The sequence below is a fragment of the Schistocerca americana genome, chromosome 2 (assembly GCF_021461395.2).
Source record: "Schistocerca americana isolate TAMUIC-IGC-003095 chromosome 2, iqSchAmer2.1, whole genome shotgun sequence".
In the NCBI taxonomy this organism is placed as follows: Eukaryota; Metazoa; Arthropoda; class Insecta; order Orthoptera; family Acrididae; genus Schistocerca; species Schistocerca americana.
Window position 1 is genome coordinate 539533437 of NC_060120.1, and position 72089 is coordinate 539605525.

The window sequence follows — 72089 nt, forward strand, 5'->3', positions numbered from 1 at the left end:
CTCCCTGGTCGGCGAACCTTCGATCAGCGTGCCGAACATGATCAACATCGCTGGGGGCACTTGTTACCAACACCGTGGAGGCGTGTTCTTCCACCTGAATTGCTGATGAAAACCGAAAAAGAAACACATGTTCTCTTGGCATCTTGTAAAGAGCGATTTTAAGAGCGAATCGGCTCACACCACATTGGAAGAATTACTTTGCTAGTAATGAAAGTCACCGTGTCAAGGAGGAACGCTGTCGCCCCAAACAAGTGTTTTGAAGAGAAAACCGTCGTACACAGGTGACATGTTTTCGCGTCCAGGACACAAACATGCAGTCCAGAGGCATTGATAATATACTTTCGCAATACACCGAAGGGCGGTGGCATACCAGCAGTTCAGAGCCTTAGTGACAACATATAGTTTCATTATGGTCCTGATAGTCCTGATCAAAGTAGTCAGTTTCTCATAAACACAGGACTGCGGATGCTATTTTGTCTCCACAGAAATCTTGTTCATGAGATGTACGTCCTCATCTAATTTTCAGTTTTCGTGAAGCGTTAACTCACCACTTTGTTTCAATAATACACTACTGGCCATTAAAATTGCTACACCAAGAAGAAATACAGATGATAAACGGATATTCATTGGACAAATATATTACACTAGAACTGACATGTGATTACATTTTCATGCAATTTGGGCACATAGATCCTGAGAAATCAGTACCCAGGACAACCACCTCTGGCCATAATAACGGTCTTGATACGCCTGGGCATTGAGTCAAACAGAGCTTGGATGGCGTGTACAGGCACAGCTGCCCATGCAGGTTCAAGACGATACCACAGCTCAAGAGTAGTGACTGGCGTATTGTGACGAGCCAGTTGCTCGGCCACCATTGACCAGACGTTTCCAATTGGTGAGAGATCTGGAGAATGTGCTGGCCAGGGCAGCACTCGAACATTTTCTGTATCCAGTAAGGCCCGTACAGGACCTGCAACATGCGGTCGTGCATTATCCTGCTGAAATGTAGGGTTTCGCAGGGATCGAATGAGTGGCAGAGCCACGGATCGTAACACATCTGAAATGTAACGTTCACTGTTCAAAGTGCCGTCAATGCGAACAAGATGTGACCGACACGTGTAACCATTGGTACCCCATACCATCACGCCGGGTGATACGCCAGTATGGCGATGACGAATACACGCTTCCAATGTGCGTTCACCGCGATGTCGCCAAACACGGATGCGATTATCACGATGCTGTAAACAGAACCTGGATTCATCCGAAAAAATGACGTTTTGCCATTCGTGCACCCAGGTTCGTCGTTGAATACACCATCGCAGGCGCTTCTGTCTGTGATGCAGCTTCAAGGGTAACCGCAGCCACGGTCTCCGAGCTGACAGTCCATGCTGCTGCAAACATCGTCGAACTGTTCGTGCAGATGGTTGTTGTCTTGCAAACGTCCCCATCTGTTGACTCAGGGATCGAGACGTGGCTGCACGACCCGTTACAGCCATGGGGATAAGATGCCTGTCATCTCGACTGCTAGTGATACGAGGCCGTTGGGGTCCAGCACGGCGTTCCGTATTACCCTCCTGAACCCACTGATTCCATATTCTGCTAACAGTCATTGGATTTCGACCAACGCGAGCAGCAATGTCGCGATACGATAAACCGCAATCGCGATAGGCTACACACCAACCTTGATCAAAGTCGGAAACGTGATGGTAGGCGTCTCTCCTCCTTACACGAGGCATCACAACAACGTTTCACCAGGCAACGCCGGTGAACTGCTGTTTGTGTATGAGAAATCGGTTGGAAACTTTCCTCATGTCAGCACGTTGTAGGTGTCGCCACCGGCGCCAAACTTGTGTGAATGCTCTGAAAAGCTAATCATTTGCGTATCACAGCATCTTCTTCCTGTCGGTTAAATTTCGCGTTTGTAGCACGTCATCTTTGTGGTGTAGCAATTTTAAGAGCCAGTAGTGTATGTTTTGGCTTCACAGTAATCATTTAGTTATATGCGGTCCAGTCACATTAATGTGACGACTACCTATATTCGACGTCATCGTTGTAGTAATGCTGAAACGAAGCGTTTTATATGACATCCGAAAAAGGGATGACAATTGCCTTCCACGATAAGGATGAAAGTATTTCCGAAACCGCTAAGTCTGTAAACTGTTCGCGTACCACAGTAGTTAAAGTACGCCGTTCAAGGCGTAATGGCAATACCCAAAAGCGGCGCCGGGGCAGCTGCGGTGCATCACGGGCCACCTGACACGGGTGAAGGACGGCTGCAGACGAGTAGACAAGTGCTGTTGAGTAGTTTGACCGCCCAGATGAATTAAGGGCTACCAACAGTGTCTCAACTACGACTGTTCAGCGAACATTACTGCACATGGGCATCCGCTGCAGGTGTCTGGTTTGGACGCCCACGCTGACTGCTGCTTATCGGCGACGACTGGACGTCCACTGAGTGGCAACACGTGGCCCTGTCAGATGAATCATGTTTTATGCTTCATCAGACAGACGGCCGTTGGTGTGTGCAGCGTGAAACGTCTAAAACCAAAGGGGTCCAGATCGGAGCAGGGAGCGTGACGTTTCGTGGGTGATCTCGTCATCCGGGAAGACACAGTGGATCAACACAAGGGGACCATGTCCGCCTCCATATGCTATTTGTTTTCCTTGGCGTGACGGCATCTACCAGCTGAATAATGCAACGTGTCACACAGCTGAGAGTGCACGAGCGTGGTTGAAAGAACACTAGGATGAGTTTACCGTACTCCTCTCGCCACCAAACTCCTGGTAGTTAAACACAATAGAGAATCTGTGGGACCACCTCGATCGGGTTGTTCGCTCCATGGATCCTCAACCGAGAAACCCGGCCCAGCTGGCCTCTGCACTGGACTCAGCACGGCTCCACATTCATGTTGGGACCTTCCAGAACCTCACGGACTCTTCCTGTACGTGTCGCAGCTGTCCTCACTGGAAAATGTGGTTACTGAAGCTTTTGACAGTTGGTCACATTAATGTGACTGGACTGAGTAATTTAACCATGTACACAAAAATTTGCATACTTAGCCTATGAAAATTTTGATTTTCCTTTACTTTCTCATAGACAATGCAATATTTTGAATATGTTCTTTATATTGTACGTGAGCTGTGAATGACACTCGCTCAGACATAATTGCATACATGCATTTTTTATTAGTATGACAGTTACTAAATGTTGTTCTCTTTATTTATTTGCAAACAAATTTCGAACTCTTCAAATTCACTATCAGGCACTCCAGTAGCAAAAGTTAACTGCAGTAATGAAAATACGTAACATATTACTCTTAAAATACAGCTGCTAGCAGTAAACAGCAGTATGTCGCGCACTCAGTCATATAATTTTTCCCGACTGTTTATTATGTTAGACTGTGCCATGATGGCCGTGGTTCAACTTGAATTTTCCGGCGTCGCCGACTAGCGAGGTAACCGGGGCGCAGTGTGCTCACCTTCTCCGAGCTGAGGTTTTCTTCTGCGGAAGCTGGATTGGACAGGAATCACTGGGCCGGCGTGCCACACCGGCGTCATTGCGTTGGTACGATGGTCACTGAACCATCTGACACTGCCGACTAGCATGTTTTGTTGTTAGGCTCCTCCCGTTGGAGCTACATGTGTTTTTGGTTTGGCTATTATTCGAAGTGATCTATCCGATTTTGTAACCCCTGTCAGCAATTACATTGCAGCCGTACAGAACACTTCATTGCCTTACTATTCTGTTGGTGGAATCTTGCCCCTGCCCTTGCCGATACTTTTTTTGTGACACATACAATGAAGCTGTGACCCCAGCTGATACTGTGCAAAACATTATTTTGTTGTCATGAAAGGCACGTCCTCATAATTGAGACAATGAGTTAATTCTGTATTCTCAAATGGTTTTTATTCCAGTCTCTGATCACAATGTCAATTCTTTAGACTGTGACGGGTTTCAGTCCGTGATGACCATCCTCAGATCCTTTTTATACCATGTTCTAAAGTGATAAGCCCATAATGCATCGTCAAAACATATAAATATAATCAGCACAGCATCGTCACCTGGATCTAAAATAAGGTGTAGAATAGGCCACATCGTCCACATAGTGATTACGTGGACGATGTGGCCTATTCTACATCTTATTTTAGATCCATATGTTGATCGTTGTATAATCAATTTGGAGCAATTATGACCGACTGGCATAAATATTTTAATTATTTTTATAGAATTTGTGTTTACTAAATCAACATTTTACCAATGTGTTTGTGTCATTGACGATTAATTAATGTGATAATTCGACCCACATTAAGAGCAGGGAATATTTGACCTCGCAGATCTGTAACATAAAATTTTAAAACGTTACTACTTAACCGCAGGAGCGACCATGGGAATCATTTTTCAAAGGCAATAATACCACATAATACTAAATGACTCAGAAATGAATAGCAATAAAATCTTAAATCTGTATTAGAATGTACAGAGTAAGAGGGCCTCCCGGCGGATAGACCCGATCACCTGGTGCAAGTCTTTTGATATTACGCCACTTCGTCGATTTGAGCGTCGATGAGGATGAAATGATGATGAAAACGATACAAACACCCAGTCCCTGAGCGGAGAAAATCACCAACCTAGCCGGGAATCGAACCCGCCCTTCCCCTCCCCCAGCCAAAGTATGAGAGAGAGACACGATTAAAACAATGCCAGGCAAGTAGGTTGGTGTCAGATCGTTTGGAACGTCTTTTCTAAGTGGTACTTTCAACAATTAGTTAAGGAATCTACTCATGAGAGCTGTGTGCTAGATCTAGCAATTAATACTGAAGCTTAATAGAGCAGTAAAACAAAATGCATATTGAAACCATATGTAAGAAGCTATAGAAAGCTACTTAGTGACTACAACAGAAGTAGGAACAGCAATAAGTAAACTAAAAAATAAAATATACTGTTGTTTCTAATGAAATACCTTCAAGCAAAATAGACTTTCAGGTAACTGATACAATTTATGTATTATTTGGTACTGAAAAGTTCCCAACAAATCTAAAATACTCTGCAGTAAAGCCAAGATATAAAAGACTACAGGCCAATCTCACTATTACGTAGCTTTCCTACGATACGTAATAAAAAGAGTTATGTGTGACAGGTTATCTAAATTTTTGAAGAAAAATGAAATACTCAAACCGGATTCAGCAAAACAAATTGACTAAAAAAGATGTCTCTGATTTCTCCAGGCAAATCCTGAATCATACAGACCAAGGTGAATTAGACCGCTCGCTGTTTCTAGCTTTAAGTAAAGCGTTTTATCTGGTGAACCATGTTGTGCTGCTTGGGATATTATACAAATATGGTATTCGTGGAGCAACCAACATCTGTTTTTAGCTTTCTCTTTCCGGAAGGCATCATATGATAGATATGTCATGAAAATAAAAGTTGCTTTTCATAACACAGGAGAGTTAGTGGGAGCCTCCGTTATTCTTGATTTTAATAAATGATTTACCATCTTGTCAGCAGCAGAACCACTGTCGTTCACATTTTTATTAAAGGACTTAATGAAGCAGAAGATTTCTGTGACACTAGTAGAAGCAGAAATATGCTTTGAGATATAAGAACAAAATCTGATTCAATTATAATTCTACAATTAGAAATCCCATTTGTACATTAAAAAAATCTTACACTAAATTTCTAGGAGTTGGTTAGATGACCATTTAAGATGAGTAAAATATGTTGAACTAATGAAAAAAAGGATGAATAAACACGACCGTATCTTAAGAATGCTTAGAAACTGCCGCAACACTGGAATAGTACTATTCGCTTACCGCACTATCCAAATATGCTTAGTCTGTTATTATCGATAAAACACTTTTAAAGGTCGTTTCTGTTTATTTTCTGTATTATTCATTGTCATTGTTTACAACGTACCACCGTAGTATAGAGTAAGTTGAGACGGCCATTTTGATACAGGACGCTTGTGGTCTATTAAGTCGGAATATTATCTCAAACTGGCCTACAAAAAGCACAGAAACTACAGCGCACGGACGTCGCGAGAGATTTTCAATATTCTCGCGATCTCTCCGCGCAAACTGTTAGTTCTATACAAAAATAAATAGGGCCTTCTTATGTAGAAAATTTAATTTAGTTTAATCGTGTACTGACAAGGGGAGGCCGCCAATTGTGAAATTCAGATTCGATTCATACTGCGCATAATAAAAGCTCATGGCCAGAGGTGTAATGTGGCAAAGCACCAAGATGCACTTCTCAGCCGTTGTCGAGAAAATCGACAGTTAAAAGAAACCGTTGCAGTGAAATACTCTCTACGATCAATAATTTTCTATAGCGTCGTGGCGCAGCGGTAAGCGCTCGGGTTCGTAATCCGAAGGTCGCCGGATCGAATCTCGCGCCATGCAACCATATTTTTTTTTTTTAGTATTTGTTTTTTGTAATTCAAATATATATATATATATATATATATATATATATATATATATATATATATATATATATACAGGGTTATTACAAATGATTGAAGCGATTTCACAGTTCCACAATAATTTTATTATTTGAGATATTTTCACAATGCTTTGCACACACATACAAAAACTCAAAAAGTTTTTTTAGGCATTCTCAAATGTTCGATATGTGCCCCTTTAGTGATTCGGCAGACATCAAGCCGATAATCAAGTTCCTCCCACACTCGCCGCAGCATGTCCCCATCAATGAGCTAGAAAGCATTGTTGATGCGAGCTCGCAGTTCTGGCACGTTTCTTGGTAGTGGAGGTTTAAACACTGAATCTTTCACATCACTATGCGTGAAACTTGCCCGCACGCGTTCAACCGTTTCTTCGCTCACTGCAGCCCGACCCGTTGATTTCCCCTTACAGAGGCATCCAGAAGCTTTAAACTGCGCATACCATCGCCGAATGGAGTTAGCAGTTGGTGGATCTTTGTTGAACTTCGTCCTGAAGTGTCGTTGCACTGTTATGACTGACTGATGTGAGTGCATTTCAAGCACGACATACGCTTTCTCGGCTCCGTGTGTCGTGACCATATGTCAATGAATGGAGCTGCAGTGAATTTATGAAATTGCTTCAATCATTTGTAGTAGCCCTGTATAATTCCCGGCAATCAGTTGCAACAATTATGCATATAATAAGTTGTTGAAAGTCGTTTGTCGTGGAAAAACTGGCGACTTCGAACATCATTATGTTTTCCGCAAACAAAGTTGTATTTCACAAATGTTATTAATTATCTTCATAGTGTTATCCACGTATAGTTAACGGAAGACGTAGAAATGATATTCCGAAACGAATACGTATAGCGTAAGTCAAACGTTCGAATTAGAATAGAGACACCACGAACACAAATTTGCTGTGGCAGGTATGAAATATAAACTCCGTTACTCGCTCGTTACACTTGAAGGACAGATGTTGAATGGGCCGAAACGAGCCGCCGCATAACAGCGTAGTTGCGTGCTAACTTCGAAAGAAGGTAGATGCGGTCCCTAGCGCAACTTATAACATCGTCGAAAATCAGTGTGGACGGGAGAGCTTTGGTACACCCTGTTAAAAAAAAAGGGAAAAATGGAGGCGGTACAATTGGAGAGCGATCCGCCTTCACCAACATGCATAAGCAATTCATTAATAGTATATACACACACACACACACACACACACACACACGCATATATATATATATATATATATATATATATATATATATATAATTACAGAAAACTAATAATAAAAAAAAAAGTTGCATGGCGCGAGATTCGATCCGGCGACCTTCGGATTACGAACCCGAGCGCTTACCTCTGCCCCACGACGCTGTACGCAATTATCAATCGTAGAGATTATTTCACCGCAACGGTTTCTTTTAACTGTCGATTTTCTCGACAACAGCTGAGAAGTGCATCTTGGTGCTTTGCCACATTACACCTCTGGCCATGAGCTTTTATTATGCGCAGTATGAATCGAATCTGAATTTCACAATTGGCGGCCTCCCCTTGTGAGACACGTTTTCGTTGGACTATGCGGTTTTCGAGTTATTAAACAAAAACGTACAAAAGTGGTATTAAATGTGTTAAATTCGCAATAGGGCATATATCCATATGTAGTTTTTTGTTCGGAATCACTAATACTATCACGTTTCAAAGCATGTACCTTTCGTCCTGACTCACCGTATATATATATATATATATATATATATATATATATATATATATATATATTCACAAGGTGAGTTACTAACTATTGCCACCCAGAATAACTCCGAAAGTATTATAGGAACTGAAAAGTATGTAGGACAAAAGTTGCATGGGACAACGGGGGCCGTAATATGACGTTGGTTTTTTGTTGCTAGGTGGGGTCGCGTCAGAGATATGAGGGTCAACTTTGTTTTTTTTAAATGGGATGGTATAGTTTGCTACTTATTTTCTGATACCGGTAATCGAGACGAATTCAATGATTTGTAACAGCAAGGTCTTTGGAAAGTCAACGAAGGTCAAAAAAGTTTCACGAATGTCCATTTGGAGAAGGTGTTCGAAGTGATGACCATTGGTATCAAGGCAGTGCTGCAGTCTTCTTATCATGGATTGAGTGGTATTCCTTATCACATCGGCACTTATCGAAGCACATGCTCTGACAATTCTCTCTCGTATATCGTGCAAATAGTAAATATTCGCCGAATACGGCGTATCCATCTGACGTGCCATTGACATGTAATCACCATTCGATGGTTTCACAATACAGCACTAATAGGAGCGGTAAGACTAGTATCGTCGAATCAAACAAATGTGAATGATGTATTCCTTCGAAGAACAAGTAGATACGCTTCTCATTGACGGAGAATGCCAACGAAATTCAGTGAGAGCTAGAGACTTAGCGCTGAAAGATATCCTCAACGTATTCACCCTACACGTCGTACATTTAAATAAGTGTATGATAAATTGAGACCATCTAGATCTTTAACGCATCGGAAACACATCCGGCAAAGGTAAGTTACTAACGAGGAAACTGAAATTGGTACTCTTGACACTGTGGTTCGAGGTCCTTGTATTAGTTCGCGTCAAATCGCAAGGGAATCTGGCATGAGCCAGAGTAATGTTGTTCGTGTTCTGCATCGCCATAAATATCATCCTTACCATATCAGTCTCCACCAAGTATTAACTGGTACGGGTTGTACGCGTCGCATTGAATTCTGCCGGTGGGCTCAACTTCAGATTCAGAGGGATGACGCATTTATTAATTTGATTTTATTTACTGACGAGGCCACATTCACGAACCATGAAAATGTTAATTGGCATAACATGCATTATTGGGCAATTGAAAATCCATGTTGGCTACGGCAAGTTGCACACCGAACACCGTGGTCGGTGAATGTATGGTGTGGAATTCTGGAGGACAGAATTATGGGCCCCTATTTCATTGAAGAAAATCTTAATGGTAGGAAGTACACCACATTCCTGCATGAAACATTAGGTTTGTTATTGGAAGAGATATCTATGGAAACAAGAAACAGGATGTGGTATCAACACAATGGGTGTCTGGCACATTTTTCGCTGATGGCTAGAAATGAGTTGCAGAGACAGTTCCCAAATCGTTGGACTGGACGCGGAGGAGATGTGTCGGTGTCAGCTCGTTCGCCAGACATGACGCCTCTGGATTTTTTCTTGTGGGTATTCGTAAAAGACATTGTTTGCAAAGACGTTCCAACTACACCTGAAGATATGCGAGAGAGAATTCTCAGATCCTGAGCTTCGATAAGTGCCGATGTAATAAGGAGTACCACTCAGTCCATGATAAGAAGATAGCAGCACTGCATTGATACCAATTGTCATGACTTCCAACACCTTCTGTAAATGGACGTACATACCACCTTTTTGACCTCCGTTGACCTTCAAAGATCTTACTGTTACACATCACTGGATTCGTCTCGATAGCTGCTATCAGAAAACAAGTAGCAAACTCTAGCATTCCATTTAAAAAACAACGTTGACCTTCATATCTTTGACACGACCCCACCTAGCAACAAAAAGCCAACGACATATTACGGCCCCCGTTGTCAAAAAAATGACTCTAAGCACTATGGGACTTAACATCTCAGGTCATTAGTCCCCTAGACTTAGAACTACTTAAACCTAACTAACCTAAGGACATCACACACATCCATGCCAGAGGCAGGATTCGAACCTGCGACCGTAGCAGCAGCGCGGTTCCGGACTGAAGGGCCTAGAATCGCTCGGCCACAGCGGCTCCCCCTCCCCCCCCCCCCCACCTCCGTTGTTCCATGCAACTTTTGTCCCACAAACTTTTCAGCTCCTATCATTCATTCGGAGTTATTCTTGGTGGCAACAGTTAGTGACTCATATATATATACTATATATATACATATATATAGTTAATGTTGCAGTATTAGGTAATTTAAGCAAGTCAAATAAGACTTTTGAGTGGTGAAGTTATAACACAGTTTTCTCCTTACGTCTACGAGAGTCTGGTTGCGTCTGTAAAGCAGCGTGACTTTGCTACAATTTTTTCTGTCATCCGCAACCTTTATACGGACTCGCGAATCCAAGCAACAATATTAACACTTTGAACACGCTATAGTAGAATGTAATGCACTCGTTCCCTAATTTTAACCGCGTATTTGCCCCACGGAATTATAATTTGGCTGTTGAAGAGTTTCGTAAATAAACCACTGGGTCGTTGTATTTTACACCAAAGTATTGGTTGCGCTTTACTGCTTACCTTGAATTACCTTTCAGATAATTTATGTTTTCTACTAAAGTTACCACTGGAACAGAAACCGTAACTAAACTCACCCTGAACAATTCCTCCTGAAATTCAAACTCATATTTATGGTCACCACGTTCTGACGGAACGAATTTTGAACGTTAAATCTATTCATTCAACTTGGAACGGGTATTTAATTTACGTTTTAATTATGCTAAAACTTTCTTTTGCGAACATAAGGAAACTGACAAGATGTTATTAACTTCGTATCGTTACTTTAAGTCTTTTCGGGAAACATTTAATGTTAATATTTACTATTTGAATGAAGTTAATATAGTCTTGAAACTTAAATGATTTTAGCTAAACAAATTTTACTCGAGAACTGCAACCAAGCAACCCATCACAGATATGTAATACTCTGTACCAGTGAAGCGACTATATCATAAAAATTATTGTTGTTCCTTTTTATTTCTGCGTTGATAAAATTTAATGTGGGATTTAAGAGAATTGAAATAAGTACTTGAAATTAAACAGGCGAAAACTTTAGAAATTAAATGTCACTATACTGATGAAAAATAGACTTGTTCACAGTAGGTGTTGAGTTAAGTCTGGCTCTCCTTTTACAAGCACAAAACATTAAATGGTTTGTAGCTTGACATGTTAGAAGCAATGCAGTTGAGGATATGGTGCCAAAACGCTTCTGTAAATTCTTCACGTCTCTGGTCAAAAATACATGAGGTGCCGTCATAACGGCTGCCGCTATTAAGGTTGTTTGAAGCCAAGTTATACAGACTCTGCAACGCCTTAATATTTAACCTCGTAAGTCTTGCAACTACAGCCAATAATTACCAAAGACGACTTTATAAAGCAGGAACATCAGTAGACGTTGTCTTCCAATAATATGTTCCTTTGTTAGGACTCAACGCTAATGTCTTACAGAACGCACCAAAACATGACGTTTCACTATCACTGCTGACTGCTCATTTTGCACCCCTCAGTCTCTGTAGAGAATTTTTTTTCCCACATAAAAGGTGTCCCCCAAAACGAAACGTGACGAGGGAATCTGTTACCCCTATCTCAACACTGCTTGCCGGATCTGCCTTCGTCGCCTTTTCTCTTGTAGAAAAGACGTTGACCTAACGGAAACGACAAAGGCAAAAGCTTGGCCTCCCTTGGGCTTAAAGGCTTCTTCCTTTCTTATACGTAATATTACACTTTTCGTAATAATAGTTAATACGAAGTTACGGAAGTGCCCACACTGTACAGAAATGATTTGTTTTATGTTCTTAATTCCAGAACAACAATTTAATCGCAGATTTACCATTATAATTAAACTTTTACAAAAGTTACTAAATAAACGCGTCAGAACTCGATAACACACTACGTACATATGTATTAAAATGTTCAATTAGAATGTGTCTGAAAATCATGTTAATAAACCCCAACGCACTGTCCTTTTTGACAAGCGCAGAGTGAAGTAGCAGACTGGACAGGACAATTGACCTGTATCTACGTGGAGCAGGTTTAAAATACAATCCACCCATACTACCATTTCCCGCTATAATTTCAGGCGAATGCTGGGATGTTTTCTTAGCATTATCGCATTCCATTTCCTACCACCCTCTTTACCCAACGATTTGGTGCCCCGTCTAAAGTATTACTTGAAAACTGGACATTAAACTATAATCTCCGTTTTTACCTACCCCTAAAGGTTTCTCACATAACTGCGTTCTATGTCCGTATTTACCATTCACTCGACCTCTAAGTTCTAACGTTCTTCTATGATGACCTTTTTCACAGCCTCCTTTGCTTTTCCTCTTCGACAATGCTCCTGTCAACATCTCCCCTCCATACATTGCCGCGTACTCGGTTTTAAGATATTTCTGCCTTAGAGGAATTCTGATAAATACTTAACAACTATTGAAATTTTGTTTCGCAGAACCTAATTACAGTGAATGGAGTGCAGGTCACAGACGTATAGCATTTTACAAACGCAGAAAAGTGAACTCTAATCGTCGTCCACAGAGAGCAACATCCGGTACTTTACCACGCAGCTGGATCCATTTTTACTTCTTGGAACGGTTACAGCATTCGGTTCGCGGAAGTGTTTGCTGCATTTCCTTTTTACGCAGCCTGGGCGTTCGAATGACTCCCACTCACCGCCCGACAATGTTCTGTGTGTGCGTAACATAGCGCTTCCAGTTACAGCATCTCATTTCTTTTCAGCAGAAAATCTGACAACGTGAAACGTTCGCTACAGTAATTCACAAGCCAAGAGATATCGCATCTAGCCTATTTATTTGGTACAATATCTCAGCTTCCAAATTAAATTCTTTTTTATATTTTCTATGAAACTGAGAATAAGTGGAGAACACTATAACATGCTTACTCGTAATATTCGTTCAGTCCATCCCCAGTAAACGATTTCTTTGATCATGTAGCCTCTCTCTTAGCTTCGGGATTAAGATGTTAGAAACAGTTAATTTCGTCCAGGATAGCGCTCTGGGAACATAAGTTCATATTTTGTTTAACATAATTCACAAAACACGTAAGACAGTTTGATGTTTACATTGGGTTTATTCTATGCCTTCTTTCTCGCACCAGTTAATTGGTATATGACGCTGGAAAATAAATTCTCCATCATATTTAACTTACTACTGCATTTGCTGATGCATCTACAAACGTGCATGTAATGGCGGGCTAAAGCTTTAGCACGTAAGATCGCCGCGAGGATGTCACGGTTTGCGCGGTCCCTCCCGCCGGAGGTTCAAATGGCTCTCAGCACTATGGGACTCAACATCTATGGTCATCAGTCCCCTAGAACTTAGAACTACTTAAACCTAACTAACCTAAGGACAGCACACAACACCCAGTCATCACGAGGCAGAGAAAATCCCTGACCCCGCCGGGAATCGAACCCGGGAACCCGGGCGCGGGAAGCGAGAATGCTACCGCACGACCACGAGCTGCGGACCCGGAGGTTCAAGTCCTTCCTCGGGCATGGCTGTGTGTCTTGTCCTTAGCTAAATTAGTTTAAGTAGTGTGTAAGTCTAGGGACCGATGACCTCAGCAGTTTGGTCCCTTAGCAATTAACACACACACACATAAGATCACGACTAATAGCAGGAAAGATAGCGGATGCGTCTGATCTACTTCAACGGCGTACGACAACTGAACCCTGCTCAACGGCTCTTTTTGCGGCAAGAGGGAGACAAAGGAAGGAAAGTGCAGATCAAATATATTTATCATCTATGGTCTGCGAAATGTTAGGTTAAAATTGCGCTTCGCTGTTCCTTTTTAAAAATGTATTGCGTAGTTGGCAATCCAATTCCTTGTTAAGACGAAGCTGGAAAATAATAAAATATTACAGCACGTAGCAATATTTCTGATAATCGTCAAAGCGCGGAAGCGCTGTAACAAATATGTACGAAAAACTCACGCGCAGAATCGCGGTTTGGCGGGTGGGGGGGGGTCTTAATTCTCGGTTCGTATTTGACCTACAGATATGGGGTGAAAAGTTTTTGTTTTAGTCCGAACCAGTGACCATTTGTAAATCCATTCGAATATCTGCCTTACTGTAGCTGTGCTACAGTTCATTAAGCAAAGTTTGAACGACGGACCGGAGCTAGCAGTCAGGTAGATTGTGCGAATCGATTAATTCCTTTTGAAAAACATTTTAATTGGACTGAAATTAATGCTCAGTTCTCGGGACCATTTGTATATGCACCGTACGGATCTTACAGGGAAAAAAAACCTTATATAACTTCTGAAAGCAGTGAAGCTGTTGGTTCAAATTTTGGCCACCGATGTGTCGGAGCCTGGTCTGCGATAAGGTGTAACGATTAAAAAAATCTTGCTTCGTTTGAAGTTGACGTGCAAAAAACTCGTTTTTGTGGGAGGTTTCTCAAGCGAGCCTCTTTTATACTTTAAACTTGTGGGAATTTGTTCAAACTTTACGTGAAAGTAGATAAATGGATAAAGTCCAAACGAATTTTTTTATCCAGTAATCTTTATCCGTTGTCGAGATACGATGGTTTAAAGTAGAGCTAAATGTGGGATTTAAAATTCGTTCTTACATAAACTGCATGCAAGGAAACCGTTTAAAGTGAATCAAATAAATAAAAAAATGCGTTCTTACGATAAAATTGAAAACTCATTTTTAAAAAGCTAGTGTCATTCCGTTTTTACATGCATAAAACAGGTTTTCTGTGTTTTTATTATTATTATTATTGTTATTATTTTACTCGCACCACTTCTATGTTTCAGATTTACGCGAATCAGTTCACATTTTGTAAGAAGGTAGAGAAATACGTGAAATTAATGGTAGTCCTCTACTTGAGAATGAGAGCCCTTAGTGACTTCCAACAAACCTTCCACATAATTTCAAAAGTTTAGGAAATTTTTTCTCGCTGACTCCATCCGCAAAACGACGAAAGGAAAATAGTTCACGGCATATTACATTTTCGCTATTGATGTAATGAAACCACCTCATCAGGTTTGAGGTTTTAATTTATTTCTTCTTTACTACTACTTCTATTCGCAGCATACGTTGTAGTCAATGACTACATACCGTACTGAATGTACCTGCAAAATTGTGCCATTGCGTGACACACGATTCAGCAGATGTGACGTCATAAACACTGAGATGCGTGAATGTTAGCTTTTGGTTAAAACGGAGCGCGAGTTACCCAGAATATACTCGTACAGTGTTTGATAATGACAGCATTTAGCGATTTCTAGTAAACTTGCAACATAATTTCAAACCTTTTCTAAACATTCTCTCGCTTGCAAGCATAATGTTAAATATTTCACACATTAACTCATTTGCAAAGTATTCAGAAGTTTGAAGCTATTTTATACATGGCAGCTGGATGCTTTAAAGAATCGGGCGTTTAGTGTGACTCTAACGGCCTTTAACTGGGTTATCTGAGATTTCTCCAGAGGTGTAATGGCGAAAGGATAGATTCGAAGGGTACAAATAGGGATTATCTCTGTGTGTCTAGTAACGATTGAAGAGACTTTGTAACTAAGACGTTGCACACATTTTCGTGAACGATGGAGATGGCGCAGTTGTTTAGGTACCGGACGCGGATTCGAAGAGAGTGCACTTTCAAATATCCGTTCAGACATCCTGTTACATACTTAAGAAACAAAACATTACGAGCATCTGCTTAACAGCGTATTATTCCACCCATGGAACATAATACAACAGTGATCAAGCGTGGTATGGATGCGGAAAGCCCTTGATAGCCATTTGGAGATACGTAGCACTAAATGTCTATGCACGGGCGACGCATATCCCGTAAGCTGCTGGGTAGTAGTTCGTGGAAGCAGAGGTGTCGCCCGATACCGTCCCAGACGTATTTCATCGGGTTCAGGTGAGGCGACTTTCGTGCCCATGTAATGAGCGTGAGTTTCCTACCATACTTCACAAACAACTCTAACACGATTCTGGCCTTGTGATAGGGACAGTTATCCTCTTGGAAAATGCAATTGTAGTCGGGGAAGACATCAAGTAATAACGGTTTCAGATGGCTCGAAATAATATTCATAATATTCACGTTGTCTGCAGTTGCACGACTGCGCATCCGGATACTACCATCGACCTGGTGTAATAAGAAACGCTGTTCATCCGACTAGGCGGCACGTCTCCACTGATCCACGGTCCAGTTTCGAAATCCGTGTGTGCACTGCAATCGTAACAGACGACGTCGTTGGGTTAACCTGGAGACACGTGGAGATCGCCTGCTGCGGAGCCCCATGTTAAGAAACGTGCGCTGAACGGTGTGCTCCGAAACACCTTTCCCTGCACCAGCACCGTCAGATCTGACAAAGACTGTCGCCTATCCTCCTTTACAGAGCGGGCAAGTCTGCGACCTCCATGTTCTGTGACGAAGAGTGGACCTCCAACATCATGCTACCTACTCGTTGTTTCACCATCCTTCACCCGCTCTCTGCAGATGGTCGCGACAGTTTCGCGCGAACAGTCGAGCAGCTTCAGTTTCCGAGATGCTCGTTTCTAGGCGCCGGCCTTAACAATCTGTCCTGTCAAAGACGCTTGTGTCAGTGGGTTTCCTCATTTGTGTTGCTAGACTGGTTCCCCAGTCGTATCTGATCCACATCTATATTTTCTCCCAGTGGACACTGGTCAATAATGATTAGGCTGCTCAGTGTAGGTTTCCTGACATTTTAATGTCACTGCCTTCGCCTTGTCAGTGTTTATTGCACCAGGGAATCCACTTTTCCTGGTACTCAAACGTGAGCTCTTCTGGTGACGAAAGTTCAAGTTATGTAAGGGTTGTAACCTATTAACGTGCCATCTTCATTTGTCGGGAATTGTGTGCAGAACGTAATTAGATAGTAAAAAGTTTTCGCTACGCCTTAGTGGTCTGACGGACGCCATTCAATCACATACCATTTCATCCATTGATGAGGGTCTGGATATTTCAACAGCGTCAGTTGCTTCGGCACGTAGGCAAAGTGAAATGCAACCTTCGAAGTTACAAACTTTTTCCAGAGGTGTAACGGTGAAACTGACTTCGATGTAGACTGAAATGATGCGTCACTTTTTTTATTCGTTGTGATATCGACTCCTTTTGCAAGAGCAGCTGATCACGTATCTACAGCATTAGTAGGGCATGAGGAGAACTAGATATCCTTCAAATGACTTTTGGGGTCATATTACAGCTGGGATGATTGGGCATATCATATTTCGCTGACGTCAGCATCAGCACTTCCTTACCACCAAGGTCGTTCTGGGAATCATGACATCCTGCCGCGTCCTAGATAAAATGCAACCACTGCAGCCAATTCCCACAAGAGTACCGTTATTCGCTAATACATACAATGTAGCAGTCAGTGGTTCTAAACGTGTAATGTAGGTCTGGCTCCTTACATTGACTCTGAAGTAGTTATAGAGGTAAAACATACACATGTCAGAGCCAAAGTGCATTATTCATGATACGAGTGTGTTTATGCAGCATGACGGAATTCGTAGATAGGAAGGTGACAGACGAGTATGATGCAACTCACAGCCCTACTGACATTCACATCTACATCTACATGGATACTCTGCAAATCACATTTAAGTGCCTGGCAGATAGTTCATCGAACCACCTTCACAATTCTCTATTATTCCAATCTCGTATAGCGCGCGGAAAGAATGAACACCTATATCTTTCCGTACGAGCTCTGATTTCCCTTATTTCATTGTGGTGATCGTTTCTCCCTATAAAGGTTGGTGTCTACCAACTACTTTCGCATTCGGAGGAGAAAGTTGGTGATTGGAATTTCGTGAAAAGACTCCCTCGCGTCGAAAAACGCCTTTGTTTTAATCATGTCCAGCCCAAATCCTGTATAATTTCTGTGACACTCTCTCCCATATTTCGCGATAATACAAAACGTGCTGCTCTTCTTTGAACTTGCAATCCGAAAACAAAGGAAGTAGGTTACAGTACGCTTGTTCGCCCAATGCTTGAATACTGCTCAGCAGTGTGGGATCCGTACCAGATATGGTTGAGAGAAGAGATAGAGAAGATCCAACGGAGAGCAGCGCGCTTCGTTACAGGATCATTTAGTAATCGCGAAAGCGTTACGGAGATGATAGATAAACTCCAGTGGAAGACTCTGCAGGAGAGACGGTCAGTAGTAGCTCGGTACGGGCTTTTGTTAAAGTTTCGAGAACATAGCTTCACCGGGGAGTCAAGCAGTATATTGCTCCCTCCTACTTATATCTCGCGAAGAGACCATGAGGATAAAATCAGAGAGATTAGAGCCCACACAGAAGCATACCGACAATCCTTGTTTCCACGAACAATACGAGGCTGGAATAGAAGGGAGAACCGATAGAGGCACTCAGGGTACCCTCCGCCACACACCGTCAGGTGGCTTGCGGAGTATGGATGTAGATGTAGATGTAGATGAACTTTTCCGATGTACTCCGTCAATCCTATCTGCTAAGGATCCCACACCGCATAGCACTATTCTAAAAGAGGACGGACAAGCGTAGTGTTCTTAGTAGATCTGTTAAATTTTCTAAGTGTCCTGCCAATAAACGCAGTCTCTGGTTAGCCTTCCCCACAACATTTTCTGTGTGTTCTTTCCAATTTAAGCTGTTCGTAATTGTAATTCCTATGTATTTAGTTGAATTTGCGGCCTTTTTATTTGACTGATTTATCGTGTAACTGAAGTTTAACAAACTCCTTGTAGCACTCATGTGGATGACCTCATACTTTTCGCTATTTAGGGTCAATTGCCAATCTTCACACCATTCAAATATATTTTCTAAATTGTTTTGCAATTTGTTTTTATCTTTTGATAAATTTATTAGTCGATAAACGACAACGTAATGTGCAAACAACCTAAGACGGAAGCTCAGACTGCCTCCCAAATCGTTTATATAGATAAGGAACAGCAAAATCACTTCTGGTTTATTCGATGACTTTCCTTCAATTACTACGAACTGTGATCGTTCTGACAGAAAATAAAAAACCCAGTCGCATAACTGAGACGATATTCCATAAGCACGCAATTTCGCTACAAGCCACTTGTGTGGTACAATGTCAAAAGCTTTCCAGAAATCCAGAAATACGGAATCAATCTGAAATCCCTTGTCAATAGCACTCAACACTTCATTCGAATAAAGAGCTAATTGTGTTTCACAAGAACGATGTTTTCTAAGTCCATGTTGACTGTGCGTCAATAGACCGTTTTCTTCGTGGTAATTCATAATGTTCGAAAACAATAAATGTTCCAAAATCCTGCTGCATATCGACGTTAATGATATGGGCCTGTAATTTAGTGGATTACTCCTACTACCTTTCTTGAATATTGGTGTGATCTGTACAACTTTTCAGTCTTTGGCTACAGATCTTTCACCGAGCGAACGGTTGTATATGATTGTTTAGTATGGAGCTAATGCATCTGCATACTTTGAAAGGAACCTAATTGGTATACAGTCTGGACCAGAGGACTTGTTTTTATTATGTGATTTAAGTTGCTTCACTACTCCGAGGATATTTACTTCTATGTTACTCACGCTGGCAGCTGTTCTTGATTCGAATTCTGGAATATTTACTTCGTCTTCTTTTGTGAAGGCTTTTCTGAAGACTGTGTTTAGTAACTCTGCTTTGGCAGCTCTGTCTTCCATAGTATCTCCATTGCTATCGCGCAGAGAAGGTATTGATTGTTTCTTGCCGCTAACATACTTCACATACGACCAGAACCTATTTGGATTTTCTGCCAGGTTTCGACACAAAGTTTCGTTGTGAAAACTATTATAAGCATCTCGCATTGAAGTCCGCGCTAAATTTCGAGCTTCTGTAAAAGATCGCCGGTCTTGGGGATTTTGCGTCTGTTTAAATTTGTCATGTTTGTTTCGTGTTTTCTGCAACAGTGTGATGAGCCGTTTTGTGCACCAAGGAGGATCAGCTCTGTCGTTTGTTAATTTATTTGGTAATAATCTCTCAATTGCTGCCGATACTATTTATTTCAATTCAAGCCACATCTGTTCTACATTTATATTATTAATTTGGAAGGAGTGGAGATTGTCTCTCAGGAAGGCGTCAAGTGAATTTTTATCTGCATTTTTTGAATAGGTATATTTTTCGTTTATTTTTGGAGGATCTGGGGGTTACAATATTCATTCTCGCTACGACAATCCTGTTTTCACTAATCCCTACATCAGTTTTGATGTTCGTTATTAACTCAGGATTATTTGTTGCTAAAAGGTCAAGTGTGTTTTCACAACCGTTTGCTATTCGCGTGGGCTCGTGAACTAACTGCTCGAACTAATTTTCAGAGAATGTGGTTAGCACAATTTCGGATAATGTTTTATGCATACCTCCGGAATTAAACATGTATTTTCGCCAACATATCGAGGGTAAATTAAAGTCACCACCAGCTATAATCGTATGAGTCTGGTACGTGTTTGAAATCAAACTCAAGTTTTCTTTGAACCTTTCAGCAACTGTATCATCTGAAATGGGAGGTCGGTAAAAGGATCCAATTGTTATTTTATTCCGGTTGCCAACAAGGACCTCTGCCCAAGCTAGCTCACAGGAACTATATCTACTTCAATTTCGCGACAAGATAAACTACTTCTAACAGCAACAAACACCCCACCGCCAACCGTGTTTAGCCTATCCTTTCGGAACACCGTTAGGTTCTTCGCAAAAATTTCGGCTGAGCCAGCTTTCAGTGCCTATAACGATTTGAGCATCAGTGCTTTCTACTAGCGCTTGCAGCTCTGGTACTTTCCCAACACATTTACAACAATTTACAACTGTTATACCGATGATTGCTGTATCTATGTTCTTCCTGTGTTCGGTCTGCACCCTTTGTGACTGAAGCCCTTCTTGTGTTTTCCCGAGACCCTATAACCTAAAAAACCGCCCAGTCCACGCCACACAGCCCCTGCTACCCGTGTAGCCGCCTCCTGCGTATAGTGAACACCTGACCTATTCAATGAAACCCGAAACCTAACCACCCTTTTGCGTAAGTCGAGGAATCTGCAGCCTACACGGCCACAGAACCGTCTGGGCCTCTGATTCAGACATTCCACTCGGCTCTGTACCAGATGTCTGCAATCTGTCCTGTCGACTGTGTTGCAAATTGTCAGCTCTGCTTCCAACTTGCATGCAAGACTAGCAGCCTTTACGACTTTTGTTAGCCGCTCTTCTGATTCAAAGTGGCACACATCATTAGTACTGACGTGAGCCACCACCTCCAGTCGGCTGCACCCTGTGCTCTTTTTGGCATCCGGGAGGACCCGTTCCACGTCTGGAATGACTCCACCCGGTGTGCATACGGAGCGCGCATTGTTTTTCTTTCCCTTCTTGGCAGTCATGTCCCTAAGGGGCTCCATAACGCGCCTAACATTGGAGCACCCAACTATCAATAATCCCATCCTCTGTGATTGTCTGGGTCTTGAGGGCTGAGAGGTTTCCTGTGAAACAGGACAGGACAGGTGACGGCTTCTGGCTCAGCGACAGTGTCAGCCACAGACAGCACCTGGAACCTGTTTGTCAGACAAACCGCCTGGGAAGTCTTTCGCCTCCTGCTACGCCCCGGTGCGACCTCCCACTCGACCACAGGCGAGGGGCCAACCTCAGTGCTAGCAGTAACTTGGCTATCACCGGTGAGGACCGATCGGAGGACTCGAACGTGCTGGACGTCCGTTGGCTCCCCACGGCCAGCCCACAACAGTGGTGCCCATCCACGGAGCCTCAAGTTGTGTAACCGAAGCCTTAACATGTTTGGTAGTAGGTATGTATGGTGAGGCAATGCTAGAATTAAAATCACGGGACACCGATATATACCTCAAACATTCAAGTGTTGTTAAACTGGAAGACATGTATTGTGAATTTAGCAATTGCCACTGATAGATTGTGACGTTGGCGTCGATATGTGATAGGAGCATGCAACGAATTCGTTGAATATCTGCACAATAACAGCGTAAATATTCACCAAGTGCAGCAATGCATCATTGCCTGTATTCATCCTGTACCAAAGTGTGTTAGTGTTGAGCCTGTAATTATAAAATCAGTGGAGGCTGAATTTACTAATGGGGTGCCCATGCAGGTAATTGCACCTACAGGCTTGATTACAATTCAGGCTGAATTCAAAGCATATAAAACACAAGTATTTGGATCTTTCTGTAAAGCTGAATGCCTGTGTGTAAAATAAAACATGTATTTTCTACAGTTGTTCTTATTTACTTCCACCCTACAGAAACTTTCATGGTGGAAGGCTCAAGCAATGACAATAATACAGATATAGCAAATTAACTAATGGATTACTATCAGCAACAATCTTTCTTCAAAAAAAGAGACTGCATAAATGCAGAATGGTTTTATTTTTACATAACAGCTACTCATCAACTATACAATATTTTACATCAGCAGAGATACATTATACCGGTAACAATATTGGTTTTTCAAAAAGGGATTGCATGAATGCAGAATGATTTTATTTACGTAACAGCAACTGATCAGCTATACAATATTTACAGCAGCAGAGATACATTATACTACCATGTTTTTTAAAATTATGTATAGCGTTTACAGACACACACACACACACACACACACACACACACACACACACACACACACACACACACACACACACACACACACACACACTCATCCACAAAACTATGACAAATGCATCCTCTATCTGTTCCACACGAACACACACACTCTCTAATTTTGGAAGGTCTGGTGTGTGGGATTGTGAAGAACAATCATATTCAAAAATGGTTCAAATGGCTCTGAGCACTATGGGACTTAACTGCTGTGGTCATCAGTCCCCTAGAACTTAGAACTACTTAAACCTAACCAACCTAAGGACATCACACACATCCATGCCCGAGGCAGGATTCGAACCTGCGACCGTAGCGGTCGCGCAGTTCCAGACTGTAGCGCCTAGAACCGCTCGGCCACTCCGGCCAGCCCAATCAGATTCCTTCGAAGTTATAATGTCTTGTATGTACCCATAGATATCGCATTTTTTTCGTAATTTCCATCGCAAACCAGAAGTGACTAGACAATCCAATATTATACCTCTTCTTTGTATTCTAGATATTACATCTTTTTTAGCGGCAATATCATTTGGAAGATGGATGAAACTGGACCACCATTAACTGAATCTAAAACATGCACGTACACATCAAGGTGGGGTATGTGGCTTTGTGCCGTACCAAACCCTCTTCCCTTCGTATTGGGAAAACGCCTTAGTATGACACTTTTGGTAAAAGTTCCGTATCACTCTGTAGCTGACTTGTTCTGTGATATCACGCTATCCTTCCCCCAGTTAGATAACACTTGTCTCTGCAGTATCATAGCTGTCTTCTTTAGGGAGTGCAACAGCTCAAAGTAGAGAACCGCTTTGCACCTGATGGTGGGATACCGCTGGGATTGACAATTTCAGGGAGCTCCCTTTCCAATAGTGCTTGACACGTACAAAAGAAGGTATCCAGATCTTGAAATCCAGCGTTGATGTTATCAATGCAGAACTGTAAAATCCTATCTCTGAAAACATGAGCAACCAAAGAGTAGTGTAAAAAGACTGTGTGATTTACCTACTGTTGGTGAACAAGACAGGCTTTTGGCTGCTATTGATAGGCACTGGACAAAGTGACTACACCACCGTGCTACCACTAGACCAGAGTTGGTAACCTGATGGCCCCGGTTGAGGTAGCTTAGAAGTCAATGGCACTGCTCTTCTAGCGCTAGGCCAGGGGCGGTAGCCTGACGGATCCAGCTGAGATGATAGCGATGACGTCGATGGTACTGCCCCGCTACTGGGATACAGCGAGAGCCAATACTGCCTGCTAAATAAAAGATTCTAACCACTGAAGGCACTAAGTACTGATAGGCATAGTTAGCAAATGAAAGATTTTGATAGAGAACAAACAATATATATATATATATATATATATATATATATATATATATATATATATATATATATATATACAGGGCGTTTCAAAAAGAAAGAGCAGATTTCAAACATTTATTTCTCAAAAACTACAAATGATAGAAACACAATTCCAACGGTCCTTCACTCAATATGAGTACCAAATGTTACACAACAAATATCAAAACTGTACCTCAATATGAGCACCATTTGTTACACGACAAATATCAAACCGGTATCTCATTTCTTGCCACACACGACGCAACTGGTCTTTAGTTACCGAATTCACGGCCGCAACAATTCGATGTCGTACCTCTTGAAGAGTAGCGGGCATAGGTGGGACATAAACACAGTCCTTTATGTACCCCCACAAATAAAAATCGCAGGGAGTAAGGTCTGGTGACCTGGGAGGCCACAGACGATGACATTGATCTTGTGCTCCTGCTCTTCCAATCCACCGTCCTGGAATGGTGTTATTTAGGTACCGTCGTACAGGTTCAGAGAAGTGTGGTGGGGCGCCATCTTGCATGAAGATGAAGTGATTTGAATCTTCCTGAAGTTGAGGAAATAGCCAGTTTTCTAACATGTCCAGGTAAATGGTTCCTGTGATAGTTTTCTCCATGAAAAAGAAAGGTCCATAAACTTTGTTTACCGAAATTGCACAAAAGACGTTAACCTTTGGTGAGTCTCTTTCATGTTGAATAACGTCCCTCGGAGTTTCACTCGCCCAAATTCGTACGTTATGCCGATTAACTTTACCAGAAATGTGAAACGTTGATTCATCTGAAAAAATTAATCGTTCGGCAAAATTGTCCTCTTCCATGTCCTGTAGAATTGCAGTTGAAAATTCGAACCTTTTGTTGTGGTCGTCAGGACGCAATGCTTGCAATAACTGCAGTTTGTACGGCTTCATGTGCAGACGCTTACTCAGAACGCGCCATACCGTTGTTTTAGACATGTTTAGTTCGTGACTTGCCCGTGTCGTGGATTTTCTAGGGCTCCTTTCGTAAGCTGCACGGACACGCTCGACATTTTCATCCGATGTGCGTGGACGACCCGTGCTTTTTCGCTTGCAGATGCAACCATCTTCTACGAATCTGTGATGCCACTCATAAATTTGCTTATGACGAGGCGGCTGTTTGTTGAATTGACGGCGGAATGCACGTTGCACACCAACAATGGACTCTAACTTTGCAAATTGCAGCACACAAAATGATCGTTCCTGTGGTGTCGTCGCCATTTTCCTACAAACAAACGCCAGCGCCACTGCGGATTTGCATGGAACTTCTGCGCGGACCATTGAAAAACTTTGAACCTTTCTCTGACAAGAAACGTTTGAATTGTGTTTCTATCATTTGTAGTTTTTGAGAAATAAATGTTTGAAATCTGCTCTTTCTTTTTGAAACGCCCTGTATATCAGTTCATGACAATGACTTTTGAACACTATTAAGGTAAATACATTGTTTGTTCTCTATCAAAATCTATATATATATATATATATATATATATATATATATATATATATATATATAATCTCAGTTCATGACATCCAATCTTACAAATTTCCTTTTACTGACAGACACAAGTCCATATCGCCCGATCATAGTAACCTCTGAACACTCTGGCATCTCTCTCCCCACATCCACCACTGCTGGCGGCTCACCTCTAACTGCCCAACGCTACGCGCTGTTCACATCCAACTGTCCAACGCTACGCTAGCGAATATATCAACAATGAGTCCAACCAGCCACAGACTGCACACAGCGCAGCGATTTTCATACAGAGTGATACGTGGCGTCAGCAACAGAAAAAACTAAACAGCCTGCTTACAACTTTCTGCATCCGTTTACATACACCCACAAGTATCCTTTACCAACTCATCAAATTCCCCCCTCTCTTCACTCGCTCTGAACACTTCTGAACAGCCGGCCGCGGTGGTCTAGCGGTTCTAGGCGCTCAGTCAGGAACCGCGGGACAGCTACGGTCGCAGGTTCGAATCCTGCCTCTGGCATGGATGTGTGTGATGTCCTTAGGTTAGTTAGGTTTAATTAGTTCTAAGTTCTAGGCGACTGATGACCTCAGAAGTTAAGTCGCATAGTGCTCAGAGCCATTTTTTGAACTTCTGAACAATCCACACCATACGAAATCTCGCCTCCAACAACCACTGAGTTTCCCCTTTACTAACACACTCCACCAACCCCACGCCTACCCACCCTCCCACATACTTTCCCAGAGAAACTTCAACCATTTCCCCTCCCCAAAACATGAACTCTGCCCGATCATTTACTGATCCTACCAGCTAAAAGACTACCCCATTCACTCCACCTCATCAGGGCTACCTCTCCCTCCCATCCCAACATATCCTTATGCCCTTTTTCTCCCTATCTGCCTTCCTTTCCCACCCCTTTTCCTAGTCATGTAGTAGCCTCACCAATGTCCCCCTCTACTCAACCTCCTCTTCTGTCAAAACAGCCACTCCTACCACATCGATAGAGTCTGCAGAGAATACCATTGCCGGTAGATGCACAGATAGCAGGACACACGTTGTGAGGACGGTAGCAGTAGAGTCTGTAGGCGGGAACAGTAGGGAAATGCCGAGTGCTGGAAGGGAGGTGCCATTCTAAACTGAAGCCTACACTCACATTTTTTGTAAATATTGAGCAGTGCCCCTTCATTCCCACTCTTGGATGATGACTATTCAAAAAGATCTGTCACGTCTGTTTGTTTAGTATCTAAGAAGAATTCTACCGAAAATGCAGCGACTTATTTCCGCCTGGCTTGTTAACCATTCTTCCAGAGAACTGTCGTAAGTGGCGAACTTTGAGTAAAACCTACACATTCCTCTTTTGCCACGTTAAAATTTGCTTCCTTTGCCAAAACACAGCGGAGTTTACACGGGCTCACCTCAATAACATGCCGAGCACACGCAATTGCGAGAGAATTCTGAAACGATTGTTTATTAAGTTTATTCAGTGAGGGCAGGGAGCGAAAGGCTATTTACAATTTGTACAGAAATCTGATGGCAGTTATAAGAGTCGAGCGACATGAAAGGGAAGCAGTGGTTGGGAAGGGAGTGAGACAGGGTTGTAGCCTATTCCAGATGTTATTCAATCTGTATATTGAGCAAGCAGTAAAGGAAACGAAAGAAAAGTTCGGAGTAGGTATTAAAATCCATGGAGAAGAAATAAAAACTTTGAGGTTCGCCGATGACATTGTAATTCTGTCAGAGACAGTAAAGGACTTGGAAGAGCAGTTGAATGGAATGGACAGTGTCTTAAAGGGAGGATATAAGATGAACATCAACAAAAGAAAAACGAGGACAATGGAATGTAGTCGAATTAAGTCTGATGATGCTGAGAGAATTAGATTAGGAAATGAGACACTTAAAGCAGTAAAGGAGTTTTGCTATTTGGGGAGCAAAATAACTGATGATGGTCGAAGTAGAGAGGATATAAAATGTAGACTGGCAATGGCAAGGAAAGCGTTTCTGAAGAAGAGAAATTTATTAACATCGAGTATAGATTTAAGTGTCAAGAAGCCGTTTCTGAAAGTATTTGTATGGTGTGTAGCCATGTATGGAAGTGAAACATGGACGATAAATAGTTTGGAAAAGAAGAGAATAGAAGCTTGCGAAATGTGGTGCTACAGAAGGATGCTGAAGATTAGATGGGTAGATCACATAACTAATGAGGAGGTATTGAATAGGATTGGGGAGAAGAGGAGTTTATGGCACAACTTGACTAGAAGCAGGGATCGGTTGGTAGGACACGTTCTGAGGCATCAAGGGATTACCAACTTAGTATTGGAGGGCAGCGTGGAGGGTAAAAATCCTAGAGGGAGACCAAGAGATGAATACACTAAGCAGATTCAGAAGGATGTAGACTGCAGTACGCGCTGGGAGATGAAGAAGCTTGCACAGGATAGAGTAGCATGGAGAGCTGCATCAAACCAGTCTCAGTACTGAAGAGCGCAACAACAACATTCATTGAGGAACTAAGGAAACGTAAGGTCAGTATCTTAGGAAAAAGGATTTCGTCGGTACAAAATAAACGTATAATGTCTTCAATTACGTTGTTCCAAGACCCATAAGATTTCTCGTTTAACCAGTTAGATTCTTTCATCAAAAAAGTCTGTAGTTAGTGGAATAACACGGTAGATAATGAAGTTTTACATAATAACCACGTGGTAAAATACTCTCCTCTTTGCATACTATCATTTGCCAAAATTTCATTTCGATATCTCAAACCTTTATGAATTATGAGCAGTGTTGTGGATATTTCACTCTGGCTTTATCGCCGGCGCGGCGCCATAGCAAATGAGCGTGCTACGTCAGACCAATTTTCTCGAGGCTGGTGACAGATAGAGACCTCTATCGAAGCTTAGAGAAAAATTCAATATGTTAGCTAGATTTTATACGCAGCAACATATGTAATATGCTCAAAACTCAAAATCACAGAGTACCCTATTTTTCATTGCAAACTTTTTCGAATTTCGGGCAGTGTCTTACTTCCACATAAATATCACAATAACTATGACCATTAACGAATTAATGAACCTGACATACAAAGCTACAAGTAAAGTAAAAATGAATTTTTTTATCGAACAGTTTCTGTAGAATCGCTTGAGAAAGATTGCAGGGCGTGCGCCTCGATTCTGACATCGCCGACCGGACGAAAAGTAGCAGACATTGATGGCCTCCCCTTCAAAACGAATAAATTCGCCCAGCGCTTTGAACGAAAATTAGTTACTGCGCATCGGTCATCTTATTCTGTGTGGACTCTACTATGCACCAGTCCTCCATCCTTGTACCATCATGTTCTCGCCCTTCTCCAGTAAAGTGAATCTACTGTATTTCGTTTTACGTTTTCGTATTACGGGTTTTAACGAAATGTCTGACCGTTCTGTTTCTTGTCTTTCTTCTCGTTTAGTTTTTGTTGTCATTCGACTGAAGAGCGTGTTGAACTGTACCGCTGGCGGCTCATCCCACTCCCCCTACCCCACGGACCCCCGCCTCGCCCTCGCCCTCCCTCCACCTCCCCCCCTCCACCCACATGACGTGCGGGTGGGTGAAATAACAGCTAAAAAAAACTGGAATGTCAGTCTTTCAGTTCACTCTGAAGATGGCTGAACGATGTACAGCCGAAATATTGTAAGAAGAAGCGGAAGTTATGTGGGTGCTACCCTGAAATTTAATGAAGTATCTTGGTTCATGTTCACAATAATCTGAATGAGTGCTCCCAAGTCATGGTACGAAAACACCTCCTACACATCGCAGAATCATCTCTGACCTAAACTACACCCTTCACATAATGCAGGTAAACACATTAACGCCTTTATTTCCCTCCGTTCAACTGCTGACCGGTTTCTGTGTCCTTTGGCGCATTGAAAACTTGTAGCTTAATGAACCGATGTGAGCAGTGGCCTTTTTTGAGGAACCCGACTGCAAAAGTCCATTAAATACAGTTCCCTCCGCAGCGCTCCCTCGTGAACTGGTTGCAGTGGACCCGTATTCGCTGGCCGAAGTCATTTCTGTCGGATTTGGTGCCGATTGTCATTGAATAGGAGGTACCTGCTGGTGAGCATCTTTCAACGACTACTGTTCTTATGAAGTACTACGCGACTGCGAGTGCTGCACCATTCCTTCTGGATGCGCTGGACAGTCCACGCTGATACACCAACAAACCTGGCAACTTCACCCAGGGGGTGGTCACGGCCACTTCCAGACACAGGCAGCTCCTTTTTAGCGTGTTCCCACGTCGACTCATCTCGCTACACTGATTCCATATAACCGGCTGGCTCATAAACACTGGTTTACTGCTAGCAGCAGGTCATACAACTATGCCTGCTTGACACCAATTGTACACTAGGGGAAACGTTTTAAAATGACCGGTGCGCTTTTTTATGGGGTTGAATATTTTGTCCAGTGTGTTTGAAATGGAAACGCCTGTAAATTAGGCAAATGTCAACTAAACACCTAAGGCTTGGAGTCTTCACGGACTTTCTCAGCTAAGTGTCAGCGACGTTATCAAATACATGTTCTCCGCGTCGAAAATCATTGCCTTCAAGTCAGATAATTACCACGCTCAAGTTTTAATAAATTACTAATAATTTATGTGTGTGTTATAGTATCTGCCCGACCTGTTGCTGAAGTTATGTGGACTTGTTACAGCGCGCCACAGTTTTCAGAATAAACTGTGTTAAAGTTTTACATCCAAGAAACTAATGTACATTACCGTACAGCCACACTTTTAAAACATTATAGGGCTATCTGCGGCTGAGCTTCATTTTATTTTCATCTTTTCTTTGATCTTCTGGTTATCCTGGGCACCTTGGTAGCATTTCCTGTACATATGTCAACATAACAGATACAGTCCATGTCTATATGTTTCAGTCCCCTTTCAGTATTCATCCCACCCTTTGTTCCCAAGAGCTGAAACACATCGGTCTTGTTTGACACTCTAGCATTGAAGAATATCGCGGCATCATGAACACCAAACTTCAGCGTTTATTTTATATATATATATATATATATATATATATATATATATATATATATATATATATATATATATATAAAGCTGTTTTATTAGCCTTGTCCAAATGCCAAAATTCAAACTTTCACTCATATTCTGACTTTTCAAGAGTTCTTGTTGGCTAAGGTCTCCGCAAATTGGTTTGACAGCAAGTAGGAAAGTTTATGGAATTGGATGTAGCTGGGTTGTTGGATTTGCACCAGTTGCCCGGTCCCTGTGGGCAAATATGATGTTATGGTTTCCCGTCCTTTGAAATTTTATGAGAGAATAAAGCCTAGTTAGCTCTTATCACTGCTTCTGCATTGTTGTAGTTATTCCTGGTTGCCATACCACAATAATTCTGTATCCTGTCTATTTCAATCTTTGTCAGTCCATCTTTACCTCTTAAGTTTTTTTCCTTAGGTATCTTCAGAGGTCGTCGTCCCATTCTTTTCTGTACATGCCCTACACACTCCAGTTTATTAATCTGATCGTCGGCCCGTGTGTTTCCCCGTATTACGAGGGTCAGTCAAAAAGTAATGCCTCCTATTTTTTTTTCTACGTTTAATTGTCAGGAAATTTAAATGCAATTACATAGGTTGAAAACCACAACATTGAGGATCATTTTGTCATTTTTCAATGTAATCTCCGCCCATCTCTACAGTTTTGGTCCATCTTTGAACAAGGGCATGTATCCCAGCACGGTAAAAATCACAGCTCTGCTTCCTAAGCCATTGACGCACGGATGTTTTGACGGCCTCCTCATCTTCAAAATGAATCCCACGATGAGCTTCTTTTAGTGGCCCAAACAGATGGAAGTCTGATGGTGCCAGGTCAGGGCTGTATGGGGGATGAGGCAAAACTTCCCATCCAATTTTGACAATCTAGTCAGAGGTGTGACGACTGGTGTGTGGTCTTGCATTGTCATGCAAAAGAAGAACATCTGCCATTGATTTTGTTGGGCGAACTCGCTGAAGACGTGCTTTAAGTTTGTTGAGGGTTGTGACGTATTGAACAGAATTTATTGTGCATCCCTGCTCCAAAAAATCAACCAGAATCACACCCTCTGTATCCCAGAAAACTGTTGCCATAACTTTCCCTGCCGATCGCACAGTTTTGAATTTTTTCTTCCTCGGCGAGCATGTGTGACGCCACTCCATTGACTGCCTCTTTGATTCGGGTTCAAAAAAATGCACCCATGTTTCGTCCACGGTCACAGTTTTTTTCAGAAACTCATCTCCCTCCAAACGGAAGCGCTGCAAGTGTTGGGAGGCTATTGTTTTCCTTGCCTCCTTATTCTGATCGGTTAACATTCTTGGAACCCACCGTGCACAAACTTTTGAGTACCCCAATTGTTTAATAATCGTGATCACACTGCCTTTACTAAGAGAAATAATGCGACACACTTCATCTGCAGTCACCCGACGGTCACCATGAATGATGTCATCAACTTGCTGAATGTTGTGTGGAGTCACTGCACTCACCGGCCTGCCGCTCCGCTTTTCGTCAGTCAACGGTGTTTGCCCTTCAGCTTCCTTACAACGACGAACCCATCGTCTAACAGTGCTGACATCCACTGTCACAACACCATACACCTTCTTCAGTCTTTCATGAATGCGTATGGGCGTTTCACCTTCTGCATTCAAGAATTCAATCACACAACGCTGTCTCAAACGAACATCGATGTCGGCCATCTTACAAACTTCTGCTGTGCTGCCACCTGTTGACACAGAAAGTTACTACTGCAGTGGATTGCAGAAGAAGGTTTGAGGAATGGCGCCAAATTCAAATTTTTCACTTAACTTAATTTCTTTAAGTAGAAAAAAAATGGGAGGCATTACTTTTTGACCGACCCTCGTATCACCGGCTCCAAGATAGTATGTATACAGAACACCTCTTGACTGCTTAGACGTTCTGAAAATCTTAACAACACCAGACACTTCTATGCTTCCACTAGAACCATCATATTGTTTTCCCCACATACATTCCGAAGTGGGATTTTTGTTACAGATACAGAATTTACTAATTATTTCAATATCAAGAATCCTTCCAACATGAAAAGAAGTGGCTGACACGTCATTTAGGTTACTTATGCCCAAGTTTCTGGCAACAGACATCAAAACCAACAACCATATGCCTCCGGTTAGATTTCGGATCTTTAAACTAAATAACGTTTCTGCTGCTTTGAACATTGTAGACTCACCCATTTCAGCCACAACAGCACCAGTAGCCTCGTTGTAAATCTCAGCCTTTCTGGGAGACGGACAACGTTCATTACTGCACATAGAACTCCACCTGAGCGTCACCCTTTCTCAGTCAATATAAGTGCATACACTAATCATGTGTTGTGTTCACACAGTCTGCTTCTGGGTATATGAGATGACATTGTATTGGTAGCAAATTTACATGGCAAAGATTTTAGAACTAAATTTAAAAAAGTCCCCTTGGTTTTCTCCATATCTTCATATAAAGTGATATTTCCACCACAGTCTTTACAGGAAGTGTGTCTTCCCACATATTACTAAAAACTACATGGAAATCAGAATGTTTGTGTCAGAATAAGCATAACTAGCTGTTATTTGGATTACTTTTACAAACTTATTTCCACCAAACCTGGGCTTATACCCAAACTACTTTATTCTACCCATTCTGCTTGTAACTTTTCACAACTGCACACTAGAATATTATATTTATGTCCCCAAACCTATATAACAAAGTTGAAAGAGCTGCCAACTGAGCTGTCAGTGATGCAGTCAGACTGGCAAACATCGAAATAACACCTATCTCTTGCAACTGAAATAAGAATATATTAGGAAAACAACTGCAGCACTTAGTTATCATGCATCACGAAAAACCTAATAACTCATAATCTAATCGTCAAATTTGAATGAAACTAATGGCAGTTTGTAGCCACATAATATGAGTATTAATTAAGACTAAAAATGGATTTTTTAAAGCCTGTTCGCGACTATGTTCTCTTAAAGTCGGGTAAGTAAGACATCGTGGTAGAAGAAAGGGAGTGATAAGGGTAGCGTGAATTGTGTCATGTTCGTTTCATTGACGAAGAAGTGTAATAGAAATGACGAAAATATTAATTTCTGTACACTTGAAGAACGAAATCTTTCGTGAGATTCAAGCTACCAAGAAATGAATGGGTACATCAGTGGCGACCGAGATTTAGGTTCGCAGGCCGTGCCCTGGCACCGATGCAGTTGCCCTCGACCTCGCTTCACCCTCTCCCCGCCGCTACGAACTGAGTGCTTGCAATGTGCGGAGGGGGAACTGAGAACGCGCCGCATTTAAATAGCACTGCGGTCGCATTACTTGCCATTTGGTATTATCTACCACATTTCTCAACAACGTAGATCAGAAACAAAACAAATTTTCAGTATTATTTAATTATTTTTTTGCGCGCTGAAGATGTAATTTTTATCTGTTACTAACTGTCAGCATACGGACAGATACAGACGATTTCACAGATTTTCGCATTCACGCTGCCACGTACTTGTGAGTCATTTAGTTTGATAATAGAAAAAAATATGTCGACCGAAATATTGTAGCACTTTTGCAACCTCATTATGGAGAAGTAGAAACTCTCTCTGAGGAAAGCAATGTAGACGTCCTGGAGTGTTTTAACGCAAAAGGATTTGTCATTAAAACGGGAATTACCTTCCAGGCCTCGCAGTTACATCTCCACGCGCACAGGGGCGCTTCCAACTGAAACGGCGAACGATCTCGGAAACAGATGTAACGTCACTAACACTTTTTGTGAACTATCTTTGCAATTCTCTCAAGATTACAATGAATTCTTCAAACCTCGCGTTTTCTTTAACGACAGTGAGCAAATGGAAATGGACTGTGTTGCTCAGAATGTGTCACTTCTACACCTCGATTTTCTTTTTAAATGCATCTTCATCAAGTCAGGAAGCAGTTATTTCTCATAGTGCAATGTGCAGTGTGGGCTGTGTACAGTCAAGTCCGCTTCAAATGTTAATTCTGCAATCAATTTTGGATGTTCTAACTTTCGTTCCTGCGCTCCTTTTTCCTTCATAAATTCAACAACAGCGAGTTTTAAATCGAAGAATCGTTTCATGTCCCTTGACTTAACGAACGTACTTCGCATAAATATATAAAATCTCGATGCTTTTCGCTATATTCCACCGAAAACTGTTGCAACTCACAATGGAATAATGCGTGGGACTTCAGAAATTTTACTGTTCATACCACCAATTTCTTCACGTACGCCTGTAAATTTAGCACAACGTGCTTCTTGGCGTACAGAAAAATGAATCCCATCTGTCTATCGTCGTATTTTTTTTTCTTTTTCATTGTCAACTAAATCTTTAAATCTTTTCTGGGTGGTGTTGTAATATCGTTTCATAGCAAATTTGCAATGACCGTCGTTTATGTGACTGCATAATAGATATTGAGAATTCTCATCTCTCTCTTCTGTCATTCCTATTCATTTTCAAAGGCTTGTGATGAGAGATCGTTATACTGCAGCTTTTTCTGCAGACATCCACTGGACCTGTGTGCGTCCTATATACCCTGAACAAATAGCCTTTGGATAAACAACGCTGATATCACGTTTCTGCCGAACTGAAGGGAGTTGTGCCGACCGAAAAATGTACCAGCTAAATACTAAATAAAGTGTCGCGCTGTAGTGGGTACTTCTGGGAAGGAACAAGCGAAACCGAAATAGGCCGAGCCGTGGTCCGCATGCGGCCTGTACACCCGACACGCTGTGGTCGGCCCTGGTCTACATCGTCTTCCCCACGTCCCAAAAAGATTGGCTTCCAACAGTCCAAGATAAAGATCATATTAATCACATTTTTTCACCCACAGCAATATGGCACTACCGAACTCTGAGACACACTTTACGAACAACTGCCGCTACGCATACTATTCTTTGCACATAATTTCTATCAGGAATTTGTGAAGACGTGTGACATCACTGTCTCCTTCTGTTTCCAAAAAATCCTATACTTGTTTGGAACTTGGCACACTTATTGATTGTTCAATGGAAGTTACACCTTACTATCACTAACACTGACTGAATCCTCGATATAAACAAAAAGTGAAAGGCGTTGATCCGTGGTGTACGTCTTCACTTATACGAATTTACGAGATGTCTGTCAGTCAAGCTTAGTTTTGGAAAATCTTGAGCCACATATTCACATGGTAAAAACTATTAACAGATTACTTGGAATCAATATTAAAATGAACTTCAACAGGTCTCTGTGTTTTAAAAATATCTATAGCTATAAAACTGATGTTGTTGTTGTTGTGGTCTTCAGTCCTGAGACTGGTTTGATGCAGCTCTCCATGCTACTCTATCCTGTGCAAGCTTCTTCATTTCCCAGTACCTGCTGCAGCCTACATCCTTCTGAATCTGCTTAGTGTATTAATCTCTTGGTCTCCCTCTACGATTTTTACCCTCCACGCTGCCCTCCAGCACCAAATTGGTGATCCCATGATGCCTCAGAACATGTCCTACCAACCGATCCCTTCCTCTAAGTCAAGTTGTGCCACAAACTCCTCTTCCCCCCAATTCTGTTGCGTATCTCCTCATTAGTTATGTGATCTACCCATCTAATCTTCAGCATTCTTCTGTAGCACATTTCGAAAGCTTCTATTCTCTTCTTGTCTAAAACATTTATCGTCCATGTTTCACTTCCATACATGGCTACACTCCATACAAATACTTTCAGAAACGACTTCCTGACACTTAAATCTATACTCGAGTTAATAAATTTCTCTTCTTCAGAAACGCTTTCCTTGCCATTGCCAGTCTACATTTTATATCCTCTCTACTTCGACCATCATCAGTTATTTTGCTCCCCAAGTAGGAAAACTCCTTTACTACTTTAAGTGTCTCATTTCCTAATCTAATTCCCTCAGCATCACCCGACTTAATTCGCGACTTAATTCGACTACATTCCATTACCCTTGTTTTGCTTTTGTTGATGTTCATCTTATATCCTCCTTTCAAGACACTGTCCATTCCGTTCAACTGCTCTTCCAAGTCCTTTGCTGTCTCTAACAGAATTACAATGTCATCGGCGAACCTCAAGGTTTTTATTTCTTCTCCATGGATTTTAATACCTACTCCGAATTTTTCTTTTGTTTCCTTTACTGCTTGCTCAATATACAGATTGAATAGCATCTGGGATAGGCTACAACCGTGTCTCACTCCCTTCCCAACCACTGCTTCCCTTTCATGCCCCTCGACTCTTATAACTGCCATCTGCTTTCTGTACAAATTGTAAATAGCCTTTCGCTCCCTGTATTTTACCCTTGCCGCCTGCAGAATTTGAAAGAGAGTATTCCAGTCAACATTGTCAAAAGCTTTCTCTAGGTCTACAAATGCTAGAAACGTAGGTTTGCCTTTACAATCTTTCTTCTAAGATAAGTCGTAGGGTCAGTATTGCCTCACGTGCTCCAACATTTTTACGGAATCCAAACTGATCTTCCCCGAGGTCGGCTTCTACCAGTTTTTCCACTCATCTGTAAAGAATTCGCGTTAGTATTTTGCAGCTGTGACTTATTAAACTGATAGTTCGCTAATTTTCACATCTGTCAAAACCTGCTTTCTTTGGGATTGGAATTATTACATTCTTCTTGAAGTAATCGTACAGTAAAGCTGCATGCCCTCGGGAAAAATTACGGCTGTAGTTTCCCCTTGCTTTCAGCCGTTCGCAGTAGCAGCACAGCAAGGCCGTTTTGGTTAGTGTTGAAGGCCAGATCAGTCAATCATCCAGATTGTTGCCACTGTAACTACTGAAAAGGCTGCTGCCCCTCTTCAGGAACCACACGTTTGTCTGGCCTCTCAACAGATACCCCTCCGTTGTGGTTGCACCTACGGTACGGCTATCTGTATCGTTGAGGCACGCAAGTCTCCCCACCAACGGCAAGGTCCATGGTTCATGGGGGGGGGGGGGGGGGGATAAAACTGATTAATAATATGAAATGAAATGCAATGACAAGTGAGTCTGCTGTTCGACAATAACAGAAATTACATGTAAGTAAACTTACAATCACTGGCTAGCTGCCGCGCAGGGTAGCCGCGTTGTCTTGGGCGTCTTGCCACGGTTCGCGCGGCTAAACCGTCGGAGGTTCGAATCTTCCCTCGGGCATGTGTTTGTGTGTGTGTGTGTGTGTGTGTGTGTGTGTGTGTGTGTGTGTGTGTGTGATGTCCTTGGCGTAAGTTTAAGTTAGATTAAGTAGTGTGTAAGCCTAGGGGCCGATGATCTCAGCAGTTTGGTTAGATAGTAACTTACCACAAATTTCAAAAAAGGGTTACCTAACGTTCAAACTGTAAACTTAACAAAGGACTGAGAGCTGAAATTTTACCATGTGACCAGTAGGCCGTCAACACGAGCAAAAACGTAACACACTCGAAAACCACGCAAGTGTGAAGCCTAGCACCAGAATCACTTACGCCTCTTGGCGTCACAACATGACGGCCTGAGAACGCGGAATTACCGGCATTCTAAGTAACTTCACAGGCAAAAATTACACATTTTTGCTAAACAAAAGTCACTGTCTGATTGATGCATAAGTTACGTATATATGCGCGAAATTAAAACCTTGTATTGCTCAAAAATTATTTCTAACACTCAGCATAGTGTCCGAAGATTGTTAGCACCGAGGCTAACATTTCCAAGGAGTATTAATGCATGAGCCCATTTGCTATGGCATCTACCGAGTCTCAATGGACTGTGAGCCAAGCCGCCAGCAGTCGCCACACACTGCACGCACTTCCACAATGCAATTACGTAACCCAATCTCAAATTTACAGCCTAATAAATTGATTCAGAGTGAATTATCTCTCTAGTGGGCGCTAATTTGAAACCATGTCCGGACTGGGACTCGAACCTGGGCTACTGCCTTTCGTATTTAAGCCCTCTACCAAATGACTCGCGACCCGTCCTCACTGCCGTACTTCCTCCTGTACCTCATCTCCTACCTTCCAAACATCCCCGTGAGAGACAAAAATGAATTCCCTAATACCGTCTTAATTGCTTATAGGCGCAGAATTATTAACTACACGTGCACCAATGACAACATCGTCACCATAACTTACCTATTATTTTCTTTTTGCAAGCTCTGTTCAGTTTCATGGTCCACATGCTCTATATGTCAAGGTTGAAATTATGTATACGCACTGTGTGTTTCCTTGAATTTACTCGTACATTAATCTCCTTTTAGCTACTACTGGTTCTCTTCTTTAAATAGTTCAGACAGGTCAAAAATATTGTCCAAAACCTGTTTTTCATATATGTTACTTTCCCTAGTTAGTATTTACTTTAACTCCTGTTCTTGTGTAGGACTGTGAAGACAACTGCAATTACACAAGGGCTGTTGCCAGTGACATCTGCAGCTCCGTTGCGTGCACACCGGACGCGAGCGCATTGTGTTCAGTTGCCTTTGTGGCTCCCCCAGCTGCCGCTCTCGAAATGTGCTGTGCTCTATCTGTGAGCATTCAACTCTACCAAGATACCGTAAATAATTTTAGTATCTGTCACATGGTACTGATAATACAGCTTCTTGCACCGCGGAAGACATGACACGTTCCAGACTGCAGCTGAAAGATTTCTCACCCATACTTGCTGCAATTAGTTTTACTTCATTCCACCAGTGTTCATAGAAAGCAGTGAGTGAACCGTACTTCGACTAATCAAATCTTGCTCGATTGCTCTTGACCAGTATTTTTTTTCAAAACAGTTTGAATTTCCTCTTCACTTTTAAATGAGTCTGTAACACTGTTTGCCCAGATAACGTCACTACCTTGCAAACATCCAATGAATGATATCTGCTCAGTTACGTCCCAAGATTTAGGCAAAAACATTGCGAAAACCTCGAATGAATACTTCTAGATGAACTACTCTGGCGGGAATGAAATAATCAAACTTTCTGCATCGAAATAATCCTGACCCAGAAGACGAATGCTTGCACAATTTTTGGAGACGATTTACTCGTTTTACCTAAAACAACTGTACTTTCCTCGTCTGCCATTATATTATGAGCCACTTGTAGGCACTTAAGTATTTCCTGAGTTTGATTTTCCACGCTAGTCGTGAGATTCATTTCAGCCATTGCATCTTTTAGCACTTCATTAATTACTTTCAACAATTCAGTGCGCATAATAACCAACATTTCTTTTATGGGCTTCTCATGAGCAATCTGCTTGGCCACAATTTTTTGCTTAGAAATAGAAACATAGAACATTTCTGTTTATGCATATTCACATCTTTCTCTGCTTCCGGTATCGAATCTGTAATTACTCCACTGGCCATTAAAATTGCTACACCACGAAGATGACATACTACGGACGCGAAATTTAACTGACAGCAAGAAGATGCTGCGATATGCAAATGATTAGCTTTTCAGAGCATTCACACAAGGTTGGCGCCTGGGCGACACCTACAACGTGCTGACACGAGGAAAGTTTCCAACCGATTTCTCATACACAAACAGCAGTTGACCGGCGTTGCCTGGTGAAACGTTGTTGTGATGCCTCGTGTAAGGAGGAGAAATGCGTACCATCACGTTTCCGACTTTGATAAAGGTCGGACCGTAGCCTATCGCGAATGAGGTTTATCGTATCGCGACATTGCTGCTCGCGTTGGTCGAGATCCAATGACTGTTAGCAGAACATGGAATCGCTGGGTTCAGGAGGGTAATACGGAATGCCGTGCTGGATCCCAACGGTCTCGTATCACTAGCAGTCGAGATGACAGGCATCTTATCGGCATGGCTGTAACGGATCGTGCAGCCACGTCTCGATCCCTGAGTCAACAGATGGGGACGTTTACAAGACAACAACCATCTGCACGAACAGTTCGACGACGTTTGCAGCAGCATGGATTATCAGCTCAGAGACCATGGCTGCGGTTACCCTTGACGCTGCATCACAGAGAGGAGCGCCTGCGATGGTGTACTCAACGACGAACCTGGGTGCACGAATGGCAAAACGTCATGTTTTCGGATGAATGCAGATTCTGTTTACAGCATCATGATGGTCGCATCCGTGTTTGGCGACATCGCGGTGAACGCACATTGGAAGCGTGTATTCGTCATCGCCCTACTGGCGTATCACCCGGAGTGATGGTATGGGTGCCATTGGTTACACGTCTCGGTCACCTCTTGTTCGCATTGACGGCACTTTGAACAGTGAACGTTACATTTCAGATGTGTTACGACCCGTGGCTGTACCCTTCATTCGATCCCTGCGAAACTCTACATTTCAGCAGGATAATGCACGACCTCATGTTGCAGGTCCTGTACGGACCTTTCTGGATACAGAAATGTTCGACTGCTGTCCTGGGCAGCACATTCTCCAGATCTCTCACCAATTGATACGTGTGGTCAATGGTGGCCGTGCAACTGGCTCGTCACAATACGCCAGTCACTACTGTTGTTGAACTGTGGTATCGTGTTGAAGCTGCATGGGCAGCTGTACCCGTACACGCCATCCAAGCTCTGTTTGACTCAATGCCCAGGCGTATCAAGGCCGTTATTACGGCCAGAGGTGGTTGCTATGGGTACTGATTTCTCAGGATCTATGCACCCAAACTGCGTGAAAATGTAATCACATGCCAGTTCTAGTATAATATATTTATCCAATGAATACCCGTTTATCATCTGCATTTCTTCTTGGTGTAGCAATTTTAATGGCCAGTAGCGTAAATGCCAAGATTCACCTATAACAGTATTTAGTTCTCCAATTAATCTCTTATTTATTTCCTTAAATATTACCTCTAACTGCTTTTTTATTTCGTTAGAATGATCAACAAATCCTTCAGCTATTTTGGCACTCAAATCGGCCATTTCACTAGAAAGTCTACCCTCTGTTTTGCTCAGATCGGCTTTTACACAATTTATTTCGCGATACACGGATTCAAAGTTAGAATTTAAGGGAACTATTTCTCAATGTACAGATCCTACCTTCGATTCAACATTCTCATTCACAGCGTCAGCACTATTATTTACTACTGTAATTTGCGCACTCAATGCGCTCATGTGTACATGATTATTTCGCTCTTCAGAAAGTCCCTATGCCGAAACCTTTTGTGGCTCTGACTCTGCCAGACTTCTAGTACTTTTAACATTATAATTATGTGCCTGAATCATCTATTTCCCATTCTTCTATACTTCCTCCTTAATTTCCACAGCACTGTCAAACAAATACCAATGACTCATTCCCTTACTGACCGCGCCCTCCTGTGCAAATTTATATACATATACACATAAATATAAATAGCAATAATAATGAAGGGTACATATATAAAGAGATTAATAGAAGTCAATTATTTTCAATTAATGCCCAAATTTTTTATTTGTGTACTTTCTTTCCTTAGAGTCCGTTTTAACGTGAACTTACTTCTGATGTCCTTGGTTATAATCATCTTCTTCCGCCATAAATATTTATCTGCTGACCGTGTCTATAACAGTTCTTAATCGGGCTGCTTCTTTCGAATGCTGGCCGCGTGTGGACCTGACATTGAGATGATGCACGGAAGAAAAGAAAACATTAGTGGTTTTGCACAATTAATAATTATTATTCAAACAACTCAATTGGCTACCTCACACATCATACAAAATTACGTCTTCTCCACTCGAGAACTAAAGACAGAGTCTCTCTATTCACAAAAAAAAAAAATTGAATGAAATTTTTTTCTCATTTGTTATCCGCCTTCCGGCGTAGCAAAATAGATCTTTATCGGCGCTTACAACGGCCGCGCTGATGATTATTATCATTGGTTTTAAATTTTTGTCGTAGCTTGTTGGGGCTTTTCCTTACGTACCTGTACACTCCGCACGATTATTAAGCGGATTTTTCTTAATTCTAATGGAATAAAATTATATGAGGTTCACCTAACCCATCACGAGCTGAAAACCTAGCTAGGCTGCTTCATCTGTCGTCTTCTTACTCATTAGAACTGCCATTCTCAACAAACACTTAATCTTAATATTGTTCTCACACCATCATAAAGCTGAATGCATCTTTTTTGGTAACGTTCGGTCAAGGTGTTTATGGGGTAACGCTTTCATTTCCATCAACGTAGAATTACACTTAACTAAAGCGTACATAACAGAGCTCACTCGTCGGCGCTCCTGGAATACGACTAATGTAATATTGAAAAAAAAATTGTCTCTCTCTCTCTCTCTCCATCCCCTCCTCCCCTCTCTCCCTCTCCCTGCCTCCCCCCTCCCTCCCTCCCTCTCTCTCTCTCTCTCTCTCTTTGCCCGTTACTGCATGGACAAACAAACACCAAGCCAAGGGAAAGAAAACGAGAACGAACGAAGACACTGTACCGGGGACATAGACACGATAAGAATACTGGTGTAACTGTGCAGTGTGACTTTAAACAAAGCTAAAACGATGAAACGTGCTCACACAGTGCGTAACAAAACCAAGTGTACATGCGCAGGTATCAGAAACAGCAGCGTATCTGTTCGAGTTCTTTGAATACAAGATTATATTACCTAATCAAAAGTGACAGGACGTTTATTAGTGGACATTAACTCGCGATCACTCGCATTGTTAGAAAAATCTAACATTTTCTCTGTCGGATATGAAAATATACAAAACTTTTCAGGAAAGAAGTCATTTCAGAGGAACAGATATTGATGTGGCTAGATGAACCACTAGACGAGGATATTTACATAGAGGGTCTGTCATCAGATACTGACGCACCCTCTGAGCATGAAGAGATCAATACCGCAATAGATCAGTTAGGCAGAGAGTCTGATACTTGTGCTACAGCTGATTCTCAATACACAGATTGTGAAACCTTTCTTGGTAAGGATGGAATAACAGAACGGTTGAAGCAACACACTCCTCCAGCAAAAATTGCCCGTCAGAATATTGTAACACAGTTAAACAGATGTGAAGGGTGTTGCAAAAATTTCGAAAACAATTTTGGAATGCGGGAAATTATTTTTTCCAGGTAGTGTGATTTGTCGAATTGTGGAATACACAAACCAAGAACTTGACAGAATGGCAGCATCTTATTCACGCAGTGCTCGAGACTGCCCACGGACAGATTTTGAAGAGTTATCTGCTTTCTTTGGTGTATTGTATCTCGCAGGAGTGAAAAGGCACAGCATCTCAATACTGATGAGCTATGGGCCACTGATGGGACTGCACCAGATTCCTTTATTGCATCGATGAGCAAACGAAGATTCCACACACTTCTCCGAGCTATACGTTTTGACGACAAATCTACGAGAGCCCAGAGGAAGGAAACAGATAACCTGGCACTTATTAGAGATATATTTGGGAATTTGTGGATGTTTGCAAGAAGAGCTATAGTGCCGGTGTATTGGCAACGGTAGACAAGATGTTAGAACCATTCCGTGGACGCTGCAAATTCAGGCAGTATATAACAAACAAGCCTGCAAAATTGGACATCAAGGTATATGCGCTCTGTGTTGCCAGAACGTTTTGTACGCTAAATATGGAAGTATATGCAGGCAAAAAGCCTACTGGGCCATGTCAAGTACCCAATGACGCAGAGAATGTGTTGTTACGCTTGATTCGACCGAATGACAAAACAGGCAGAAACGTGACGGTGGACAGTTGTTTTACATCTATACCATTGACTAATAAAATGTACGCCAATCATCGACTCACAGTAGTAGGTACTCTACGGAAGAATAAAAGGGAAATTCCAGCGGAAATTCTGGACGTAAAGTGTAGGCAACTAAACAGCAGCATAATCGCATTTGGAGAAAAACCAAGCAACAACTGCTTGATTTGCTCATACGTCCCAAAACAGAAACAGAAAAGAATGTTCTACTGTTATCCACCATGCACGGCGACGATGCTATAGACGCTGACAGTGGCGAAGTGAACAAACCTGCGGTCATTACATTTTACAATCTCCCGAAAGGAGGTGCAGATGTTGTCGACCGTTTGAAATCAGAATATTCTGTTTCAAGAATAAGCAACCGCTGACCTCTTACACTGTTTATCAGCTTGTTGAACATCGGAGCAATAAATGCTTAAATAATATGTAAGTGAACACAAACGACTTAATTCCTTGGAGAAGATTCATCACAGAAGTGAGTATGAAGCTTTCAAAAGCCCACATGATCAAACGCATGTCGATTCCGATGATGTCACTTCGCTTGAAGGAGAAAATAATAGATGTTGCGCACATTTGCAAACTACAGACAGCTAAAGAAGAAAATGAATCAGGAGAAAAATCAAGATGTCACTACTGCCCTAAAAGGAAAAACAGATTTACAGAGCATCGCTGCCATCATTGTTCCAGCCCTATCTGTAAAGAACATACAGCATCGAGTGTTCTTATTTGCCAGGAGTGCATGTCACAAGAAGCCATATCTGAATCTGACGATTAAAAAGGAGAGTGATTAACCTGAGAGGTGGCATGAGCCCCCTCTCGTATTTCTATCTTACGATTTTCCTCTCTAATTGCACGCGGTGAAAAGTTGCTATTCCTTCACACGCGGACTTCCCACGCAGCGTCTCTCGTCACCCAGGTGGTCCGGTGACAGGCGGGCTCTGCGGATCTCGAGAGGGTTAAGCCGACGGGTGTGAGGCAGTCGAGTGAATGCTTTCCAGACGCCGACATTGTCAAGAGACACGCCCGCAGGGGCCTGAAGTAGCGGCTGGGCTAGAGGTTCCGTTACTTCGCAGAAACTTAGCGAAAACACTTTCTGGCGGGCTACCAGCGAGGCGTGGGAATGACTTGTGTACCCAGGCAGTTGTGGCGGGAAAATTCCCGCGCTTTCTGAAAAATAGTAACTGTGATTGGCTTGCTCAGGGCATAGCTCCGTGACGTAGCAAAATCAGCGCAGAAATTGGCGCCAAGAATCTCCATTGGTGGAATGGTAGTGCTCTGGCAATAGAGTGGAATTTTCCGCCGGTTTTCGAGTTGCTGATTGGAACGGTTAACCACGTCCACTGTCGTGGGGGCGGGAATGTTCTGTGTTCGGTTTTGTACGGGTGCTCTTGTGGGTAGTCGGCTCTCGCCTTTCGGTCGAGGACGTCGAAGCAACCAGCCATCGCCTCCGGTACGCCAGATCGTGTTCTGGCAGTTAAGAAGACAGTTTGGTAATGTATGTCCGCAGCACCGGCAGATAGGGATTTTCCTAGGTGATAATCAGAGCTCAGCAGAGCGCGCCTGTTCGTCTTTTTCTAACTTTGTTCTGTCTTGAGTAGCAGCAATTAATGTTGGGTTAGCTGTGTGTCTCTCTTAGGATTTGAGTTGCAAGGAATTGGCTCCACATACCACTTCATCATAATCCTCACAGTCTAGTTTAGGGACAACTTCACATTCACAGCGTTTGTTTGAGTATCCAATTTGAGCCAATTTGATGTATTTTAAATGTTTCATGTGTTTTTGTTTATTATTTTGTGTTTAGTCTTAATAAATCATATTGTTATTTTGGACAGAACTTTCATTCTGTTAATCGGTAGAGCAACCCTACCATTCCTCACTATGTTAATGAAACCTTCGTTTATTTAACTTATTTATCAAATTAAATTATTGCAGGTGCCAAACTCTCTTCTACTCCACTGGCAGGGTTGATTAGAGTCAGTTCGCGTATTTTTTTTAATCCTTGTGCAACAGCAAAAGTCGGAGTTAGAATAGAGGGGGGGGGGGGGGGGGTTAGAGCATCATTTACATATGTAGATTCTAGAAGAATTTAGTGTTAAATACACTGCTAGCCCCGGCACCTCGCAAACCTTAATTCATCACTTGATATAAATTTTCGAACTGCTGTTCACACGGGTCTTGTAATTGTAATCAAAAAAGTTTGTGAAATCTTTGCATGTTGAAATATTTTGAAGTTCAGCAAGTAACATGTTCCATACCATGTTTATACTAATTTATAATGCTTTGGTAATAGTAAAGAAATGATTTATTGTATAAACGTGTCTTTGTCTGGCATAAAGAGAGAAAAAAGGTGCAAGATCTCAATGTTAGAAAAAATCTAAGACGGGAGTTATCGCGTGAAAACAATATACGTTAGCGACCGCGGGTTAATTTAGGGAAAGTCAGTCACTTGCCTTTATGACGCTTTGAACTCCGCTGGAGACATTTTCAGTGAGGTGTCCGAATGTCTGTGGAAGAATGCAGCCTATTCTTCCTGCAGAATCGAAACTAGAAAAGATAGTGGTGCTGGACGCTGGGATCTCGGGCGAATCGACGTTCTAAGTCATCCCAAATGTATTCCATTCGGTTCAGTTATAACTCCGAGCAAGCCAGTCCATCAGTCCATTTCAGGGATTTTGATGTCCACAAACCATTCCCTCGAAGATGCTGCTTTACAATAGGGAGCACGGATATGCTGACACATCGACAACAACTGTTCCTCTACCGTAGACAGTAAATAATCCTGTAAAAGTGTTCATATCCTTCCGCATTTCGCATTTTCTTAAGCTCAATATGGCAAAAACAACTTGCCACGATAAACGCCTTTAAATGTAACACTATCTCCTTCGTACTTCACAGTTGTTATTACACGCTATCGAAGGTAAATTTCTGCAGGCATTCGCCGAACCCAAACCCTTCGATCGGATTGCAGGGTACGGCGTTATTTCATCGGTATAATTCACCAATTTCCAGTGATCCACTGTCCATTGTCGTTGCTCTTTACAGCATCTTAAGCGCCGCTTCGCGTTGACTACAGAAACACACACATCTGATGTGCCGCTCGTCCACTGCACGCCATTTTCTGTAGTTCCTGGCGCACATTGTGCTCGCTGGACTGCTGGTGGCACTCCGGAACTGACGAGTTATTTCTTCCGCTGATCTGAAGCGATTTCTTAACTACCCTCCCCAAGGCTCAACGGCACCTGCGCATCAGTACTTGAGCTTCACCTCGTCTTGATTTACCTGTGGCTGTTCCTTCATGTTTGCACTTCACAATCACATCACCAACAGTCAACTTGGGCAGCCTCAGAACTGTTGAAACATTCGTTACAGATTTGTTACTCAAGCGACATCCAGTGTCTAGCGCATTTTCGAAGTCGTTGAGCTCTCTTGACCGACCCATTCTGCTTTTACTGCTTCTCTAGTGACAACACAACCCCGTCTAAGGCGCTGCAGTCATGGACTGTGCGGCAGGTTCCAGCGGAGGTTCGAGTCCTCCCTCGGGCATGGGTGTGTGTGTTTGGCCTTAGGATAATTAAGTAGTGTGTAACCTTAGAGACTGATGACCTTAGCAATTAAGTCCCATAAGATTTCACACACATTTGGACATTTGACAACACAACCCCCTCCCCCCCTCTCCGCCCTCTCCTTTTATGGTGGTGGGTCTGCCTCTCGTGACGTCTAAAGGTCAATTTCGCTTTGCGTAGGGTTGTCCCGATAATTATCATCAACCAGCGTGTGTGTATATTTTTTTCGAATGACAATAGGTACAACGAACAACCTGGACACCACCGTCTGTTGTAGAACGTAAAACGTAGCTAATTTCCATTCCGAGATGTCGCTTCGGAGACATAACATTTTACCCCACAGTACCAACTACTGTGAAAAAGGCTGCCGCAGTAATAACGTGAAACGTAGACAATGCACGAATAGCGGCAGAGACCGTTCTGGGAAGGCAGCCGGCGTCGGTGCGTCGCATCTCGCCGCGCAGTCTGAGCGGGGCGGGGGAGGAGGGCGGCGGAGGTCGCGCCTCAGACCCCACCCCACGGAGGCCAGACCCCGCCCCCGCCCCCACCCCCACAAGAGGCTTAGTCCCTTCACAGAAACCCGGGGCACGCTCTCTTTGCACAAGAGTTCCTTTTTCTCTACTTAATTTCCCCGTACCTTTCCGCAGAATGCCGTTGTTCGTAGAAGCAGCAAATAACTTGTTTCAAGTCATCCCTTTGAAGCAAAGCAAATCCTGTAGAGTTGTGGCGAGAAGGCCTTGTAACAGGGAGAAATCTTTGACAAGCACTGCCTACGTATAGGCGTGGAGGGGGTGGGGGGCAATGATTTAACACCATTAAAGGCCTCCGGAAAATCGTACTATTTGCATTGCCTCCGACTGAAGGTAAATGAGGTTAAAAATTTGTGAATAATACATACAACCATATTAACGAGAAAAGTACCGAAGTTTTCTAACGACCCATTAAGCAACGAAGCTTCTCTCGTAGCAATAATCAAACCACAGCGACTTCTTGTGTGTTTAAAAAGATTAAATACGTCGCCTCCCTGTGCCAACTTGTTTCACGAGCGCGCCACTAGAGTGATTTCTGAAGTCGCGTTTTTATTTACATAGTAATGGAAAACAGTATTCCTTTGTGTTAGGTTCTGAAACGTGCTCAGTGATGGTCCTTCTTACATCCGTGAGCCCTCGTAGAAGGTTAAGTTGATTATGTTATTTCTTTACTCATGTTGGACAATTATACATTTGTTCGATTCTGTGTAACATCTGAAACGGTTGGCTGTCGCTCATTTAAGGGTGTATATCCTCTACCAACCTATATGAATATTAGATTGTCTTTAGAGCAGTATAACTATTCATTTATTCATATTTGAATACTAGTTCGTTTTTGCAAAAGTTATCAGTATTCGTTTATTCATTACGTTAAAATTGCCCTCTGTCTGCACATGAAACAACTTGTATTTGCTTATTCTTGTCCCATTTAACGGCTCTTTTGGTACAAGTCTTACGCACTCTTTGTACCGCCATACACTATGTTGTACCTTACGTAATATTTTCAGCTCCACAGTAAGTACAGGGCTATTACAAATCACTGAAGCGATTTCATAAATTCACTGTAGCTCCATTCATTGACATATGGTCACGACACACTACAGATACGTAGAAAAACTCATAAAGTTTTGTTCGGCTGAAGCCGCACTTCAGGTTTCTGCCGCCAGAGCCCTCGAGAGCGCAGTGAGACAAAATGGCGACAGGAGCCGAGAAAGCGTATGTCGTGCTTGAAATGCACTCACATCAGTCAGTCATAACAGTGCAACGACACTTCAGGACGAAGTTCAACAAAGATCCACCAACTGCTAACTCCATTCGGCGATGGTATGCGCGGTTTAAAGCTTCTGGATGCCTCACGGTTTAAAGTTTACGGCCCCTTTTCCTTCTGAGAAAAAAACGTTACTGGACACGTGTATCTGGACATGCTGGAAAATTGGCGCATGCCACAACTGGAGACCGACAGCGCCGACTTCATCTTTCAACAGGATGGTGCTCCACCGCACTTCCATCACGATGTTCGGCATTTCTTAAACAGGAGATTGGAAAACCGATGGATCGGTCGTGGTGGAGATCATGATCAGCAATTCATGTCATGGCCTCCACGCTCTCCCGACTTAACCCCATGCGATTTCTTTTTGTGGGGTTATGTGAAAGATTCAGTGTTTAAAACTCCTCTACCAAGAGACGTGCCAGAACTGCGAGCTCGCATCAACGATGCTTTCGAACTCATTGATGGGGACATGCTGCACCGAGTGTGGAAGGAACTTGATTATCGGCTTGATGTCTGCCGAATCACTAAAGGGGCACATATCGAACATTTGTGAATGCCTAAAAAAACTTTTTGAGTTTTTGTATGTGTGTGCAAAGCATTGTGAAAATATCTCAAATAATAAAGTTATTGTAGAGCTGTGAAATCGCTTCAATCATTTGTAATAACCCTGCGTTTCTATTGCTGTTTGTCGCCGAATGCAGTTCCGCCAGCAACCACAAGTCAGATGTCTTCTGCATAATATCTTCCGAAAGTTTAACCATTTGTCACTAAATCCTATTTTGTCGAAAACTGGCATTTTGATACCGTGATTGTTTACACACTATATGTTGATTCTTTCAAACGAAAAGACAGCAGCCGGCCGCTATTTATTTGCACAAAGAGCGCCTTAACCGCTTTCGAAAACACAGGTTCATCTTCAGACGGCTGTTCACGTCAAGATGCACATTTGTGTAAGTTTACTGAAGTTGTCGGCTCTTTATTTTCCCTTGTGCTGAAAGATTCTTGGAATGGTGCTGCTGTCGAAAACCCCATGTCATTTCCATATAGTGTTGTTGGCTTGTATTCACGAAATAATATAGGGTATTCGCAGCATTTATTTGATCTGCGGACACTCACCAAAAGCTTTTGCCACATGGGCAACTGTACACAAAGATCTTTATTATAAATTTGCTCATACTGTGTTATCTTATTATTGTATTCATTACCATTTGTGCTCTCCCATAGTAGTTACGTTTGAGTATGAACAAACAGGTCGGTAAAAGGAATCAGTTTGTAGATCTCGTCTTTCCTTCCTGTTAGTACCACAGTGAAAGCAATTCTAATTTGGCTTTCTTTCTGCTCACAGGTATAGCTAATTACATTACCTCTTCAACTTCACCGATATTTTCCTTTCCTCCTGCCACATTTAAGACTAGAGTGGTATCATCTATGTGCGTCTGCTTACTTTCTTGAGGACGCTGGGGTGGCAGCTTTAGAAAATGCTTGTAATAAAAGTATTTATCTACTATCGAGCAGTAGATCTATTTCACTTTGAAAGTCTTAAATGAAGCTTATGAAATGCTACTCGTTATTAGGTTTTACAAAACGCTATCAGGTTTTACAAAAACGCAGTTCACTGAATTAAAATACATACTTACCTTCTGTACTTCTACCCATCCACTAATGTACACCGACTACAAGAAACGAATCGACATTATCCATTTTAAAAAAATCCGTTACTGTTTATGGAACGAACACCGGAGTTGTTAAATTCTCATGGCGCATTGCAAGATCATGGGCATACAGCATAGAATGTGGCACATGCACAAATTGGAGAAATTGTGCCGGCCTTCATCGACAGGTTTAAAGAACATATTTGGCAGACAGAGAGCAGTACCTTTGTCTTCAGTAAACGTTTAAGTGAGAATAAACATATGGTGAGCAACATAGACTCAGTCCTTACAATGTTGCATACAGTGCTATAACGGAATATCCTCCTCTAGCATTAGTTTTCCTCAACAGTTGTCGATACCAGTATTATTTATCGAATTTTGGACCGGTCAGTATTGTCTCAGCTGCTTTTCTGTAACTTTCATATAATTTTATACACAGTACGTTATATTTCAATTAAAATTTATGAAAAGGAATTACTTGTTTTTGCTGCTACAAATGATAAGTACTAGCACTGAATGTACAGATAAAATTATTTCTTTAGAAACATTTGAAATTACGAATTATTTGGCACGCTTGAAATTTCTATTATTAATTCCGCAATCTAGTTTTGTATACTATGTTTATTTCTGGATTCATTATTGAAATAACAATCGAAATTAATACAACTTCATTTGTCAAAAAAAATTGTAAACTCTTTGGAATATGGTTATTACCACAGAGTTAAGTAGTAGTAATTATGCCTCTGATGTGATCGGACGTATTTTTGTATTTTGGTCGGCAACAGTGTGATTTCGGCCTCGTTAATGTGAAAATTCAAAAGACTGTATGATATACCAAAATGTGACAAAGTATATTACCATAACAACAAAAATTCTGCAACAACAATCTTCAAATTTATTTAGATCAATTCAACCATAAGGACTTAGAATTTCAGCTTCAAGAATCAGATCCTTAGGCAAGAAGAACTGGAGTCAACTCTACACGAAAAGCTAAGTAAACTAGAAAGTTTATTGTTATCTTCGCTCATCTCAAATTTTTCGTAAAACACTTTGCTGATTGTCGACAATAACTGGAATTAGGAAGGAGGAGACAGATTGCAGTGCTTAAAAGCAGAATTATGAGCATTCGCGAAGATATAGATGTTCACAACCGCATTAAAATCATCCTGATGACTTACTTAATTATCAAACTGATTTAAGAAATAGAAGACTTTTAGATAATTTCTACTCTATTTTATGTGCAAACAGCAGAAACTAACATGGCTTTACCTTTCCCATCTGAAGCGGGTTTAGTGCCCTAATATTTTATACAGAATTTTGTGTACCATGATTTCATAACGTTTATGGTGCTTACTATGTTTTCATTTTGTAACATGGAAGAATCATATATGCTACAATTTTTTATTTTAATCTTTATTTTATTTATTTTTAGACTCTCTTGTCTAAAATGACGTATTTTATCAGCTCTTCGTAAAAGCTATGCAACAAGTTTTATCAGTGCTCTCAATGTTTTCTATTGTATTGCACGTTTTATACGTGATAACGAGTGAGGATCAAATGCACTCCCATACAGTTCATTTTTGTAGATTAATTTTGTCCTCTCCATTTCATTTTATCCTTAAAGTGTGTCTTGTCGTATCTAATCTATTTTAGCAGTACATGATAATACTGTATAATTACTTTTAACTCTTTCATCCAAAGCATTTGAAACACTTCGGAATTTATTATTATATGTACATATGTTTTTACATATCTACATTCCCTGCAATAGGACTAGCTAAGAAGACATATTCTGTATTTACGAGGAAGCGTCTTGTTCTGTATAGTCCAAATGTGTTGTGCTGTACTGTTGGCTGTATCATTACAGGCATCTTGCACCTTCTATGTTTTATCAGTTCCATTGTATACGCAAACAAAGTAATATGTCAGAGTTCTTTTGCCATATTCTGTATGAGTATCCAAGTCAGTGTGAGATCTTTCGAACAGATAAAATACTTATTTGTATGCTACTCTGTTATAAATAAATCTTCCTATCGTGTCTCCTGGCACGTTATGACTGTATCATCACCTAGACAGCCGTAAGTTGTCAACACATGTAAAAAGACGTTATGACATGAAGCTCACAACTGTTATCGCTGGAATGTACTGTCTCTGATTTAGTGCACAGTCAATCCGAGGAATGTGAGTGCAACAAGCACTACCGCAGTTCCCGGATTGAGTGAATTGGTATTTTATTCGTTCTGGGTACCAAAGAGGGTACTAATAATAGCGATTTCAGAGTAGAGTTCGCCGAAGTGTCCATTGCCGCTAACGGGTGGGATTCTGGGGAAACAAAGTGAAGCCTTCAGAGAAACAGGATACGCTGGATCACAAACACAACAGGTAAATGGTAGCTGGCGACAACATCCCGGGAACAGTTAAATAGAATGCATCTCGCATAACTGTTTTTCCTGATATCCACTCGAATACAGGTGCTGTAATCTGATTACAGGGTCGGCTCGTGGTATTTGCTATCAAACCTCCAGCTTGAAAGACCTGTTCCTCATACTGTGTACTCGTGCTATTGATGAATTAACCCTTACTGAACCATATCTCTACGTAAATGTATACTTCCCAAACAGCATTTCATATCTTGTCTATCGCCATGTTGATTCATACTTATATTATTAGATTATTGTTAAAGTAAAAATACGATTGAGATGCGTTTTATACACATGAATTCGTCATAGGAACCCACTGGTATAAAGGTATGTTCCCACAGCGGCGCAGTAACTAAGAAGCAGGCATTTGTTCCATCGCCACCAACGTGCATTCCAGAGTATAGAAAATTGAAATGTAAAATGTTTATCTTACGAAAACGGAGAGAATAAAGACCATCACAACACAGGCAGCTCGGATCTGGACAGTACACAAAAACGATAACTACTAACGCAGATGTAAAAAAACTCGTTGCAATCTCTAAAATAATACCACAGACGCAGAAAAATAATGCACTCTTAATGCGAAATATTGTTCGTTGTTAAAACGAATTTCAGGTCACTCTTATGCTTTTGGCAATTTACAAGCGATTAGCCTACAGCATAAAAGAAACACGCAGCATCATTTTTTGTTAAACATGAAATATCGTTGTGAATTTTAAATTGTAGAGCAGCCCAAAGTCGCAGGAAACCTTTTGTTTATTTAATAATTAAATTTTATTTAATAAAGAAAAGTTAGATGCGATTTGTGGCTGCTCTAAAATTTTAATTCCTAACGGTCGCTGTTACCTTGCAGTTAAGATTGTAAGAGCCGGGTGTACCTGCGGCGCTTTGTGTATCTCTCCTGGACAGTACGTGTCGTCTGCCCGATGTATGAACGGCGGCATTCACAGGGAGTCTTGTAAACGTCAGGCTTCCGAAACACCAGATCATCTTTAACGGAATCCAGGAGTGCTGCTGTCTTTGGTGGAGGGCGAAAAATCACTTTCTCTTTGTGATTACTGAGGATCCTCCTATTTCTGCCGATAGGCTTGCCACTCATGGCTCTTACAATCAAATAAATCTGAGGTGGCAGAGCACTGTATTCCCACTGGACACTCTGTGGTGTACAATAAGGTCGAAATTTTAGCCTCGACTTCATCTTTCTGGGACTCAGTAGTAAAGGAAGCAACTGAAATTCGGTTGGCGACGAATTTAATAGAGATACCGGCTTCAGCTTGGATAAATCATGGAATCCGACAATTTCTGTAATACAGTCACAAAGACATCGCGATGGTGCAGCTCGCAATGATACATCGATATCACCTCAGTTGTACGACTGGATTCGTGATATCCTGTCAGAATGGTCACAGTTCGTAGAAATAGACGGAAAGTCATCGAATAAAACGAAGTGTTATAGGCCCTCTATTATTCCTGATCTATATTAACGACATAGGAGACAGAGTAGCTGTCTTACATTGTTTGCAGATGATGCTGCCATTTACCGTCTTGTAAAGTCATCAGATGATCAAAACGACTTGCAAAATGATTTAGATAAAATACCTGTATGGTGCGAAAAGTGGCAATTGACCCTGAATAAGAAAAAGTATGAACTTATTCACATGAGTACTAAAAGAAATGAGCTTAATTTCGATTACGCGATAAGTCACACAAATCTATACTAAATACTCAGGGAGTACAATTACAAATAACCTAAATTGGAACAATCACAGAGATAATATTGTGGGTAGAGCAACCCAAAAATTGCGATTCATGGGCAGAACACTTAGAAGGTGCAACAGGTCTGCTAAAGAGACTGCTTACACCACGCTTGTCCGCCCTATTCTGGAGTATTGCTGTGCGGTGTGGGATCCGCATAAGGTAGGACTGATGGATGACATCGAAAAAGTACAAAGAATGGTAGCTCGTTTTGTATTATCGCGAAATAGGGGAGATAGTGCCACAGACATGATACGTGAATTGGAGTGGCAATCATTAAAACAATGGCGTTTTTCGTTGCGAAGGGATCTTATCATGAAATTTCAATCACAGTTTTCTCCTCCGATTGCGAAAATATTCTGTTGGCACCCACCTACATAGGGAGAAATGATCATCATGATAAAATAAGAGAAATCAGGGCTCGAACAGAAAAATTTAAGTGCTCGTTTTTCCCGCGCGCCGTTCCAGAGTGGAACGGTCGAAATACAGCCTGAAGGTGGTTCATTGAACCCTTTGCAAGGCACTTTATTGTGAATAGCAGAGTAATCACGTAGATGTAGATGAAGATTTAGATCGACTGCGCAGTGATAGATCTAGTTGTGATGGTGTTGTTTGGTTTGTGGGGCGCTCAACTGCGCGTTCATCAGCGCCCGTACAAAGTCCCAATTTTTCACAGTCCGATGGTTTTCACAGTCCGATCGAGCCACTGTCACGAATGATGATGATGATGAAATGATGAGGACAACACAAACACCCAGTCTCTGGGCGGAGAAAATCCCCAATCCGGCCGGGAATCGGACCCAGGACTCCGTGATCCGGAGGCAGCCACTGGACCACGAGCTGCGGACGTATAGATCTAGTTCCATGGATATGTCATACCTCATTGCCGCCGATCAACGTCTCTAGCGCCTTGTGTATCTACGGTCGCATGCGCAGTGGTGCGGTCCGGTGGTTTGAAAGGACGGAGCAAGTGCTGGAGCGTCAGTCACCTCGGCTCACTCTGAAGATGGCTGGACGGCATTCAGCCGAAATATTACAACTAGAAGCTGCTGCACGCTCGAAATTTTATGGATCAGTCTTTGCGCCGCGAAAATATGAAGATGGTTTTAATAGTTCTAATATACCAGGGTTGGACAAAAACGTGCAAACAGCGCGAGAAATATATGTTTGAACATAAACGCAGATGTTAGCCAAGTCTGCAGGTTGTTTTGTTCTATTTGACCACGAACTGCATCTGCACAGTGTTCTGTATAGTTGTGAGTGCATTACGCCGGAGCTAAGTGAATCCGAACTTGGGTAAATTGTTGGTGCTTGTATGGTGATTGTTTCCGTAACCAAGGTAGCCGAAGTGTTTGCAAGCAGGGAAAGCGAAAAAACATCATCCGCTAACACCGTGAACGAAAGTGTGTGTCAGTAGATGGCTACTGAAGAGGATTGTGACGAAAATGAAGGGGACGACACCTGCAAAACTGAAGGTCGTTCTCACGAATCCTGTTAGCACCAAACAACGCGGAGGAAGCTCCGTAAGCTGGAAATTCTAGAGCGAGCTGGAATTCCAAAACCGCTCATCAGTGCTGCGAATACTCGTAACAGAAAAACGTGGTACCGAAGCCAGGAAATATGGACTATGGAGCAATGGAAGAAAGTCATGGCGTCGGGTGAGTGTTGTTTCATTTATTTCCAGCTTCTGCCCGAGTTTACGATCCAAGAGCGAAGCATGACGAGGGTTCGGTGATGATTGCAGCCATATCGTGGTATTCCATTTACTTTATAATTATCTGTAAGATCGTATTATGCTAACATTGTGGTTGATCAGGTCCATCCAGTGGTACATTGGTTGTTCCCCAAAGATACTGCTGTGTTCCAAGACGGCAGTGCCCCTGTTCACACAACTTGCATCTTCCAGGACTGGATCCGTGAGCACAAGGATGGTTTGTCGCATCGCCGCTGCCCCACAGTCACCAGAGCTCAGTATTATTGAGTCTTTGTGTCTACTTTGGAGAGAAGGGTCCGTGATCGCTGTCCACCTTCGTCCTCGTTCCCAGCACTTGCCACTGTCTTACAGAAATAATGGTACAAGATCCCTTTAAAAACCATACACCCTTTCCAAAACGACTGGAAACCGTCTTGAACGCCAACAGTTTTCCTATGCCGTATTAGGCATGGTAGTGTGTTGTGTCCTTGGTGTTTCCATATTTCTGCCCATCCACTGTATAAGTTCTCAGAATTCGAACTATAACTATCCGTATGGCAATTGCCTTTATCTCTCAGGTTTTCTCGGCCTTCCCTAAGATTTTATGTACATAGTCGTTAAGCCATAAATTACTTAAATCGCTGGAGACAAATACATACCTGATCAACTATATCCGGACGCCGTATGTAATCCGAAACTGACCACTAGATTTGTATTACGCCCTCAGTAGAGAAGCCGTAACAATGTAACTGGTCGGTCAAGAGAACACAGTGACTTGCAACGTGAGTGTCACACAGTGACTTGCAACGTGAGTGTCACCTAAACAGCAAATCCATCAGGTAGATTTCAAACCTTCTAGGGCTGCCGAAGTACTGGGCTGTGGTAACGCGAAGGAACGACCACAGCTAAATGAACACCAGTCAGTCCTCATGAACTGACAGGGAGGAACCGCAGAGCATTGCGAAGGATAGTTGTAAAAACAGCATTAAATCAGCGGAAGGAATCACTCACGATTTCCAAAGTTCTTCCAGCAGTCTAGCTAGCGCACTGCGCGCTTGGAGTGAAAAAGAACGACGTACTGTGGTGGAGGAGCTCCTCATAAGCGCCACATACATTGAAGAGCTAAAGAAACTGGTACATTATCATTTAGAGCCCCTGCGAGCTTGCAGAAGTGCCGCAACACTACGTGGCATGGACTGGACTAGTGTCTGAAGTAGTGCTGGAGGGAATTGACGCCATGAATCCTGCAGGGTTGTCCATAAATCCACAAGTATACGAGGGGATGGAGATCTCTTCTGAACAGCTCGTTGCAAGGAAACCCTGATATTCTCAATAATGTTCATGTCTGGGGAGTATGGTCACCAGCGGAAGTGTTTAAACTCCGAAGAGTGTTCCTGGAGCCACTCTGTAGCAATTCTGGACATGTGGGGTGTCGTATTGTCATGCTGGAATTGCCCAAGTCCGTCGGAATGCGCAATGGACATGAATCGATCCAGGTGATCAGACAGGATGCTTACGTACGTGTTACCTGTCAGAGTCGTATCTAGACGTATCAGGGGTCCCATATCACTTCAACTGCGCACACCCCACACCATTACAGAGCCTCCATAAGCTTGAACAATCCCCTGTTGACATACAGGGCCCATGGATTCATGAGGTTGTCTTCATACCCGTACACGTCCATCTGCTCGATACAATTTGAAACGAGACTCGTCCGACCAGGCAACATGTTTCCAGTCATCAACAGTCCAATGTGTTGACGGGCCCAGGCGATGCGTAAAGCTTTGTGTCGTGCAGTTATCAAGGGTACAGGAGTGGGCCTTCGGCTCCGAAAGTCCATATCGATGATGTTTCGTTGAATGGTTCGCACGCTGACATTTGTTAATGACCCAGAGTTGAAATCTGGAGCAGTATGCGGAAGGGTTGCACTTATGTCACGTTGAACGATTTTCATTAGTCGTCGTTGGTCCCGTTCTTATAGGATCTTTTTCCGGCCGCATCGATGTCGGACATTTGATGTTTTACCGGGTTGCTGATATTCACGGTACACTCGTGAAATGGTCTTACGAGAAAATCTCCACTTCATCGCTACCTCGGAGATACTGTGTCCAATCGGCCGTGCACCGACTATAACACCGCGTTCAAACTCACTTAAATCTTGAGTCTGCCATTGTAGCAGCAGTGATCGATCTCACAACAGCACCAGACACTTGTTTTCTTACATAGACACTGGTGACCGCAGTGCCGTATTCTACCTGTTTACATACTCTGTATCTGAATATGCATGCCTATACCAGTTCCTTTGGCGCTTCAGTGTACGTTTAATCAATGCTAAGCGACGCTTTAGTGGGTGCAAAGAGTGATGCCATTAGTGACGGCGTGATTGGAAGTGAGAATCACAATATACACTGTGGCAATCAGACGGAAGGGTTTATGTTTGGCGACTGCCTTGAAACGTTACCCGCCATCATATGTAGTGCCAACTGTGAAGTACGGAGGAGGTGGTGTGTTTCATGTCTTATGGTGTGTTCCCCTTACTGATCTCAAGAAAACGCTAGATCCAGAAGGATATGAACACATTTTACGGCACTGTGTACTGCGTAACGGAGAGGAACATTTCGGAGATAATGACTGTTTGTATCAGCATAACAATGCTGTCTTTCATGAAGCAGCATCTATGAGGAGGTAGTCTGTGGACAATAAAACTCCTGAGATGGAGTGGCCTTCCCAGAGTCCTTACACAAACCCAAGTGAATGTCTTTGGGGTGAGTTAGAAAGTCGACTACGCTCTAGACCCCAGCGTCCGACATTGCTCCTCCACAGACATTCAGACATCTCACTGAAAGCGTCCCCAGCAAATATCAAGCCCTTATAAAGGCGAAGCGTGGACACACCCCTTATTAATGTCCACTAAAGGGTAATGCCGGGGAGACCCACCCACCACAGCAGTACAACTATATATGCCAACTAGCTCCGCAGATGAGGAGGAGATTGAGGGAATGTATGATGAGATAAAAGAAATTAATCAGATATTTAAGGGAACCGGAAATTTAATAGTCGTGGGGGACTGTAATTCGATAGTAGGAAAAGGAAGAGAAGGAAAAGTAGTAGGTGAATATGGACTGGGAGGAAGGAATGAAAGAGTAAGCCGCCTGGTAGTATTTTGCACAGAGCATCATTTAATTATAGCTAACACGGTTCAAGATTCATGAGAGAAGGCTGTATACGTGGAAGAGACGTGGAGACACAGCAAGGTTTCAGACGGATTATACTGTATAATCGTTAGACAGAGATTTAGGAACCAGATTTTAAATTGTAAGACACTTTCAGGGTCAGATGTGGACACTGACCGCAATTTATTGGTTATGAACTTTAGATTAAAGCGGAAAAAACTGTAAAAAATCAGGAATCTAAGGCAATGGGACCTGGATACTCTGAAAGAACCAGAGGTTGTAGAGGGTTTCAGAGGCAGCATTGGGAAACGATTCACAAGAACAGGGGCAAGGAATGCATTAGAAGAAGAATGGGTAGCATTGAGAGATGAAATAGTGAAGGCAGCAAAGGATCAAATAGGTAAAAAGACGAGGGCTAGTAAACATACTAGGGCAACACAAGAGATATTGAATTTAATTGACGAACGGAGGAAATATAAGAATGCAATAAATAAAGCAGGCGAAAAGGAATACGAACGTCTAAAAAATTACATCTACAGGAAGTGCAAAGTGGCTAAGTATTTATGGCTAGAGGACGAATGTAAGGATATAGTAGGATATATCACTAGGGGTACGGTAGATGCTGCCTACAGGAAAATTAAACAGACCTTTCGAGAAAAGAAAACAGTCTGTATGAATATCAAGACCTCAGATGGGGAACCAGCCCTAAGCAAAGAGGGGAAAGCTGCAAGCTGCAAGGAGTATACGGAGGGTCTATACAAGGGAGATATATTTGAGGGCAGTATTATGGAAATGGAAGAGGACGTAGAGAAAGATGAGAAGAGAGGTATGATACTGCGTGAAGAATTTAACAAAGCACTGAAAGACTTAAAGTCGAAACAAGGCTCCGGGAGTAGACAACATTCTATTAGAGCTACTAATAGCCTCCGGAGAGCCGGCCATGGCAAAACTCTTCCACTTGGTGAGCAATATACACTCCTGGAAATGGAAAAAAAAACACATTGACACCGGTGTGTCAGACCCACCATACTTGCTCCGGACACTGCGAGAGGGCTGTACAAGCAATGATCACACGCATGGCACAGCGGACACACCAGGAATCGCGGTGTTGGCCGTCGAATGGCGCTAGCTGCGCAGCATTTGTGCACCGCCGCCGTCAGTGTCAGCCAGTTTGCCGTGGCATACGGAGCTCCATCGCAGTCTTTAACACTGGTAGCATGCCGCGACAGCGTGGACGTGAACCGTATGTGCAGTTGACGGACTTTGAGCGAGGGCGTATAGTGGGCATGCGGGAGGCCGGGTGGACGTACCGCCGAATTGCTCAACACGTGGGGCGTGAGGTCTCCACAGTACATCGATGTTGTCGCCAGTGGTCGGCGGAAGGTGCACGTGCCCGTCGACCTGGGACCGGACCGCAGCGACGCACGGATGCACGCCAAGACCGTAGGATCCTACGCAGTGCCGTAGGGGACCGCACCACCACTTCCCAGCAAATTAGGGACACTGTTGCTCCTGGGGTATCGGCGAGGACCATTCGCAACCGTCTCCATGAAGCTGGGCTACGGTCCCGCACACCGTTAGGCCGTCTTCCGCTCACGCCCCAACATCGTGCAGCCCGCCTCCAGTGGTGTCGCGACAGGCGTGAATGGAGGGACGAATGGAGACGTGTCGTCTTCAGCGATGAGAGTCGCTTCTGCCTTGGTGCCAATGATGGTCGTATGCGTGTTTGGCGCCGTGCAGGTGAGCGCTACAATCAGGACTGCATACGACCGAGGCACACAGGGCCAACACCCGGCATCATGGTGTGGGGAGCGATCTCCTACACTGGCTGTACACCACTGGTGATCGTCGAGGGGACACTGAATAGTGCACGGTACATCCAAACCGTCATCGAACCCATCGTTCTACCATTCCTAGACCGGCAAGGGAACTTGCTGTTCCAACAGGACAATGCACGTCCGCATGTATCCCGTGCCACCCAACGTGCTCTAGAAGGTGTAAGTCAACTACCCTGGCCAGCAAGATCTCCGGATCTGTCCCCCATTGAGCATGTTTGGGACTGGATGAAGCGTCGTCTCACGCGGTCTGCACGTCCAGCACGAACGCTGGTCCAACTGAGGCGCCAGGTGGAAATGGCATGGCAAGCCGTTCCACAGGACTACATCCAGCATCTCTACGATCGTCTCCATGGGAGAATAGCAGCCTGCATTGCTGCGAAAGGTGGATATACACTGTACTAGTGCCGACATTGTGCATGCTCTGTTGCCTGTGTCTATGTGCCTGTGGTTCTGTCAGTGTGATCATGTGATGTATCTGACCCCAGGAATGTGTCAATAAAGTTTCCCCTTCCTGGGACAATGAATTCACGGTGTTCTTATTTCAATTTCCAGGAGTGTATATGAGACAGGCGAAATACCCTCAGACTTCAAGAAGAATATAATAATTCCAATCCCAAAGAAAGCAGATGTTGACAGGTGTGAAAATTACCGAACTATCAGATTAATAAGTTACGCCTGCAGAATACTAACACGCATTCTTTACAGATGAATGGAAAAACTCGTAGAAGTTGACCTCGGGGAAGATCAATTTGGATTCCGTAGAAATACTGGAACACGTGAGCCAATACTGACCCTACGACTTACCTTAGAAAACAGATTAAGGAGAGGCAAACCTTCGTTTCTAGTATTTGTAGACTTAGAGAAAGCTTTCGACAATGCTGACTGGAATACTCTCTTTCAAATTCTGAAGGTGGCAGGGGTCAAATACAGGGAGCGAAAGGCTATTTACAATTTGTACAGAAACCAGATGGCAGTTATAAAGGCGAGGGGCAGGAAAGGAAAGAAGTGGTTCGGATGGGAGTGAGACAGGGTTGTAACCTATCCCCGATGTTATTCAGTCTGTATATTGAGCAAATAGTAAAGGAAACAAAAGAAAAAATTGGAGTAGGATTTAAAGTTCAAAGAGAAGAAATGGAAACTTTGAGGTTTGCCGTGACATTGTAATTCTGTCAGAGACAGTAAAGGACTTGCAAGAGCTATCGTACGAAATGGGCAGTATCTTGAAAGGAGAATATAAGGTGAACATCAGCAATAGCTAAACGAGGAAAATGAAATGTAGTCGAATTAAATCATGTGATGGTGAGGGAATTGGGTTAGGAAACGAGACACTTAAAGTAGTGAATGAGTTTTGTTATTTGGGAAACAAAGTAACTGATGATGGTCGAAGTAGGGTGGATATAAAGTATAGACTGGCAATGACAAGAAAAGCGTTTAGTTAAAATATAACAGATTTAAGTGCCAGGCAGTGCTTTCTGAAAGTATTTGTATGGAGTGTAGCCATATACGAAAGTGAAACGTGGACAATAAACGGTTTAGACAAGAAGAGAATAGAAGCTTTTGAAATGTGGTGCTACAGAAGAATGCTGAAGATTAGATGGGTAGATAACATAATTAATGAGGAGGTACTGAATAGAATTGGGGAGAAGAAAAATGTATGGTACAACCTGACTAAAGAAAGGAATCGGTTGGTAGGACACATTCTGAGGCATCAAGGGATTACCAGTTTAGTACTGGAGGTAAGCTTGCGGGGTAAAAATCGTAGAGGGAGACCAAGAGAGGAATACAGTAAGCAGATTCAAGGGATGTACGAGTAGGATGCAGTAGTTACTCGGAGACAGAGTAGCTTGGAGAGCTGCATCATACCAGTCTTTGGACTGAAGATCGCAACAAAAACAACAACAACAGTTATCTGAGTGCTTATGATCAAATACTGTACCTCTAAATACTTGACAGTTGTGACTGATTCCAGACACTGAGCTGCTATCCTGTAGGCACTACAGATCGGTTTACGAGCACTCATGCTTCTTCATACTTACACGGAAACAACGTCATACAACTCAAAAATGCTGAAAATAAATGACTATTGCTATAACTCCCGTGACAACCACAGCGCTCAAATATCTGTGGAGTGAGCATTCAGATGCACAGGACAGCGTCATGCCATATGACTGTGGTGTTGCGTAAGATTTCTCTGTAAGCACTCTGCATATTTCGAACATCATTTCATCTCTTGTATACAGATATCCGCTCAAAATATAGAGAAGTTCGTACATGCTTTTCATAGGCATCTAAATAATCTTTCATATCTGCAACAAACTTGTCTTAAAACTGTTTTTGTCCATTACAAATGCTTTATTTTTAAAATCCTGCGACTGTGAAAACGCTGGGTTTGTTTATAAATAACTTTTCTGCTAATAGTCACCATTTTACTTTATTCATATCTTACACGACGCGTTTCGGGAATTAATTCCCATGAAATACACACTTGAAAATGAGAATCATTTCCCGAAACGTGTCGTGTAAAATACGAATAAAAGAAAATCGTGGCTGGTAGCAGAAAAGTTGTTTAAAAACGAACCTTGCCTTAAAACATTGAAGAGAGATATGCGAGGTCATTTCGTTGTTTGCGACAAGTGTAACAGGTTGTAAGTCGTTATTTTTTGGAGATAGCAGATGAAGAAATAACCGATATTGTTTTTTAGATTTTGTGCTTCTCTTAAGCATGTTGCAGAGTCGCTGTGTAAAGTAAGTTACGCTGTGGCGGCAATATGAAATGGCTTCCTAGCACTTCAAAGTGAATGTGTCCGAAAAACACCGAATTTGGGGTTATGACACGAAGCAAATTAGCTGTTTATCGCATTTTGAAACATTTTTAAAGACAAAATGTTTCCGATTTTAGTATCTGGTACCATATACTCAATCTTCGATCATCCTTGGGAAAATTAGAATATTATTCCACATAATCATTCCCCATGTCATACTACTAGCATCTACTGCAGTTTCTTTTGGTGACTATAATGATCACAATGTTTGGAGAGCTGTATAATTCTGAGGTAACGACTCAGATTCTCATATATAATTCTTATCTGTAGGTTAAAATTGCTCCAGACGTGTATAAATTCAATGATTTAACTAATAGGACACTTTCACACATCCGAATTTCTGCAGCACTCGTTCAGTAAATATGTGGCCATACAGTGACATAAACTAACACTACAGTTTTATGCCTTAATTACACTGTGTTTCAATATTATTTAATACATAAGTCGACATTTAATAGTTTGATAAGTATAATTACACGTTTTGGGTACTCACTAAGAAAAGAAACTTTTCATATTTTGAAGAATTTCGATTTGGATCCGTACAGCTCCGCACCATCTCTGTTGGCAATAAATAAATGAGTGAAAACGGGATGAACACTTGCAGTATTAGTTTCGAACTTATTGTCAGTGGAAAATAGAAGTAACAGTGCCATACCATAGTCACATGACTATTTATGTTTGATACTGGCGACAACCTCAGACTGCGGTGTGATATGTATGATCGTTGTAGTAGCGCCTGTGCCTCTAACGCATATGGTTTAATAATGAGGTTAGATGCTAATTGTCAGAACATTCATACAGATTTCATATCCATAATGAACCTAAGTAATTGAGTCTTCATTCATGCTAAGTGAAGTATGAAGAAAAGGCCACAGGGTACTTTTGATGGTGTTAAATATAACATTTTTTCTTCACTTTTGTTCAACACAGAGGTAAATACAATGCATAAAACATCAGAGACATTGTTGTAATTGTAGACAAATGTTGGATGAGTATGGAAACTCTCAGGATGCGCCGTATTAAAACTCATCCGAGTTTCCCAAGTGATTTATTATTTCCAGCTACAGTGCCCCCCTTCCTCTCAGCCTGCGTCACTGGGTCCCGCAATGCTGAGGACTCCACTTCGCTGTCTGCAAAACGGCTTGGCACGGAATGGCTGCCTCAGCGACCCTTGTAGTGCACCGCTGTGTGTCGGCCTTGTACGGTTGCGGAGTTGTGATGACGTCAGGATGTGCCGGCAGTCGATTCAGCGGTCTCCGTTCCTGCCAGCTCAGCGCCGCCCACTGGGAGCTGCAAGGGAGGCCCATGGCGTGCTTTGTCTCTGGCGTGGCTAAGATCACAGCGACAACAAGCGCCGGCGATCCGATGTCCGAATCTGTGGCCCTCGCCTCAGGATGCCTCCGGGTGTATTGGGAACCAACAAGACTGCCCACCGTAGTGAGCCATGGCGTGGCCCATCGCTGGCTGGCTGTGGACCCCGTGCTGGCCTCAGAGGGTCGAACCAGCGACCTGCCATGGACTGGAACACTGCCGCCCCATCTGCTGCTGCATGTAGCCGGTGGCATGACACACCCTGCCGTCCAGGAGAGCTGTCACACTTGAATGACTTGTTAATGAACCGGTGTCTATTTATACGTGGCTGTGCACCCTTGTTTTGCTAACGCACTGCTCCGTGACATGTACTCATAACACCTGGGTTGGGCCAGTGGGCCCCTTCTGCCTGCAACTTACACCATGCAAACTGCTGTGTTTACTCTTTTCAGCGGGTCTATGGCCCTGCAGCCTCCATTCTACTTTGCAACCACTGGTAGCGTAACTTACTGTCAACAGGCCTGCGCCTATCTGTAGCTTGTGTCCTCCGAAATATTGCACTAAAGCTAACCTTTTCCCATCTTAACAGTGGTGCTGCTACATTATTCCACCCTTCGGAAAGACCCGGTCCCTGGGTCGACTTCTAACTACTCTCAAACATGTTTGGGTTGGCACATGCTTAGGACATATTAACTACTACTATTAGAAAACTTAGATGTGGTCTAGTCCTCTTAAAACACATGACATGAGACAAAATGCAAAAATTCCTATCTGGATGACCACTCCACTTAATGCTCGATCAACCCCTTACCTACCCGTCTTATGCCCTTGGTGTGCAATCCACTGGGATTTGAACTACCGTCAGTTCCCACTTGGAACTGGTTCTCTGCCTGATCAGAATGAAGACAACACACAACAAAGTTAAGGCTGCAATGGCACTTGGCACAAAGGTGATCAAAACGATCGTTACTTGTCGTTGCCTTTTCCTATATTGAGCGACACTTTGCATAAGCTGTTCGGCTGATATGCGCCCCTCTTGCTCTGAAATGAACTGGTTTACGGATCTCAACAGACCTGACTTCAGAGTTTGATTTAACAAGGTCAGATTCTGCCTTGGGAAAAACTTTCAAGTTGCTTCTGGCCAGTACAGGTGTGGCTGTGTAACATTCAATTGCATGACTCCTGAAATTGATGCTGTCAGATGGAAGGTCGCTCCTATTATGTTACATGCAGTTCCATTGATTAAAATTCCGCACCCCTCGAGCTCTGAAACAAGTGAGACATTTAAATAAAAAGAAACCTATATGAATGAGAAGATATTGAAAGCTCATTAGGCAGAAATGTGATGAATTCAAATGTCCAAATATTGAGGTAGGCTAATGTAAACCTGATCTGTACCTAGCTTCAAAGTTACCCATCTCAGCAAACAATGAGCTTATTATCCCAACAGAGATAAGTACTCAATAAAGTTATAAAAATGCTTGTAGCACCACTACGCCAAGCTCTGCAATACGGACCACCAACAAGGCACATATTTATAGCACGAGAGATGAGAAAAAAACAGCAAACTCTGTTTTCCATTCTACTTAAATCTTACTTAATCCTTTATCCTACTAACGTATGCCGATCGCCAGCGTCGAAATAGACCATTTGCCGTGTATTCAAATTAAATATTGCCAGAGTATCAATTGGTACCTCTGCATCTCATTGGTCGCTGTATCTGCCCTTCCAAAGTGTTACCTCATAGACTCTTACTGGATACGTCATTGGCATTCATGTTTTCAGAGGTCGATTGCTCGGTACAGAATATGTCTCTGCAGAGTGCCTGCGATTTCGAATACGCTAAAGAAAATCAGCACTGAAAGTTGTGATAGTGACAGACAACATTCATCACACTTCCCTTACATTGCGGATCAGATTTGGAATATCTTTTGCAGGAATGCTACGAGAAGACTTCTCAGATTGATCGTTTAACATTCAACAAACAAAGATAAAACAAATATAAACCTATAGTCTACTAGAGACGTGGACACATAGTCCTCCTAACACACAACATAAAACATAATATTCATGACCGAGTGGGTCACAATTCTGGCACAACAGTAAACTATGGAAGTTTTAAAGAAACGTATCTTTGCACAAAATATAATACTCAAAGTTAGCAAGATCATGATGTTGACGCATGATTGTCCCTAAGAAGACATAGTACATAGAAACGTAAAAATCAAAATTAATTAGGCCATGATGTTGGCAGTATGAAGATACAATCATAAACAAATCAAAGAAATGACTTAATCATAGCACCAAAGCTAGACCCCACTTCTGTTATCTACAACATTACTATATTTTAATTGAACCTGACTTAGCAAAAGTAGAATAATTCAAATTACTGGCATTTAATGCACTAATTGTTATTTAGCAATCTCCATTAGAGTGAGAGCAGATTAACTAGCTTCATCACACGATTTGCTTAACTGCTTGGTACAGACACTGATAAACAAATGACTTTGGAGGAATTCTTGAAATGACTTGGATCTCACACTTTAATGAATGGTTTCATATGGCAGTATGGAGGGCACACTACAGCTGTGTTACACTTGCTTGACGAAATTTGATATCGATCATACACAGAATCATGGCTGTTGTCTCTCTCCAACAAGATGTCTTTTATGGCGATGTAATTACGGCTGCAGTGGATAGGCCTGTTTGATTCAGCCCTCATTGTCTGTCTGCTCAACCTTTTGACAGGTAGCACCTCATCCTGACTGTGAGGTGCCTCCAGCCTCAATCCGAAGAGAGTGCTATCCTGCCAGGCTGTAGGAATTGGTAAGTGTTCTCCAGAAGGACAATCCACCATATGACTTCAGTTGAGAATATGGCTCATTCTCATATTGGTCCTCATAACACCTATTCGTGACAGCCACCACCTCACGTCTCGACATGGAGGTATGCACACAGATATTTAATATAAAACTGATAAAATTATTTTAAGATTCAATTACGGGTTCTAAATGAAACATTTGTACTGTATTATAATTACTATTAAAACAGTCTTGATCACGATTTATTTAACAAGGTGACCAGTTTCGACCACTACTGTGGTCATCTTCAGACCTATAAGTTGTATACAAAGCTCTAATTAGAGGGCTACATACATTAAACAAAATACATAAAGTTATAAAGCTATAAAACGTTGAATTACCATTGAGTAGGAACCTCTTTCTGTTGGAGAATCACTACTGGAGAAACCAGTGCACGTCTTACTACATATAATGGAGGCTCCACCCACTTCTCACTGCATGTTGTCATTATTAACCAATGAGTTATAAGTCGAATTACAATTTAAAATTTCTTAGTTAAAAGAACATTGTCAAGAATTAGAAATAAATACACACTAAACTTAACTTATTAAACAGCTATTGTCAATTAAGAAGCGTTAAAAATATTTAAATATGTAGGAAAATGAACTTCGGTATGGCAGTACAAGGGTTGCCCTCTCAAGGCCTGTCAGTGAACCATTTGGAACCACTGGTTGCTATGGTGAAGTTAGACGCCGTTGCAAAGATGAAGCAGCAGGCTTTTTTCACTGAAGTTGTTGTATAGTCGATAGTCGAACTAGTGGTTGCCATGGTGAGGACAAACGCCAGTGCAAAGATGTGGCAGCAGGCTTCTTTCCAACAAAGTTGTTGCGAAGTAGAATGGCAAAGACTGTGGCGTCGGACGATGTATTATTGAGCAGCAACTTGTCTTTATTGAAACGCAAAGAGCCCGTATCTCGTGGTCGTGTGGTAGCGTTCTCGCTTCCCACGCCCGGGTTCCTGGCTTCGATTCCCGGCGGGGTCAGGGATTTTCTCTGCCTCGTGATGGCTGGGTGTTGTGTGCTGTCCTTAGGTTAGTTAGGTTTAAGTAGTTCTAAGTTCTAGGGGACTTATGACCACAGCAGTTGAGTCCCATAGTGCTCAGAGCCATTTGAACCATTTTGAAACGAAACGAGTAAGCTACAATAATCTGTAGCTGACATGTATACTACATGCTGCCCAAATACGATACGAAGTAGTTGTCCGTATATATGAAATATTATCTATGAAGTTGATATGTAGATTACATGAGCCTTTTTTTCATTTAAGGCATTGCTATTCCTCAAGTTATATGCCAGTCATATAAGCAAATAAAAATGAAAGAATTTAAAATTATAAAAGTATGAGCCAGTATCAAAAATAAAATGATGTGAATTAGCAATATGCAGTCTAAAAGCATAAAAGCAAAAATTCTATAACAGATAGTCAATCATAAAATAATGTTTGGTAAAAGGCAATTACAATGTAAAGATAAAATATTTGCTAAAAGTCTTTATAATTAATATATATATATATATATATATATATATATATTTAACGTTTTAAAACAAAGGACAGAAGAGTAAACATTCTAAAGCAGATCATCGAAAAGCTCAAAGAAATGTTTGTCTTTGAACTGAAGTTGTTCGTTTAAAACAGATAATGGATTACTTTTGTGAAGTGAAAAAATTTCAATTTCTTCTAAGGTATTTAGCAGTGGTCCTTTTGGCACAGTATGTAATATTTTCAAATTGCTAGAAATGCAACCCTCAGAATGATTGTATCCATCAAGATGTTGACCAAATATTGATTTGATACGTGCAGTACCAGTAATATGTTCTTTGAAACGTGTTAAAAAGTTACGGCCAGTTTGGCCAACATACCGTTTCTCACAGTCATTACATATTATTTTATAAACGTCTGACTTTTGGTATCTATTTGAGTCTCCAATTGTGTGTTTCAGTTTCATCTGTAGGGGGTTATTAGCTTTAAATGCTATTGTCACGCTTGTGTTCTTAAATAATTTATTTATTTTATCTGAGATAGGTCCCATGTATGTCATTTGTGTAAATCTCTTCTTGGAATTTATAACAGCGTCATTTTTTTTCTTGTAATTTTTGATATAACAGATCAACCTAAAGGGGATTATAATTGTTAGCAACTGCTATCTGTTTTAATGTATCAATTTCCTTTTGGATTGCATCATGTTGGAGAGGTAATTTCAGTATCCTATGTATCATAGTTTTAAAAAATGCCATTTTGTATCTTAATGGATGGCATGATGTAGCATTTATTATTACATCAGTTGATGTGAGTTTTCTATAAATAGAAATATTATGTTTTCCATTCTGATTTGTAATTGTGAGGTCAAGGAAATTAATACTATTGTTACTTTCGTGTTCTACTGTAAATACAAGTTTTGGATGTAAATTATTTAAGTTGTTAGCGAAAGCGTCAATTTCTTCCTTAGAGCCGTTATATAATAGCAGTGTGTCATCAACATATCTTTTGTAGTATATAATTTTATTTGTTATTTCTGGATTATTTTTGAAAAATTGGATTTCAACATAGTTGACGAAGATATCTGCTATGGTGCTAGCCAGGGAATTCCCTATTGCAAGTCCATCTTCCTGTATGTATATTTTATTATTAAATGAAAAATAATTAAAATCTAGAGTAATTCTTAACAGTTCGATGAATTCTGCTATTTCTTTGGGGCTCATGATTTTGTGATGCGTTAAGTTATCATTAATGATAGAGATAGTCTCTTGAATAGGTATATTCGTGTAAAGATTTGTGATGTCCAACGATGCGAACCTTGCGTTTTTTGGAATATCCACATCATAAATTAACTTAGTTAATTCGAAACTGTTTTTAATACTATAATTTTCTTCATAAACGTAGAAGGATTTTAAGATTTGATTGAGCTTTTTGTTCAGGTTACAAGAGGGACTGTTGGTATTGTTAACAATTG